The 72089-nt window shown below is 46.9% G+C and overlaps 2 protein-coding genes and 1 pseudogene across 3 annotated transcripts; 1 reads left to right on the forward strand and 2 right to left on the reverse strand.

Moving 5' to 3' along the window:
- Positions 1-8836: 8836 nt before the first annotated feature.
- LOC308415276 (X-linked lymphocyte-regulated protein 5C-like) lies at positions 8837-18767 on the reverse strand (the record flags this gene model as incomplete). The annotated part of the gene is made up of 9 exons (XM_080910265.1): positions 8837-9004; positions 9889-9939; positions 12541-12645; positions 13874-13972; positions 15224-15323; positions 16027-16144; positions 17142-17176; positions 18080-18155; positions 18665-18767. 9 exons carry the CDS (start codon positions 18765-18767, stop codon positions 8837-8839), a joined length of 855 nt encoding a protein of 284 aa, XP_080766391.1.
- Positions 18768-30600: 11833 nt separating this feature from the next.
- LOC308415515 (PWWP domain-containing DNA repair factor 4-like) lies at positions 30601-32748 on the forward strand (the record flags this gene model as incomplete). Its single annotated transcript, XM_080910551.1, has 1 exon — positions 30601-32748. One exon carries the CDS (start codon positions 30601-30603, stop codon positions 32746-32748), a length of 2148 nt encoding a protein of 715 aa, XP_080766677.1.
- Positions 32749-60367: 27619 nt separating this feature from the next.
- Positions 60368-61178, reverse strand: LOC308415522 (zinc finger CCHC domain-containing protein 9-like; annotated as a pseudogene). The gene has a single exon. The product of its transcript is annotated as a zinc finger CCHC domain-containing protein 9-like (transcript).
- Between the last annotated feature and the right edge of the window lie 10911 nt (positions 61179-72089).

Raw genomic sequence — 72089 nt, forward strand, 5'->3', positions numbered from 1 at the left:
CCAACCCCAATCTGTGAGAGATGTGTAGAGGTGCCTACTCCCTCTCGCAGGCAGCCCACCCACCAACTGCCCCATCCACCGCGCGGTGGCCCTGCTGCCCTCATCTCCCCACTTCCCTTCCCTGGGTCTGGCGCCTCTCACAGCCCTGTGTAAAGTAAAATAAAGCCACCTCACAGGCTCCCCAGGACCCTCACGTTCAGTGGTCCAACTGTCCACGACGACAAGGGCTTCAGTCTCTCCCAGTGCCACTAAACCACCCCGGGGGGGCACCACGGAACGCACCCCGCAGAACGCGTCACCCACCAGGCCGCTCGTCCTGGACACAGCCTCCTTCCACTCAGAGGCTCATCAGGCTTCTTCTGGCCCACGTCCTGATATAACGCTCTCTGATTGGCTGGGATACCACTTGCACATGCGCACTGGATCCCGTCCCTCTGCGCGGGCATCCAGGGGCCCAGCCTGCCTCATCCACTCACACTTGCTTTCCTCTTGAGCGGTGGCCCGTGGCTTCATTCCACTGGAACACCGCCTCAGCCCGTTTTGCCCATCTCCTTCTGTTTTGTCTCTGGCTGGCTTCACCAGGAAGAAGGCTGAACGTGGGTCAGAGAGAGGTCCTTGCGCCCTGTGAGGCGATGGGATGCGCATGCGCAAAGACGAGGCGCTCGTACATGCAGGCCCAACCGAGCTCAGTCGACGCATGATGCCTAGGAAAACCTGTCAGTCTCCCAGGCATACTCTGGTGCAGCCATTGCGCATGGCGTGCCTTTTCTCTACAGTTGGCCCTTCTGTCGCGGGATGGCCTTGGCTGTATCTCAGAGGCCTCCAGCGTTCCGTCTGTTCCTAAGCAGTACACATCGGGCAGATGTTGGGAACCCCGAGCCCCTACCTGGACCCCAGTGTCCGACTCGTTCTTCCCAGGCCCTCTGTTCCTCGACCTCTTCTAACCCTCCAGGGTCTCCAAGTCCAGTCTTGGGTTAAAGGTCGACTCAGGCAGATTATGACACAGCTCCCCTTGGGCAAGTCTCCTTGTGATCCTTCCCCAAGGCCTGTGGCCCAAGCCTTACTCTTCTTAACTCAGCATAGCTGACGATGCCCTTTCACCCAGTTCGTCCCCTAGGCGACCCAAAGCCACCACACCACTGAGCCACTGAGCCCGTCCTTCCCTTCAGACAGCAGTCACAGCTCCTTCCTCCCAGCCTTTCCAAAGATGTGCATCCTTTCCGAGGATGTGACTGACCCATAGCAGTGGGGCAATGAGAGCAAGACGGTATTGGGAGACTTCTGGTTTGCTTCAGCCAGGGCATTCTAACACCTGCAAAACTTGGGATCCGGTATTCAAGCACATCTCATACAAACCAGGACACAGGTGAGGCTCTCGAGGAAATTCCACAAAGGTCCCTAAACCTCAGCCTGAACCCCGACTGCCTGCCCACAACTCAGCCTGCAGGCCTTGCAGTGGGACACACCTCCTACCTCCACAGGCTACAGGCCTGAGTCAGACTCTCCCTGCTCTCACAGGCTCACAAGACTCTGCTCAGGACTCTGGTGGCACACTTCTACCACCCTGCATGTTTCATCCTCTCTTGGTCTACTTTTAGTCAGGCAGGAGGGGGGAGGTAGGGGTCCTTCCTACAAAAGAGGCTGCTAAGTCTCCTGCAGCCATGCAGTGCCAGAACACAGCCAGAAGCAATGGGCAGGAGGAGATGGGTCCTGTTGAGCAAGCTCAAGTGTGACAGTGCCTGTGCCAGGGGCACCACAGCAAAGCTGACAGTCGAAGTGAGTGCCTGAAAACCACAGGGTGGGCCCCCTCCCCCAGGCCAGGCATGGATGGCAGGCAGCAGGTCACCAAGTTAAAGCTCTGGGGCAGAGCTGGGCAGGGTGTGCCTACTTGCGGCTTGGCAGCTTTCCAGCTAAGGGCCACACTACTGCAAACCCGAACTACAAGAAGAATGGGCAGAGTTTTGCTGCCGAAGTTGCAGCTTGAGATGACATAGCTTAAAACAATGCAGCTGGCCAAAACCTTTTGTGTTTTTTTGTTTTTATTTTTTTTGTTTTGTTTTGTTTCGTTTTGTTTTGTTTCTGGTTTGGATGTCTTTTAATTTTTTTTCTTTTCGGTTTGTCCCTTTGAGTGGAAACAGTTAATTGTCAGTGGTTCCTCTGTGGCACATATTGACTGAGTAGAGCCCACTATCAGATTAAAATCTCTAAAGCCAAGTAATTTATCTCAAACCTTACTAGGAGATCCACACTCAAGTATTCCAGGAAAATTATCAACCGAGCCTAACAGAGAATTGGCTGAGGAGGAAGAGATATGACATGGGAAGAAGATGGGCCACTTGGATCCAGAAGTCGATTGCGTTTAGTTTATTTTGCCTTCCAAAAATCATGGTCATTCTCTATGACTTTAGTCTTGAAAGCATAACTAAGTTTATCGAGGCCCATGTAAAATTAACCAACTAGCTCTTACATGTACCTTTTTTTCATGGTCAGTGTGTTTTCCTAATTTATGAAAACACAGAATTATGATTGATGACGGGTGTCAAGGTTCTATTCTACTCTATTTTGCTCTTGAGGGACTCCCTGTTAGCACGCTGTAATAAACAGGGTAGCTTCTGATAAAAAGGAACCTAATTAAAGGTCTCTGTTCTTAAACAGTGCCATTGCAAAGAAGAAGGAAAAGGCCAACTATGGATGATGGTATATTTTCCAGGAAACACATTGCAAGCTAACAAAATGGGTGAAAGTCATTTTAGTACATTTCTTCTTTATTTACCAATTAATATATGTAATGTATCATTTCCATATGAATCTGGTACAAAAATGAAAAGGGAGATAGATACACACCGGGCTTCTTTCTTTTTTCCTTTTCATTTTTTTTTCTTTTTTTGCAACCTGCTCTTAATAAGGTATCAACCTCTCCTCTGGCCCACCAGCCAGCATCAGCAGTGGAAGAGCAGCCAGATTAGGATATGGGGGAATTGGACCTGTTCAGCAATAGTTCTTTGGGGGTAAGCGCCATCTTCTTTAGCAGCAGTTCAGTCCTATGGTAAACACCCAATAGGACTCAGCATCTACAGAACAGGCCTTTCTGAAAGCAGACAGACACCAGGCATGAAGCAGCAGCTACAGCCCAGTTCTTTGGGCAGGCAGACACCAGGCAGGAGTGCCAACCGCACTGAGGCGAGGTCACAGAAACTGGAAACTGCTGCAGGAACCGCACAAGCGGTGTTTAGGCGAGATTCTCTCTGGCCTCATCACGAGTGGGGATCAACAACACAGTGTAAAGCGAACTACTACATGCTTGTTGTTAGTGTCCTTTCACATCTTTGCGATATGAAAACATCCGTTCACCTGTATGTGCTTAAGGAAAATTTCTCTGTCATGTCTGCTCTAGCAAGACCTTCTGTCACCTGTGTGCCCCAGCAAGCCTGCATTTCACAGAACTACCTGTCCAAAGAAACTAGAAAGTTTCCTCTTCAGGAAGGTGTATGTGTTGCCCATCTTTATTTGGTTTTTGTTTGGTCTTCAATTCATGTAAAAGAGGGAAGATCCTTTATTTGAGACTATCTGTGTTACTGGCCATTCCAAAATTATTGTAAATTGGCATCATGTCATCTCTTGTATGAAAAGTCCTGCCTATGACATGTCCTAGCATTCAGCAGTCTCTGAACAAATGTATTTCCTTCACAGATGTGAAATTAATTCCAGGGACTTGCATGCGGCCCAGTGGACCCATGCAGTTTGACACCTTTTCCTTGTACAAACATAGAGCAGAGAATCACCATTAGGAGGATTGTGCACACTGTACATACCGTACGTGTGTTAATGCAGAAATGTACCTACAATGTTACCTTTAAGGTTTGTGTGTTTCAGAGCAAATGGACCAGACACAATGCCTGGCTGACAGCTTGCAGGACAAGCTTGCCCAGGCCCTGTCTTCCACCACAGACGGTCCTGAGCCCCTAGAGGACAGAACACCTCCTGGGGCGGTGGGGGTGTCATTCTACACAATCAGAAGAGTCTGTACCTGCTGACTGCTGATAGACTGGCATTTTTCGGGAGAGGAATGATGTTTCTATGCCAGTGAACCTGGGCTGATGGAATAACACACACTAGTGGCCAAAGAAATTTGGCAAGATCTCCTGGGCAGATGTGCGACCAACTCCCCTAACTCAAGATACTAAAATCCTCTGATGTGTTGGTTCCTTCCCACCTTGGCTCATAACTGACTACTGGAGCCGTAATCCTCCAGTTGTCCTGCCTCATCCTATTTCTAGAATGGCGGGGAAGTTGCATTGGAATAAAAACCACGACCAAGCAGTTTAGGGTGCAGAACCAAACCGTTCCCAACCTAGAGGCTGATGATTATGACGACACCACCCTCACTAGAAAACAAAAGGAGGGACTGGTGGGCTAGTAAGCTATGCACTTGAGGAGCCATTCCGGAGCAAAGGTGAGATTGAGGCATGGCCCAACCCTGAAAACCCGAACCTGAGACCAGGAGGCGCAGGACTGTCTTCCTCCCTGCTCTGGGCCTGTGTGGCCCAGGGGGTGTAGCCTGTGAGAACCCCAACTCCACCACACAGGTAGTCACACTGGCATTTGTCCAAGTTGCAGGTTTAGCTTCCTCTCTACCTATAAGTATGCATCCAGCGTGCACCTGAAATGACTATTCATGCAAATGAAGTATCCCCAGCACCTCAGCCTATGATGTACAGTGAGGCCCCCAAACCCTTACCCACTCCCCAGGGTCTATATAGCCCTGGTTAGCCCCAACAAAGGAGAACTGTTCCTGTGAAAATGGTCTGAGAGAATGCTCTTTGTCCCCAGCATTCACACCTGCCGACCAGGGTTCTGCTGAAGCCACCTGGTCCAGCTAGGTAGGCTTCATTCTTCCCAGTCCGGCCCAGTGCACAGCACCTGAACACCCCGAGGGCAGAAACAATCCAGGAAGGCAACAGACTGGCCATTTGTGTAGGTGTATGATGGGCCCTGAAGGCACACGTGCAAGCATGCCTGGTCCACCAGGCCTCCATAAGGGGGTGAGAGATTCAGTCATGTATTTCTGCTCCAACTAAAAGATTTAAGGCTGTGTGTCTGCTTCCTCCTCTTCCCTTCTTTCCACAGAGTTCCTTCTGTTATTCCTTTTGTTACATAACATACTTGCAGGTAAGCCTTCTTGGATTCATGAAATGCTTGCACATCCAATCATCCCTCATTCCGTATTCTCCCATGTTTCTCTATTTCTGTTTCACATTCTCACTTAAGAAAAGGCTGGCAAGTTCAACCTCAGCTGATAAGGAACAGCCAAGCACCTCCTTCGGAGGAAGAGAAGAAGCCATCTAGGCTATGTGCTCCCCACAACTCACAAGACTCAACTTCCCCCCACCTATCTGACTGCTTTCAGTCCTTGGCTTTCCTTTCCCTTTTTATGAGATACATACCAGGATTATTCTTTCTGTTCCAAACAGTGGGCCCCTGTTGCTGTGACTTTGAGGTGCTGGCCCACCTCCACCTTCAAGGTACCCATGACATTGAACACACATTCATTCTTGTGTTAGGTAGATCTCTCCAGCCACAAGCTCTCTTAATGGGCTATTTTTCTGATGGCTATGTCCTCAGCTTACTGAGGCCGGGGAAGGTACTTGGCCACAGTGCTTTCACAATTCCTCAGCTGGGCAGGTGACTCTGGGATCAGGAAAATGTGACTGGCCCTGGCCCCGGCCCCTATAGCTGGTGTGAGACATGAGGTGAACAGCAGGAGAAACCGCACCTGACTTCTATCATACACCATTCTCAGGCTGGTCCCTGGCTCAACTACTGTCCCATTTTCTTGGCCCCAACAAGCTTCAGGTCCTGGCAGACTGGACATCTGCCCCATAGTAGCCTAGCCCAGGGCTACCTACATCCAGTTAGCCAATTAGGTGATCTAACATAGTCATACTCCACTGCAAGCCTCCTTCCCTCCCTTGCAGTGAGCATCAATAGCTAGTTACACTCTGCCTGACTGGGTGTACTTTTCTGATTGCCCGGAGAGGTGTGAATGAGCAATATGGGGAGCTTGCCGCTGAGGTGGGCCAGCAGGCCTGCGGTCCTGACATTGTCCTAGAGTAGCCATGAGATTGGGGAAGGGGAATGAGCATGGGGGTCCATTAGGTGTAAATTAGTAGGACCCACAATAATCCTGGTGCAAGATCCAGGTTCATGTGAATGTGTAGCTCCTGGATATCACCCAAGAGGCTTGGGGTAGACACCCATAACTAGATACGCTCTACCGGACTGGGTGTATCTTTCTGATTGCCTGGAGAGGTATGAATGAGCAATATGGGGAGCTTGCCACTGAGGTGGGCTCAGCAGGCCTGCGGTCCTGACATTGTGTCTCTCCTGCTTAAGCACTAGCCTGAGGTGGCTCCAGCATGGGGATCCATCAGGTGTACATGAGCCAGTAGGACCCACAATAAGCATGGTGAAACTTGGGGGTCCATGTGAATGGGAGCTGAGAGGTCAGTGTGGCCCCCTCTTCCTTCTGGCCCCCTGTAGTTAATGAAAGGTTTGGATCCATCCTGGCCACTGTGACCCATCGCTAAAACCTGGGCACAGGATCCCCCAGTATGCATTTTTCCTGCCTTGCCATGGTCACCGCACTGCCCTACTCAGAATCTTCCTCCTCAGAAAGGGAATATATGCAACCAGTCCCTGTCTATCCCAAGAGTGTATCTCTCTGACTGGTTGGAAGTGGGGATATCAGAGGATATTCTAGCACCTGGGCATTCTTCCGATGGGCCTAGCACATGGCCACGTGGGTGTACATACATACATATTAGGCATGTATGACGGAGACAAGCAATGGAGGCTTATGTGTGAGCCAGACCAGAGAGGTGAGGACACATGAGAGGCAGACCAGATGCATGTGTGAGGGGAGCCCCGCAGGTGCCCACAAGGGAGGCTCTACAGCATGTGCTTGCATGCATGAAGCAGGGAACGACGGGCCCCATCAAGTAGGCCTTGTGCAGGCAATCCGAGGCTTGGCGATGAGAGATTAAAGCAGTAGTTCCCCACCTTTGAAATACAGTTCTTCAGGTGTGGCGACCCCCACTCATAACATTATTTCATTGCTACTTCATAACTGTAAGTACCCTACTGGAAGGAATAGTAATGCCAATCTCTGTACTTACCAATGGGCCTTCTGATCTCCATTGGCTCACTGCCACTCTCAAAAGGTGCCATCTCCAGTTTGATCTCCCTAGTCCGGGTACCAATATCAGTGGTACCAAGTCTCGTTCCTAACCCTCCCTGGCTGGCTCCCAGAAGCACATTCAAGGCAAAGACTGTAACCAGTTCTCTTTCTCCAATTAGATTGAGTCTTCTCTAGCATACCAAAGACCTCGGAGCCCCGATGATACAGGAGTCGAGGCATCGGCTGAACTAAGACACAAAACCCCTTGGTGTGATTCAGGGCCTGTAGATGTACACAAGGGGTCAATCCTGAAGAGCAAGCCCACCAGGTATCCTCAGGGTGAATCAAATACACATCCGGTCTACCATACTCATGAGTAGAGTTATAAAGAAACACGTCCCCTAGGAGGACAGTGCCTAGTCCTTGCCCTGACACTTGTTGCAAGGTGAGAGTGTGTTGGACCTCCAACGGAAGCCCTCATCTGTCTTCTGTGACCCGAGGCAGCTATTCTCTCAGAATATGGGGGAACTGCAATATAGCAGAGCCAACAAGAGGTGGGAAGGGGAGGCTTGGTTGAGTTTGGAACTAGGAAAAGACTTTTCAGTAAGGTTTAGAAGCGGGTGCACATTGCCCTGGGGATCCTGATTAGAGAACTAATTCTCTATTATCAAAGCCATGCTGGTTACTGCAGTAACCCCAGTCACTACCTTGGGCCACACCTTAAGGCTTGGCATAGTGTGTCGAGAGGCCGGAAATGCTGGGACTGAAACAGAGTTAGGCCCGATGGAGGTGGTCAAGGCCTCAATCCGCAAGTGGACAGTGCACAGAAGCCCATTATCATAGCCTAACTGATATAGCCTTAGTCTCTAGGAGTTTCTCTTTTCTCGAGTACGTGTTCCTTTTCCTGCTTCAGTTAATCAGATGGAGAGGGGGTTGTAGGAGAAATTACAGCAATGCCCTTCTCCTACTCAGCTACCACTTCCCCGGGTGATGTCACGGAAGGTGACCAGAACCCCAAAAGACCCGGAGGCCCTACTGGTCCGTGGACTCATGTAACAGCCTCTGCGTGTTATTCCCCCACACCACCACTTGTGGAATTCCTTCTTACAGTAATTAAATACCATGAGGAGTGGGAAGCAGGCTCGCAACTCCACGCACTACAAAAGTAGCCATCAGTTTCTGCTCACTTATGGGCCCATGCCCTAGTCTGCTCATTTCTGGGGCACACATAGCCCAGGTTCACTCCTTAGCTGAGGGTACCCACACCCTTATCCTCATCCTCCCAGACCACCCCGGGGACAGGGCTTCAGGAATCATGTGTGTACACCCTTGCATTCTGCTAGTTCTTCTCCCAGTTCCTGAGTTGGAATATCCCACGTGTCCAAACTGGCAGCTAATAAACACAAATCTGGGGTTAAAGTGGACCACCAGGAGTAAGGGTGTGCGTGCTTCATTACATGTGGACCACACCTGTAGCTGATAGGGCCTGCCATGTAAGTCTAGCAGGGGAATGGGGGTTGCTCAAATTCTCGAGATGTCCAACCACAGACAAACTAGTAGTCAGTTCATAGTTTTGGGGGTATCTTGAGTTTTAGGGGGTTGTAGGTCTTTTTGATTTTCCAACTGGAGATGTCAGACGGCTCAGGTCTGGAGCAGGTTTCACATGGGAGGTGTGTCCAGGCTGCGATCCCGTCCACCTCGAATGCTGTTGATGTAATCAGCAAAACCAGGTACGGTCCCTTCCAGGGTGGTTTGAGGGTCAGGGTCTGATGGCGTCTCCTGTAGACCGAGCCTCCGATTTGGAAAGGGTGAACAGTCTCCGGGCAGCTGGAACATAGGCCACGGCCAACTGAGCCCAGACTTCTCTTTGAATTGTCTGCAGAGCCTTAGGTCTGACACATAAACCACTATCATTATGGCAAGTCAATTCAAGAACATCCCTCAATAGGGTAAGAGGAGTAGGGGTCCCATGTAGTATCTCAAAGGGGGTCAAGTTGAAGTGGGAGGGGTGTTCCTAACCTTAAAAGGGGATGAAGGAAGGAGATCCACTCAGTCTGCACCAGTCTCCAAGGTCATTTGAGTTTAAGGTCTCTTAGAGTTTTACTCCATTTTTTTCCCACCTGCCCTGAACTTTGGGGAAGGTATGCACAATGAAGTTTCTAATTGGTCACCAAGAAATGAGCTAATGTCCAACTTACCTGGGAAACAAAAGCTGGCCCATTGTCTTATCCAATTACCTCCGGGGTGCCAAACCTAGGGAAGATCTCTTCTAGAATCTTCCCTGCTACCACCGCCGCCGCCGTTCCTCTCTTTGTGGGGAGGTTTTCACCCATCCAGAAAAGGTATCTATAAAGACTAATAGATATTTATATCCATATGTTCCTGGATTAATCTCAGTAAAGTTTACTTCCCAGTAAAGCCCGGGTATGTCCGCCCTCGGCCTTTTTCCTTTTTCTACCTTAGTTCTCCATGCATTCACCTTCTGACACGGCACACAGTTATCTACTACTTGCCCACTAGATGCCTCAAATCTGGCACAAAAGAATTTGACCACAAGGTGGTCCTCAGAAGTTTGTCGACCTCTAGATGAGTCCATCGATGCATTTGCTTCAAGTCCAGGACTGTGTACCAGGTTCTGGATGGGGGCAATGAGCTCAACAGGATATAGGATTTAGGTAAGTGAGGTGGAGATCGGCCACCCATTTGTTTACCTCTCCGAGATCTTGAACTGGCAGGCAGTCATTGGTTCCAGGTTTCCGAACCTGTAGGAGAAGTGTGTTCCAGTCTGACTGGCACTTACACAGAACCCTGAGTTGGAGTACCCAGATGATGTGTGGCATGATCCCGTCTCGTGCATCCTTTGACATGGTGTACTGACGCACCCCTATTGGGCTTACCTGGGCTTTCAGTTCTAGATGGACAGGGACGGGAGGGGGTTGGTTCTTAGCCCCGCCTTTCCTGCAGTACCCCCCCCCCCCCGCTTCTGGATAAGTCTGCAGCCACCAGTCCATTTTATCCGAGGCAGGTAAGATACTCATTGATACTCATGCTCCAAGTGAAAGGTTAGGACCTGTACGGGCTCTGCTTTTGACTCTCTAACCTGTGGTCCATCAGGGTGGAAGTGAATCTGTGCTCCCATCTTAGTCAGGAGGCTTCTCCCCAACAAGGGGCAGGGGCAGTCTGGCATTACTATGAGTGAGTGGGATGCCTGGCCCGCTCTGAGATTCACAGATCCTCGGGTAGTCCATGAATCAATGTTTGGTGCGGGGAGCCCCTTGAACCCAAGGCTTTTTGTTTGACATGGGTCCTTCTGTTGTTAGCAGGGCAGAGCATTGAGCCCCTACAGTATCTACAAGGAACTGGATAGGTTTCCCCTCCACTTTCAAGGTTATCCGGGACTCAGGGAGTGGTTCTGAACCCCATCCTTCCTAGATCCTGTCTTCTCGTATGGTAAGAACTTTGAGGCCACGGGTCCAGGGGTCCCTTGTTGGGGTCCCCTTTTCTTATTGTTGGGACAGTCCCTGGCCCAGTGGCCTTTCTCTTTACAGTAAGCACATTGCACATTGATCCTTGTCGAGAGGCTCCTTCCTAGTGCCAGACTTGGTTCCTGATTCCCTGTCCCTCACCACTGTGGCCAGGACCCTCTGTAAATTCCTTTCCTGCCCATTCTTACTCCCTCCCTCCCTCCTCCCCCCTCTCACCCTCGATGCCTCTCCCCCACTCCCCCTCTCTCTCATCTTCTTCCTTTCCCTTTCCATGCTCTGTCTCCTCCTCTGTCGACAGAAATTATGGCAAAGTTTCTCAACAACCTGCACTAAATCCCACAACGACTTATCCCATCGTCTCTCTAGCCTCTGAAGCTTTTATCTGACACCTATACACTGGTGTATAAAGGTCCTAGTCACAGTAGCTTTGTGCTCCGTGCTGCTTGGCTCATGGGGTGCATATTGGCAGGATGCCTCTATGAGCTACTCTAGAAAGGCTGAGGGCGACTCATCCGGTCCCTGCTTAACCTCTCGAACCTTTGTCAAATTGGTGGTTCATCCTGAAACCCTCGTGATACCTGCCAATGGAGCCTGGTGATAGACTTGCCTGTGCTCCCTACCTTCAGGAGAGTTGTAGTCCAGGCTGGTTTTGAAGAGGGAATCCCTGGTCTAAGTCAGCAGGGTTCTGAGTGGGAGTCCCTTTTGCCCCAGGGATGTTCTTTCTGGCCTCTAGAATAATAAACTGGTAAAGAGAGAATCTGCAAAAGTTGCTGGCAATCATCCCAGGCAGGCTGATGTGTGAACAAAACAGAATCTAAAAGGCCAGTGAGCCCCCTAGGATTATCAGGAAAAGGGGTATCTAATAGAAAGAGGTGAGAGGAGGAGGAGTCCTGCAGAATCTCCTAAACAGTGTGGGGTCCTGCAAAGCAAGGATCTGTGTTGAAGGGGAAGGCCAAAAGGGCTGGACCCATGGAGGAGGGTCCGACACCAGATTCTCCCAGAGCAGGAGAATGTAAAGAATTTTCAAGGAGAGCCCTAGAAAATGCTCTGGTAAACACCCACCCAAAACACTGGAACCACAAATGGTGACACAGACACATGCTGATAAAACCAAAGCTAAGGACAGGTAGCTTTCAACCAGTGTTGAAGACAGCATCAAAATGAGTCTGGGTGTGTCTGGGAAATGCCACAGCACCACAACTCGCTCAGACCGGACACATTAGGCTCTGGCTCTACTGTGGGAATCGTGTTAACAGTTTAACACATCTGAGCACCCGAACGTGCTTGTTCAGCATGTTTCAGTGGCCTGTTGAGTTCATGTTCCAGTTGCAGTGGAACTGGCTCTGTGACCTCATGAATAAATGAAAGCATGCACATGAAACGGGTCTCATCTTTATTCCCCTGAAATAAGTAAGGTAACATTCACTTTGGGGAAGTGACAGAGAACCATCCACAAAATCAAATGACATTTGCTTCCAAAATGTAATTGCCACTACTGGGCAGAATGTATCTATCCCCCTTGCATTCATGGGCCTGGACATCATGCACTTAACTGTTGCTACTCATAGAACTGCTGGGGCTTCACTTAATGGTTAACAGAGTCTCAGTCTCAGTTGTAACAAACAAAGTAAAGAGAAAGGAGCTGCACCGACTGCTAATAGTGTCTTCTTAGCATGCCCAATGATCCCTTCCCTGTTCATCGCAGGTGTGAGCCTCAGATGGCGTCCTCAGAAATCAGGGACTGAACGTATGTTTCAAGGACGGATACATCTTGCTCTTGCTGTTTGAAAAATGGAGATTTAGAGAATCTTCATCACGTTTCTGATAATAGGAAGCCGGCTAATAGGAGGCACACAGCGATACAGACACAGGACTTACAGTTTCCATGATAACTCTGTCCTGCACCTTGGAGATTTCCTTCTCCACTTTAGTTTTCTGACCGCCAATAAAGGTTTTGCCATGTTTACTCAAGTCCTTGGCTTTCTGAAACAGACAACAACAAAAGAAGGTACTGGATCCTGAAGCCCTGACTTGACACCTCACGTCATCTGATTAAAAAAGTACTGACTTTGCCTATCCAAATGATCCTTGTTACAAATTAAAGTAAGAACAGTGGCTACTCCGGTGCATCTAGATAAACTCTCCTCATAAAGTTGCAGTGCCACAGTTGAGCTCAGTACCACTGTGAGAAGAGAACAGCTAAGGCACTTATCTCAGAAAAAGGATGGATGAGAAGGTAAAGGCCACCGAGACCAAACAAGGAATAAGAGGCCCAGGCATGTAATGGAGACCCCCGGGGTTTCCCAGGGGAAGGAGCCATTTGTTCACCGTGTCCATGGAATGTAATTTTCACAGAGAAGACACAGCATGCAACTGCAGGCCCCTTTAAGCTAAGTAAAGCTGAAGTGAGGACTCCTGATCCCCTCTGATCATCTCTCAAAGAACACTGCAGTGGTGGATACAGAGGAGGAAGGACTAACCATGTCACCTTCTGTCCATAGACTACAAAACGGCTCTCCAGTCTCTGCCCTATTCCCAGGGGAGCTTAAGGGCACAGGACTTGTATGCTGGCTGAAAATGGGTGTGGAAGGGGAACCTGCTGGCTCTGTTACTGAAGAGGACACACATGGCGACTTCCAGTGGTGAAAACATAGGATTTCCATAGGGAAGGCAAGGCACAGGGCTCTATCTGGGCCAAGAGCAGAAGCAAAGCACGGGCAGGGACCAGGAGACACTTCAGGGGAAGCTGGTACACGGGGAGGAGGGAAGACAGGACAGAGGCACCCAGTGGAACTTTGGAGGAGGGGTGTTTGCAGAGGACACAGGAAAGAGGGAGAATTAAGAAGGAAGGCCACTGGGAAATATGGAAGAGGAAAAGGCCCCATTTCTGGACAACAGCTCTCCAGAGCCGGGGTCTAGGGAAGTACAGAAGACTGAGAGAAACAGCAGAGGGGCATCAAGAGAGCCAGTCTCCACTCAGCAGCTCCCATGCTAAAACTAAACTAAACTAAAGATCATCAGTTTCCCGGGGTAAACAAAACCTAGCCTTGTCCCCACGTTTAAGCAGAATATTCCAAGAAGAAGGTGACTGCCGATTTCAAAGCCAATTACTTTTCCCACAGATTGAGAAAGGACCATTCTGTCTCCTGCTTTTACAGACACACGGTGAGACATAAGGATGTGTTCTGTTCACATGTGCAATCTCTCAGACCTTCAAAACATTGTCACACATATCCTTAGCGTCTTCAAGCTTGGTTTTGTGATCCTCTATAGCCGTCTGTAAAATCTTCAGTTGCTGCTGAGTTAAAAACTGAAATAGAGGAAATCCATGGTAAAATGACGGTAAAACTGGACATCCAACCCTGCTGCTTACAATAACTGCGTCCCAAGCTGTTTTGTGGGTTCTATCATTCGTGATCGAGGTTCAAGTCATGACCCTCAATGCCAAAAACAACATGACAATGTCTGATCGGTCACAGGGTGAGACATTCTGTCGTAAATGGGCAAAGTTCCAATGAAATAGCTACTCATTTTGAAATTTAAATGAGATCCATCTAATCTGTAGATTCCTACCCAGCAAAACAGAGGACAAAGCTTCTATTGTGGCTCCTGTTTTATGAAGTATTAATTTTTTTTGTCAAGCTCAATGCACACAGAGATTAGCTTCCAAGGGAACACTTCTTTCCAATGGAGTTTTTCACCTAAAACTTCCTTATCTGTCAGTGACTCCCCACATTGTGACACCCCGAGAAATACATTCTCAACATGGAATTAGAGAGAAGACGATTAACAACGATATATCAGCTCCAGCTGTGAGCATTCCACAAGAATCAATTGCAAAAGCTGAAACCACTCAATACACAGGTCTACAAGGTCCACAGTCTGATTTCTCCCACATCTGCTCTCCCAACTTTGGAACTTAGAATCTCCAGGCGGAGCTGCTCCATCCTTCCCCAGGAAGAAAGAGTCCCAGAGACAGCAGTGAGTCCACTACCTGCCCCTAAAACCCCATTCTCATCTCCAGGTTAACCATGACTCGGTCACCATCACCGTTCCATCACTGCATGGAGACCTTTCCCTCTTCTCCTCTGGGACAGGGCTGGTCTGAACTCCAACCATGGACAGCTAAGGCCCCACCTGCTCCGCCACAGCCACAGGGACTGCTCTCATTCTGCATCCCTGATCACTGTGTCAGAAGGCTACTTGGGGCCCTCCCACTGTTTGCCATCTGCACCTTGTGGATCCTGAAGTGTCCCCCCTCAGGACACAATCCCATACCTTCCCCTGCACTCTGCAGACAGTAAGGACCTGCTCATCCCCTGACAGATACGCCCACCATGCTGGCTCCTAAACCCCCTTACCCTTGTCATCTCTGCACAGGAGGGAAGAAGAACAAACCAGGGAGGATGGCCCAATTCTCTTCACTGCATCAACCACCCTCCTTGTCTCCCTGAGCTCAAGTCCTGTCCCTTCCCTGTGGGCCTGCTGCAGGCAACCCTGACACTAGAGAAATGGCATGGCAGTTTCAGCAGATCTGTTCCAAGCTGAGCAAACCACTCACACTGAGGTGTTCTTCTTGGTCCTTTGTGCTGCCCACCTCATCCAGCCACTTCTGGTACAGGGACCCAAACGTTTCGCAGTATATGGACTTAAGCTCCTGCCTGTGAAACAACACAGTTCTGATTACAGAGCATGGTCACACTGGGTGGGGGCAAGCCACTGTCACACACTCATCATTGTGAAACAGGAGCTAGAAACAAAAGACAAACAGGGAAAGAGTTGCTTTCTCATGGGAAGTGAAATGTGACACTCACTCCAGAAGAATTAAACTGCTAAGAGAGACATCATTTCACATGTCTTCCCTCTCAAACCATGAGGATGCATTAGTGTATACTTCTCCCAAGATTGCATTTCTGGCTTAAAAGTAGACTCAGCTTCCCTTCCCCTTACAGAGTAACCTATAAATCCCGAGAGCCTAAGACCATATCCTGAAAGCAACATATCCTATGGGTAGTTTACAGACAGCCAGAGCACACAGAGCCCTTTGCCCAAGTGGTACTTACAAAGGAGAGCTCTGGTGATACCTCCTGAGAGGTACAGTTTTGTAGACCACAGAGGACTGGCTTGCCCTACTAGATGTTACCTGTACTGTTATCTGAGAGGGGAGGGATGGCAGTCTTGCACCCAACACATCTCGGTTCCCATTGTTTATGCATAGGACCAGGTCATAGAGAAAAAGGCAGTGCTCCGCAAAACCCATCATGGATTTGACTCTGTGTACCATCGAGGGGGCAGACAGGAGAGACTTGGCTAGAGTGAAGGCTTCACAGATCTCCTTTATGGAAGATGGTCACATCATGTTACCTTGACTGCTCCCGAGCTTTCAAAATACCCTGGAGGTTTTCATTCAGGATTCTGAAAGACTCATTCACATCCTCTTTAAACTGCTTCCTCTTTTCCTTAAGAAAGCTGGTGACATCTCCTGTGAGAGAAAGGAAAGGGCATCACCTTACATCAAATATCCAGAGGAAGAAATGCTTTTTCATCCCAGACACACCACCTACAGGGTAATATGAATAACTATGGGCCTGTTGTCTCTTCTAGCCTAGGCTGGTCTCAAACTTGATACATAAATGAGGCCATCCTCAAGTTCCTTTTTCCCTCTCTACTTCCTAAGTGCTAGCAATACAGGCGTGGGGCATGGAGCCTGACTAAAGAATGCCGTGGACAAACAATTTTCTCAACACTTCAAAACCCCAGCTCTTATTGTGTAGCAGAAAGAACAATGCTGTCAGACTTCCCTGCTTGTGTGAACTGACTCTACATGCTAAGAATTGACTGTGGCTCTCTGGTAATGTTGTCTTGGTCTGCCTATACAAAGAATATAGCCTGACTTGGTCGGAGGGACATGTTGTACACTGTGGTTGTTACCTTGGATGACAGAAAACAAGCTGGTGTGGCATGCACTTGCTTTTCTTCCCGGTGCTGCCTTGGGAGTTCCCTGACAGGCTCCTAAGCGTCTACAGACTAAAGGCTATTTTTACAAGCTCTCCTTTGACAGGGGTTCATGGTGGAGAGCAACTTTGGAAAGCCAGAAGCAGGATTTAATTCACAAGTTGGAAAACGGCTGTTGCAATCTCAGGCATTGCTCCTGCAGTAAGTTAAAGAGCAGAGATTTATCTGCTTTCCCATCACCTCTAGTGACACTCTTCAGAGATGCAGTAAGCAGGGAGCAGGAAGCAGGAAGCTCTCCTCACAGCCCAGGTGACAGCTCCATTTCCCCTGATTACAGTAGTGTCTTAAAAGGTAAGGTAAAGGTAACCCCTGAAGGCCAATGGACAACTTATTCTTTGGCAACATCCTGTGAGTCACAGAACTGTTCCAGAGTTCTGTTGTCTCTCAGGGACCACACTCTCAACCTGTGTAAGTCAGAGGGTTGGAGAGAAAGCTCTGGGACTACAAGACCTGCTGGAACCCACCTTCGTATTCCTGCATCCTCTTCTGAATAGGCTCTCTGTGGGAAAAATGACACAGCATCCTTAATTGAGGACAAGCATCCTAAGTGTGCATTGAAGGAAAAAAACAGAGGCTTTGCCAAGGCTAGAGCTTCTGTGGGGGTAAAGTCGGGTTTTCCTCTCTTTGGGTCATTACTTTTATTCCTTCATCCTTGTTTTAGTACTGAACCAAAGAGTCCTCTGCAGATACATATGGGCACATGGCTCAGGGTTACTTCCTGGAGCACAAGTGACTGAAAGCCTATACCGTATCCTCAGACATCCCACCCCAGGCTGGGCTTGGGAGGCTCAGGAAAACTGCGCCCCAGGTGTTCCCTGCCCAAATGCAGGCAGCTGCACAGAAGTATCTCCTCTCCTCAAGCGGTGGCTTTGTGTCTGTTGTGTTCTGGCAGCATAGGGGATTGTATACTAAATGTTTACTGAAATCCATTCCTGGTGCACCGGAGGCTTTCACAAAGGTGTACTCACCATGTGTCGAGCACTCTCCAGCCATATTCACTCTCCTCCTTCCTCAAGTCCCTCCTGCCAATCCTCCTACATCACCCAGACAGTGTCTCTTCAACTTTCATGCCAGGTGGCCATGTGCAACCTCCAGAGTCTGCCTCTCACCACTTCCCCTCAGCCCCTGCAAACCTTCCCCTCACCTGGGTAATGCTGGCCTCTTCCCGGCCTCCCCTCTGGGTTCAGGTTATATCATTTGATGGACATATTTGTAATCCAGGAACCCCAGAGGAGAGAACCCAGGTAGAAGTAGACTCTTTGAGGCTGGCTTATTTCACATAACACCACATTCCCCACTTACATCCATTTTCTGGCAAGGGAACATTTTGCTTTGTATACCTGCAGGCAACCACACTGAAACTACCTCGTGGGGAAGGCCAACTAAACCTTGAAGACATCACCTGGCCTGTTGCATGTCTGATCTTGAGGAACGGCCGCCCATCTCACTGGTACCAACTGCTGGATTGTCTGCTGCGTCTAGAAGGAAGGAAAGATCTTTGCAAACGAAGCATACTATTCTCCTCATCACTCACTCCACAGTTGGTTGAGCCCATGTCCAACACAAAGGTTTGGAAGCAGTCTTCCAGGAACTCACGCCCCTCCCCTGCCCCACCAACACAGGAGAAACTCAGCCTGGCCCCAGTCGAGAGACAGCAGATGCACGTGTGCATACAAAACTTACAAGGAAATTCCCTGTGACCCTGGGCGTCTCCAGAGACATGCTGGCTAAGACCAATGTCTCTGTGAGCCTTGTATCTCTGCCATGCACTGGGAATGTCAGGTGGGGACCAAAACCCAGAGCATGCTTCAGGATAAGAGGTCAGACACTGAATCTGCATCCCTCTGTCCTCTGTGCCCTCCCTCCCAACCCACCCAGCCACAACACCATGGAAACCCCTTTTTAGTCTGAGACTGCCCCCATGCTGCATGTGCCAAGTAGTAGAGCGTACCCATGGTTGGGCCCCATAATCCCCATCAGTTATTACCAGGGTTGGCTGCTTCTGGGTTCCAGTCATCTGATGGCAGGGTCTTATCTACCCTCCTGCACTTGGCACTTTTCTTCATGGTCTTCTGTGCCTTGCTTGACATGGCTGGGACCCTCCTGGCTCAGACAGGACTCCTGAAACAACGGTGGGATGCACGGACAGTAAAGATGCTGAATTTTATGACTGTACATGAAAACAGGGACCAGGACACCACAGGCTGTGGCCATGTGAGCTGGGGCAAAGAGAAGGTGGGAGGGTGACATCGATGCCCTGCAAGGTCCAATCACATCCTGTCCCATCATTCTGGCTGGAAGCAGAGCTTTCTACAACCCAGTAGCCCTTGATCTAAGCTCTTTCTCCTGATTTTTTGTCACCAGGATAGGACAAGCTTGGCTAGACCCCAAGCCAAGTGATCCAACGTTGGTGTCTAGTCACAAGCACGAATCCAGCAATGGCCAGTGAGGTCACCAGAGCCGTGCCCTGGTTGAGCCCTGCTGTGGGGTCAGGTGAAATTCCTACCCGCTCTCAGTCTAGATGCTTCTGGAGAAACTCGGGGACCCAGGCCTCCAGGAGAGGCCCAAAGAATGCCCCAGAGGCAAATACAGAGATTCCCCAATACACTCACTCAAGATGACACGCAGCCTGTGGATATAGACAAGGATATGGAACCCGGGGATGTGAAGCATGCAGGCAGGCTCGTCTCTTCAGCAGAACAAATGTATACGCCCCCTTTCCACCCAGAACGCTGGGAGTGGATGTTGTTAGGAGCCTGGTGGTCTGTTCCACCTGTGGAGTCAGGTGACACCAGAATCCCCCGACTTTTTGGTTTATCTTGAACTCCCACCCCCTAGACCTTCATCCTTAGTTTTGTTTGCCAGTCAGTAGAGCCCTGTGAGACCCGTGGAACTGTGTCACCAGACAAAACCTGGGAAGGTTCAGCGCATACAGAAACCCTGCTATATACTCATATAGGAGAATGGGAGGTGATTCATCTGCTCCCGCCTGGTTTCTGTCCTGGAACATGTGACCACAAATCCCCCACCCCTTAAAATCTTGATCACCTAGTCACATAGCACAGAACACCCAGTTCTTCGTGCTAATGTGGTATCCAGATAGATGGGCCCCCAAGGGTTCAGCCAATAAGCTTCCCTTCACCAACATTCCTTCCTGCAAAGTGTATTTAACCTCTGGTCCACCCTGAGTGAATCACGTGCACCCATTTTCCATGATGAACAATGAATAAACAGTTTGGACAAGCAAAGACTGTCTCCTCAAGGACCACTGTGGGTAGAAGCCCTTGCCTCCTAAGTCTCCTGCAGAAGGCCCCTCCTCTGACCTTTGGACAAGAACACTGGCCCCTGAGCTAGGCCAAAGTTCCCCCTCCCCCCTGGCCCTGGGCTTATCACTGGCTTGTGCAGCCTCTCTTCTTTCCAGATCTAGCCAATTCCCAGTGGCGCCTGGATGACCAGGAGTTTGGGAACCCCTGCTTCACTGGCCTCTGCACTCCCTCTGTCTTACTCACCTGGGCCGGGCCCCATCTTAGGCTACATTCCTAGACCATCACCTGTTCCCGAGTCTGCCCGAGCAGCCCCAAGCAGTGTTCGCACACCCCAGCTGCGAGGTGGAAACCAGAACCCCTCTTTAGGGGAGAACCCTTCTTTACGGGAGACGTCAAAATGTACTTTATGGCCTGGTAACCTCGACACTATCTGCAGGACTGAAACCACACCAGATCCCAGGCCCCCAAGAAGCAGAATACATCCTCCTGGCAGATGTCACCTATACTTTGCAAAAGGCTTTCCATGCACTTAGGCCCGAGTTGTCGTTCTCCACAGGGAACCGGGGAACTCTTCTTTCCCCAAATTGCACTGTACTTAAATATGTCTAAAACAAACTGCCCGGGGTCAGACTCTAGTAGCTTGAACCTGCACTGGCTAACCAAGGAGAACTGAGGGTAGTACAAGCTACTGAGACATCACTTGTGGAAGTGTACTACTGTGTGTCCCTGATGTCTAGACTCAGCTAGGGAAATACACCTCCTACAATCCCCCCAAATCCCTCTTCCCCTCGAGGGTAATCACGGCTACTGAGAAGTCACTTGAAGACATGTACAACTGTGGGTCCAGGTATCTTGTCACTCAGCTCAATAATTAATTAAATAAAAATAAATAAACAAATAGAAATAAGCCTCCCAGCACCCCACCCCCAAACCCCTCATGCCCTAAAGTGTGGTCACAGCTTGTGAGATGTCACGTTCAGAAGTACATTCCTGCCACGGGATGCACAGGCACTAAGCAAGGGGGAAAGCCCCCAAAGGCGCGCCCAAAATGCACTCTTCCTCTCGAGGGTAGTCAAAGTTAAGGAGACATCCTTTCTGGAAGTGTTCCATTACAGGTCTCAGGACACCTTGTCACTCAGCTAGGGAAACCCTCCTCACAGCAGTCTCCCTCAGTGATTATAGTCACTTGCAGAAGTATACTACTGACGATTCCGGATATCTCACCACCCTAGGGAAATACAACCCCTAAGGTCCCCCAAAGCCCCTCTTACCCTCAAGGGTGGGCACGGCTATTGGACGTCACTTCCAGGAGGGGTTTACCTTGGGGCTCGAGATACCTCCTCTCCCAGCTAATGAACTATGCCTCCTCTAATACTCCAAAACCCTGCTTACACTCCAGAGGGGGCACAGCTACGGGACATCACTTCCTCAAGGCTCTCACCATGGGTCTCAGGAAACCTTGTAGCTCAGCTAGGGAAACACACCCCCTACGATCCCCCCAAAACCCTCTTATCCTCGAGGGTGGGCACGGCTACTGGACGTCACCTCCAGGAGGGTTTAGCGTGGGACTCGGGGCATCTTGTTGCTCAGCTGGGGAACTACACCTCCTGCAATCCCCGCAAACCCCTCTTAGCCTCCAGGGTGGTCACACTTCTTTGCCATCAGGTAAGGAAGGGTTTTACATTGGGTCTTATGATACCTTTTCGCTCTGCTAAGGAAACACAGCCCTTACAATCCCCAAGCCCTCTTACCCTGGAGACAAGGCTGAAATGTTGGACGTCAATCCCGGGAGGTTTTTAACCTTCGCTCTCTGGACACCTTGTCGCTCAGATGTGGAGTTACCCCTCCTACAGTTCCCCACGCCCCCACCCCTCCTACCCTCGAGAGTGGGCGCTGCTTGTGGACGTCACTTCCGATGGGTTTTTACCTTGGGTCTCGCGATACCTGGTCCCTCAGCTAGGGAAATAGGTAGCCCTCTGGCAACCCCACGAACCCCACTCACCTCGAGGGGGGCACGTCATTGGCTATCACTTCCGGAAGGGTTTTACCTTGGGTCTCGCGATACCTTGTTCCTCAGCTAGGCTCACACACCTGCCACAGTCCCCCAACACCCCCCTTACCCTCGAGAGTGTCCTGGGCCAGGGAGACGACACCTCCGAAAGGGTTTTACCTCATGCCTCAGCATGCCTTGTCGCTCACCTACGGAATTACACCTCCTACTGTCGCACCAACCCGCTCTTACCCTTCAGGGTGGTCACGGCTAGTGCGAAGTCACTTCCGGAAGTGCTGAGCCACAGTGGGAAACGTGTGCACATGCGTGACACGGGCCAACCTGGTTCCGGGCAGAGGCCCACCTGACAATCACACATGTGTGACATGGGGCTTGGGGTTGCTCGCTTGTCAACCACAACAACGGCAACAGAAATCGTTGTGTTAAGGTTTTCAGGGGACCTGAAGAACCCACACCACTTTCAAGGGGCCCTGCTGTAGACACACAGACACAGAGAACTTCTGCAGTACCCACGGACCCCAGAAAGATGCACGCAGAACGCCCCAAGTCTTTCCCCAAGCACGCCTGCTGCCCCGTTCACTCGGCTCAGTCCCTCAGACCCTCACAGGACCTTGTTACACAGTCCTCCTGGGGCCCACCTAGGTCGCCCGGTATGGAATTCGGGCACCAGACGTCACCTCACTGAGACGATCCTAATATCTGGTCGCTCACCTGCAAGAACACACCTCACCACGGCTGCCCGAAGCCCTGCTTCCCCCGGAGGGTGGTCAAAGCAGGTTGGCCCCCACTTTCAGAGAGTATTCCACCTCTGTGGAGAAGCGTGGGTGCATGCGTCGCTCCTGTCCAGTCCTTGTCCTTGGATAGGCTTGTTGGGGGTTCAGGAATCGCCACACAAACCTCGTGAACGCTGATCTCAGCTAAGTAAGAGTAGTTTATGGAGTGCACACCTCAGTGCTGGTCAGACCAGGGACATAACTCAGAACTGTCCGAAAGATGACAGCGGGTATATTTTTCTGTCAGCTTATAAAGGAAAAGAAAACAACAAAACCCACAATGAGTTCATGTGCAGGAAGTGCTGCCTGCTGGTCAGCTCTGACTCAAAAAATGCTAACAAATGACAGTTCATAATGACCTTTGATTTGATGGGTCCTATGGAGTAAAGCTGTGTGGAACTTCTTGCGATTGGCAGACTTCATACAGAACATTCAGAATATACAGAACATATCAGGCTATGAGGCCAGCATGTCCTTGCCCTGAGGCAAGTGGCTTCTCTGTGTCAATGCCTGGCAGGCATGTTAAAGCAACGATATGAAATAGCTGGTAAGCAAAAAACAAACTGGCTGTTCTGCGTGTGGGGGGATCAGACCATAACAGGCCCACCAGCAACCGTGCACGAGGGAACAGGAAACGGTGCCCTTGCGGCCTGGAAGGACCCAACGATTTGAGTAGGGCCAAGTGTCGAAGTGTGGACCTGGGTGAATGTCTCCCGTGCCCAAGGACTTCAGACAGGGCCATGTGGCAGATCCCTAGTCCTAGGACAGGCACATGTGCTGTCCTGCCCACCCTCCTCAGTCCCTGCTTCTTTGTATCAAAGCTTTCCCACACCACCCTTCCCGCCTCCTCCACTCCACTGTGGAGTTCAGATTCCAGACCTTCACCTCAGGACTCTCCTGGGCCTCAGTGCCGAATCACTCACCTCCAGGGACACACATAGCTCGCCACAATCCCTGAGACCCTATTTCTCCTCCTGGGTGGTCGGTCTCAGGTCTTCCTCCTTTCCTCGTGCCCCGTGGAAAACCTTGTCTCCCCTGTGTGAGCCGGGCCAATGATGCTCCATCTTGCGCCCCACTGCCATAGCCAGCACAGCCCGTAATCACGCACGATGGATGTGGACCTTCCAGTTGTGCATGCACAAAACTGGGTCTCACCTGGGAAGGGCCTAAATGACCGGAAAACTCTGCTGCCAGTTTTCTGTCACCTTTAAAGCCCGACTTCATGGAACTTGTGTTCTGAGTCCCCATGTTCCGTGCACACACCGATGCCGTGGTGTTGAAGCACGCTCAACAGTGGTCCACCGCCCTTGCTGGAGGTCCAGGACAGGCAGACCACAATGTGTTCATGCAAGACAGCAGGAAGCATGGACCTTTGCAGAATCACTGAGGTGCACAGAGGGTATCGAAAGGGCCAGGCAGAAGGTCCCTTGTCGATGCAGGGCAGAGGTGCTGTCCACCCCCCCAACACCCCCCCACACACACATTTTTACAGTTCCTGGCACCTTGACAAAACTTTCCAAGGATGGCCCTCTGGGCTTTGTGAACTCCAGGGTGGACCCGAGGCCCGTGGCATCACCTCATTGGTGGCCCTAATAGCAGTTGCTCAGCTATACAGACATCCTTCACTACAATTAGCTGAGGCCCTCCTTTTCCAGGGCTAGTCCTCACGTGCAGAAAGTAAGGATGTTAGACTCTCCAGAAAGGCAGAAGAGTACTTCCAGCCTTTCTCAGGTGACATCCCAGTTTGTGCATGCACAACCCAAAGCTACAAGTCGAGCAGGAGACCGGGTGAAGTGACACCCACCAAACAGGCGCACAACTGGAACTTGAGCTTTGAAGATGATGTGCATGCTGGACAGCTGTCTTTGGTTGTGCCTGTACACTGGGCCGCAGGAAGCCCCTCTGGTCTAAGTATCGCTCGTGGCTGCTTCTCCGGGGATCCGGGTGGCCAGTGGAGTCTGCAATAGTACAAAGGGGGCAGAAACAGGAGGCCCCTAATCCCATGGTCACTGTACAGACTCCTGACCAACCTCTTTAGGACTGCCGTCCTCACGGTCCCCTTTCTGATCTCCTCCAAGAGCTTGGTCTGATCCAAGGAACAAGTGCAACTCCTGGCTATCACAGTATTGTTCAGCTCCGGCTCGGACACTTCATGGTCCTACTGCCTTCCCCCAAGGGCTGTGGATCTAAGTTGGCCGTGCTTCACCACCACCCCATCTGTGCATGCACAAAGCTCAGGACGCGTGTTCCATGAAGTCAGACCTTGGAGGATGCGAGAAACATACAAGGACAGCAGTTAAACCCAGCAAGCCTCCGCCTGACTATCTGGGAAGGAAATTAAGAATTACTGTGAAGGCCCTGTTGCTGTGGGAATTTTCATTGCCGTGTCCACTGTGGGGAGGACCTTTGTGATCATCAAGATGGCAAATGTTGCCTCAGCCCATCTCAGGGTCACTCCACCCCTAGGTAGATGCCACTTCCCCGAATAGGGGCATTCAAGCCAGTACAGGCCGGCTCGGCAAAGCTCAAGACAGCCCAAATCACAGTAGCAAAGTCCTGAATCATCCCACATGATGAAGAGATGGGCCAAGCATGCCACATCCACAGAACAGAATAGTATCCAAGCCCTCAAAGGAAATGCGCATTCACTTTACGGACACTGAAAGCATTTTCACTGAAATCGTTCCGACCAAAGTCGGAGTTCTGTAAGGATCCATATATGAGTTATGAGCAGAGTAAGAAAAAAAAAAAAAAAAAAACCCTGAAGAGGTGTCGGTCCCAACTGGTGTCATCTATTCTGGTGACAAAATATCTCACTGGATAAAGGCATAAAGGATAAAGGCCTAGTGTGGCAGGCATGGCTTGGGACTGCTTAGTGGAACACAGTTTCCTCTGTGCCTGAGGAAGAATATGGGTGTGTGCATGTGGGTGGTGGCAGCGGAATGAGATATCTTGTGTAGCTTGGAGCATTTGGATTCTTGCTTCCTAGTAGAAGATGCTTGTTTGGGTTGGCTTGGGAGGTGTGGCACTGCTGGAGGAAAAGTGTCACTTGGTGGGAGGGGCGCTTGGCTTGGGAGGTGTGGCAATGCTGGAGGAAAAGTGTCACTTGGTGGGAGGGGCGCTTGGCTTGGGAGGTGTGGCAATGCTGGAGGAAAAGTGTCACTTGGTGGGAGGGGCGCTTGGCTTGGGAGGTGTGGCAATGCTGGAGGAAAAGTGTCACTTGGTGGGAGGGGCGCTTGGCTTGGGAGGTGTGGCAATGCTGGAGGAAAAGTGTCACTTGGTGGGAGGGGCGCTTGGCTTGGGAGGTGTGGCAATGCTGGAGGAAAAGTGTCACTTGGTGGGGGGAGCGCTTGGCCTGGGAGGTGTGGACGAAAAGTGTCACTGGAAGGGGGGATTTGAGGTTTTCAAAGCCTCCTGCCATTTGAAGTTGGCTCCCCTTCCTCCTTGAGATGCAGGGTAAATTTTTTTTTCTTTGATGCTGCTGCCACCTGAACTCCTGTGCTGCTTTCTATCCTGTGCAGGTCCACGGTCCTCCCTGCTTTCTGCCAAATGACCCGGAATGCTTATTTGCATCAGGAGGAACAAACAAAGTGCCTGCCTTCTGAATTCTGGCAGTGAAAAGGGTGGTCCTCTGAGGCGTGGGCCCTGGTCTTATTATTTTAGAAGGCAGGAGGCGACCTGTGATCTCTTGTCTTGCCTTGTTCCAGCCCCTCTGTGTTCAAATCCAAGGCCCGGCTGGGACCCTTGGAACGCCAGTATCATCTTTTGTACTGTGTGCACCCTTACCTACTTTCATGTGTGCAGCTGCAGGGGATGGTGGGAGAACCAGGTGACAGGGATGTAAGTGAACAGTCAGCCTCCTGGGTGGGTGGATTAGTACTTCCTGATTTCCTCAGAGAACTGGCTACTAGGAGGGAATGTTTTCCTATGACACTGTGGTTGCCATGACAACGGGGACAAGCCATTCTTTCCTGGTTACAGATAGGTTTGCGAAGGACACTCACAGACTGGAGGGGTGGAGTGACTAGACAGACTCGCAAAGCGCGTAGGTAGGTGCCTGCAGCCAACCTGAGCGTGTGTGAGAGCTGAGTCTGCGAGTCTGTGCCTTGGGAGCGTGTGTGCTCTTCCCTGGGACTCGGAAGGAAGGTTCCTCACTACTACAGTTTGAAGAGAAGCCCCAAGGACTGGCTGCTCACTCAGCCCTGTCTCTTTGTCCTCAGGTGACACTTCTTTGCTGCTAGCTTTATCTTTTCAGGCCCCGAGAGCATAGTTCGCCATGTAAACGGACACCTCCCTCTCTGTTTGGCAACGATTGTCACATGTGCTCTCCTTGACAGGATGGCCCCGTTTGTGTGACAGCACCTTACCCTGGATAGTTGCGGCTCCCATTGTCTGAGAGAGAAGCGGGGAGGCATTTAAGAGGAGGTAAATGCGGAAGGGGGTAGGGTGCGGGTGGGGGGGAAACCTTGGAGAATGGTAGAAGCCTAGTGGTGAAGATACTCTCTCGGCCTGGAGACCTGACGCAGAAAGTAAAATCCGCCTCCCAAAGACAGCTGCCTCTAAACTGGCCACTCGTGGCAGTTAGACAGACCAGAGGGGAGATAAAAATCAGTGTGGCAGGAACACCCAAGGAAGGGACAGAGTTTGTTCCCTCGGCAGGTATTAGTTTGGGTCTGTGTCTGAGTCTTTACCGTGCTCACCTCACGGTCGGGTGAAGCATCACCCGGGCTTTCCACAGCGTGCGCGGCTGGGGCTGCTCTCTGGCCCACGGGAACATCTGGACCACTCTGTGTACCTCTGCCCCTGCGTGTGAGCCAACTGTGTTGTGCTCTTCTGGTACCCTCTCGTCAGACCGTCCCCTGCCTTCCTGTCTGACTTACCTCAGGGACGGAAGCCATTGTTCTCATCTGGAGCACGTGTGAGAGGACACCTCACAGAGGGGATTGTGTGCAACTTCTCTCGGTTAGAAGGCCTTTGATCCCGGGGCCAAAGTGTGTGTGTGGAGACAGAGATTTCAGAATTCCACCTCCCAAACTTCTCTGTGTGTCCCTGGGGAAGATAGCCTGCACTTTTCACCTTTTCAGCAGAAAGGCAACTATCTCAGAAACTTTGGAGAGCCTTTTGAAGGTAGTGCCCCGGAGGCGACACCTGGAAACAGTGGAGGCAGGTGGCAATAGTGCTAAATTCTAACCAGGATGTAGGAAAGTAAGGACTTTTAAGAGCCCATGAGCGAGCAATAGGCATACACAGGTGGAGTGCGCAGTGGGGAGAGTGTGGCCTGATATGAGCGCAGACACGTTTCTCTATGACTGAGCTACAGATGCTGCATCGGTGCCCTGGTTTGTGGGCTCGAACACACACTCGCTATTCCCAGGTATGTTTTCTAAGTGAAGCAGTAGGTGGGGCTGAGAATGTCCTGCCTGAGGGAAGCAGAAGCAGGCGCAGACCTGTGCAGGGTAGAAAGCCTGCACTCTCTAGTTGTAACTCGGCCATCCTTGGTTTCTGAGGGCACCCTGTGAGGGATGGGCTCTCTCGGGCCCAAGGCATGGTGCCTGGATGGTGGAGAGGCAGGGTTTCATTTAGCCTTGCTGGAAAGCATGTGCAAGGAAGGTCCAGCAGATGGCAGCTCAAAAGTAACTGAGGCACTCATGTCTTCCCCAGTGTCCTCAGGAGATATCTGCTTGACAAGGCCCAGGACCTCAAGGGGGCTGGGTCAGAGGAAAGCAACCCTGAGAAATGACACAGCCTCCTAGGAGAAGGGTCACCGCCCGTGATCCCGAAGTTGAGCTCCATACCGCCACAGTACACATTTACTATTGCGTCATCCAGAAGGTGTGCCCTGAGACATTCCTAGACTGATTTATGTAGAAAGCCACTTTAGGCATCGTGAACTCAGATTAGAAGTCAGTGACACGTGGGTGGGGGTACAACAGAAGAGACACTGCACATTTGTGGGGTGAACTGGGTCCTAGAGTGCACCGCCAGGTGTCCAGGGATATAGAGGGTGGGAAGGGAAGGACTTGGTGGGGGGGTGATCCCGAGAATACCATTTGTCTTCCCTGACCCCATTTTTCTGTATGGTTGGAAATTCCTACAGATAAGGTCTGACGTTCCAAGATAGGCCCCGTTGGCCTATGCTCACAGAAGGAACATGAGAACAACTATGCTCACAGGAGTTCACGAGAAGAGCAGCATCCTTAGGAAGCTGTTTCAGGAACCCAGAGTCCACAGTGCTCCGCCTCACTGTGCCTTCTGGTGCCCACTTGCATCCTGGCATAGACAGTGAGCAGGGGTGGCATGCGAGCCCATCCCGGTCCTTCCTCTGTGCGGTAGTCCGTATCTATCAGCAAACACAGTGGGCCTCTTTGGAGGATCAGACAGATGAGGGATTTGTGTCCTGTCCCACAGGCATGCATGGCGTGCACACTGCTGACAGGAAACAGACTGGCTCAAGGCAGAAGCCATCATCAGTAACACAGTAGCCAACCCCCCACACACCCCCTACAGACCACACACAGACCCCACATAGACCTCACACACACACACACACACACACACACACACACACACACACACACACAGGAACGTGGGCCAGGGAGAAGAACGTGATGAGATTGCACTAAGGTAGCCAGGGAGAAGGGATTGTGTGGAGAGCCAGAGTATGGGGGAGCATGGCCAGAAGAGCTATGCTCCACATGAGAGTGGACACCACTGGCCTTAGGAGTGGGCAAGGCACCATCCAGGCCATCAAGTCGCTGCTTTCCTTTCCCTTGTGTTTAAGACTTTGTGGATTAAGATTAGGCCACAGCGCTTGTGTGCAAGATTGTTCTGCGGTCTGGCATCTCTTGTTAGAACAGTGCCCTTCACAGGCAGATAGGGATGCGCAGGCTCTCCTGCAGGCTTGAGGTTGCAGCATGGGGGTGTACAATTCCAACAGAGGCACTTGCTTACCCTGTTGCTCTCCCTGTTGCTGAGTCTGCCAATTAGCAAGCATTTCTCCACAATGAAGCGCTTTCTCTTTGGGGATCTCCCCAAGTGTGCCCTGTGAACACTTGGTGCCACAGTGAGGCCCAGGACGGAGTTGGGAACAAGAGATCTAAACAAAAACTCTGGAGGCACAGGGGTGGGGTGGGCTTGGGTGGGGTGGGGGAGGGAGGACTGGGACAGAAGGAGGCCAGCAGCTGTGACAGCAGACACCCTTACTTGCAAATCACCATGAACATTTTCCCCAGCCCCAGTTGCTCTTCAACCTGGTAACACACTGGCCTGGAAGGCAAGGGCAAGAGGTGTCCACAGGCCTCCTGGGGTTGACAGTGTAGGACTACCTCCCTAGGAAAGGAAACATGGGGCTGCCCACCCCCCACCCGCAGGGAATCCCAGGAAGCCCCTGGGCACTGACTGGGTGGGCAAGAAGACAGACACAAGCCTTGTGAAGACACTCGCCCTTCTGGGAGGATGTTCACCACCCCAGCCTCAGGTCGAGGAACAAAATTGTTGTGACTGTCTCCCGCATCTGCTCTGGAACCTTCCGTGCCTTCTCCCACATCCTCCCTTCTGGAGAACAGACTTTGTGAGCTCCCTTGATTTCTCTAGCCTTGCCTCACTGAGGGGCTGCTTCCTTGTCCACTAAAGGCGATCTCCTTCCTAATGCAGCTCTGCTTCCCTTCTCCCTCCCTACAGGATATGCCCACACCACCCTGAGCGACCTCAGTCAGTTCAAAGTTCTCTGCCAGATTCTGGAGGGAGGACGACACCACAGACCACAGGCAGGAGAGCAGAGGCAGAGAGGACCAGCGGGCAGTCACGGTGCCCAGAACACCGGAAGGAAGGAGTCACCCTGTCCTGATCAGCACAGCCCCGGAGCCCACTTGCCATGGACTCTGCAGAGTACGTGCTCTGTGGCTGGAAGGGCCAGCTGTGGCCCGCAAGGGTGTTGTCCAGACCCAGGACCTCAGCCCATAGTAAGAGGAGAGGGGCGCCTTTCCTGGAGGTCCAAATCCTGCCTGTGGGTGAGAAGACGAGAGTGAGGAACACCGAGGTGAGGCCCCTAACCAAGTCTGAAATCATAAGCATTGCCTCCCTGGCAGGAAAGGAGTCACAGGGCAGTGGCTCGCCAGGGCAGACCAGGGCATACAGGAGAGCCCTCAAGGTGGCACTGGATGTTCTGGGCGAGGGAACCTGCATGTTTCAAGGAGGAAGGGCAGGCGGCCGAAGAACCACCACAGTGGCTCCAAAGGTTCCAAAGGAGCAGGCCAGCTCCAGCAGCTCCAGCAGCTCCGGCCGAGGCCAGCGAGGCCAGCGAGGCCAGCGAGGCCAGCGAGGCCAGCGAGGCCAGCGAGGCCAGTGCCTGTGCCTGCAAGGGAGCAACCAGAAAGGCCAAGGGCTCTCCCAGAGGATTCCTGGGAGGCGGGGCCGCCGCCCAGGTCCTGTGTTGATGGGCTCACAGAATGTGTCTGCTGGGCAAGGAGGGGAAGCACAGGCCCACACTGCTGTAGGACCCCCTTGCTTTGAAATGCAAGGGAATGAGTTAAGAGGCACCAGTGAGTGGTCAAGTTACTCAGAGACACCTTTGGGAAATGCTGGTGTCCACTCAGGGAAGAGAAAGCGAGGCACATCCAAGCTCAGGTCTTTGAGTGCCCCAGCCTCCTCGGAGGTCACATGGGCTAAAAACGAGCAGCAGGCTGCCTCTAGGCCACAGAGGCACATCTCTATCTCATCCAAAGCTCTCAGACAAGGAGTTCGGTGTGCCTGCCTGGAGATCCGGGCAACTGGAGCACAGAGGAAGTCTGCCCTCCTAAAGAACAAGGACCATCCTGGCCGGGGGACCCCGAAGCCAGACTCAAAGCAGGCGTCGGTAGCCTGCATGCCTCCAATCCCGACGCTGCGAAGGTCACTCCGCATAGCTAGCCGCAAAAGGAAGATCCATGTGCCGTGTGCACAGTGCGGGCTCCCAGAACTGAAACCCCAAGTGCAGTCAAGGGTGACTAAGACCAGGTCCAAGAGGAGAGAGGCCGGAGTTCAAAAAGATGCCCAAGCCACCAACGAGGCTTCTGCCCAGGGGCCCAGTACCATTGAGCAAGGAACGCTGGTCTGGTTCAAATTTCAAGACCTGCCTTTCTGGCCAGCGGTGGTCAAGAGTGTCAGCCAAAGCGACAAGATTGCGAGGGTGCTGATGATCGAGGGCAGCATGCAGTTTGAGCGCAGGGGCATCCGTGTCCCTCTCCGCAAGCTGAAGCACCTGGACTGCAGGGAGAAATTATCACTGTTGAGGAGAGCCAGCCGACTGTACGCCCATGGCATCAGCTGGTGCTTCTCAGTGATCGACCACTACCGAGAGAGCCTCGCCTCTGGCTCCTTCCTGGGCTCCTTTATGGACTACTACACCACCCAAGCCAGTTACCCGCTAAGGAAAGCCATCCAGGAGGGCGACCTGCACATCGATTTCCCCAGGGTGAGCTATGCCGACTTGGAAGATTGGGAGGAGGAGACCGTCCCCGGGGGGAAGGGGCCCTGCAAGAAACTCCTGCCTGACCGCATGAGGGCCGCTTGGGACAGAGCCAACCAGAAGCTCGTGGACTTCATCGTGAAGAGAAAGGGGGCCGACCAGCACCTGCTGGACATCGTCAAGGGCAGGAAACCGTCCAGGTGGCTGGACGGTCTTTGGAAATCAAAGAGGGAAGTCTTATGCATTGAGACCTACCTGGAGGACGAGGACCAGCTGCATCTCGTGGCCAGACATTTGCAAGAGGTAGCCAAGGAAGCCGACGAGGCCCTGCTCGCGCTGGCAAGAGGAGACAAAGTGCGGCTTACCATGGAAGTTCTCCTTCCAGAAGCAATCATCTGTTCCATTGCTGCCCTGGACGAGCTCAGCTACAAGGAGGCAGAAGAGAAGTACCTGCGTGGCCCACCCGTGCACTACCGTGAGAAGGAGCTATTTGACAAGACCCTCTTAAAGGAGGCCAGAAAGAGGTCGGCAGCCAGGATGCAGGCTGCCAGGGACCCTCGTTGGCCCATGCCTTAGAAGGGAGCGTCCTCCTTTCAGCCATCATCCCTGCGCCTCCCAAGACAGGAGACAGGAAGCACCTCCAAACCGGAAGATCTGGGAGACCGTGGGGTGGGCTGTGGCCGCTGTCAAAGCTCCTCACTGTTTCTTTCCCCCCTCCAAATAAATCTCCACGTTGGTACTTGACAGTGTTTATGTCTAGGTCGGCTCCACCAATCCTGTAAGCTTCAGGCCCGGTCTACCCTTTTGGCTCTCTTTCTCCTGTGCCCCAAAAGTACCCAAGTCCCGTGGGGCACCTCTCTGGAAAGACACCAGCCCTGTGTGGAATACTGGCTAGCTAAAGCCCACAGGCTGGCTCCTCTCTGGACGGACCCCATGCACCTAGACAGCACACCAGGTTTCTGATGACTCCGGGTCTCTGACAACCGCCCTCCCCCCACCCCATACTACCCGTCCTCTTGTCTCTAGGGTGTTGCTCTGCACGGGGCTGGGTTCCACTGTTTTCTCCATTACTTTGTCCTTCACTCACCCATACTGAGGTAGAGGAACAGATTTGAGGCTGTGCTTTGAAACCACAGGAGGGGTTGCAAATGTTATGACCCTGGAACAACAATGCAAAGGACAAAAGGTAAGGAGAATTCGAGAACACAGTTCATTGTGTCTTACTGTCTCTCTCTCTCTCTCTCTCTCTCTCTCTCTCTCTCTCTCTCTCTCTCTCTCTCTCTGCCTGTGTGTGTGCTTCTCCCTGTCTCTCTCTGTGTTCTCTCTCCCTCTCTGTATTTATTGTACACGTGTGTGGGGGCACAAGTGTGTGGGAATCATGGGTCAAGATCTAGTTTCTTCTTCAATTATTCTATCTTTTTGAGACAGGATCTCTGGCTGAACCTGTTGCTCAGGGGTTGTTCTACAATGGCTTGCCATGCAGCTCTTTTGATCCTCCTGTCTCTGTTACTCCAGTGATGTCATTAAACATGCCTGTCCGTATACCTCCCCCGCCCCTTTTGTATGGGTACTGCTTAATGAACTCAGGTTTTCACCCCACACTGGAAGCACTTTTACATTCTCAGCCATCCTCCACATGCCCGACACTTCATGTGCCCAATGAGAAGAAAGATTTGCTGACCTTGTGGGCTGACCTCTGAACTAATGGTCCCAGCATCATGAGGTTTTTCTCCAGGGGCGTCCTTCCTGGAAGTGATCAGAAGTGTGAAACAAAGAGGAGACAGTGCACTGGAAGTGTGATACTTTTACATACAGTAAGGCTTGTATAGTTTTAAAAATGAACCATGTGCTTCTTTGATATTTAAGTCCATCTTAGTGTAGTCTGGAGTAGGGTGAGTATGTGGCCTGAGTAGGGCAGCTTTTACTTAACTGGTACTAAGATGAAAATGGCACTCTTACCTAGTAGAGAAAATAGTACAGAAGATAAGCTAGGAAATACAGCAGATATTCCTACAACCAACACTTTGTAGTCAATTGTTGGCCCCTCAAACTGAGCCCACATCACAAAGAACCACAGCCTGACTTTGAAAGGGAAAAGATATGTTTGTCCTTTTCTCAGGGATGACCTAGGGCAGAACTTCTGCAGGGAAAAAAAAACAAAGCAAATTTAGAAGCCTAAATGGTCAGACCGTAGACACCATGATTTTGTTTTCTGATGAAATTAGATTAGAAAATCTGATTTCTGTATGCTAATCTTCAGGAGCAAGCCTGGGAAGAGGCAAGTAAAAGAACCCAGGAATCATAAGAAATAGAAGATATCCCTGGAGAGAGCAGAGACTCATATTCACAGAAACAACAGCTAAGAACAACCCATGTTCCAGATAACCTGGGGGCCTGTCAACACTCAGTAGTAGGTCTAAAGGGGCTGCGAAAAACTTAGCTCAATGGATTCTCAATTTCTTTCTTTCAGAAGGACTGAGGGAGATTTCACTGAGGATATATGCAAGGAATAGCATAAAGATGCAGAGACATAATAGTGACCAAGAAACAAGAACATCTCCCACAAAGGAGATGGTAAAAGGCACTCAAAGAGCTCAAAGCAAGATATCAACATTGGGGGGTTCACAAAGTCAATGGAAGAGGGCACTCCACATATGTGAGCAGAGATAATCAGCTTGGGCTATTCTGTTCTTCCCTAAGAGCAGGAAACCAAGTTTCACTTCATGTGAAAATGAACTAACAGAAGACAGTCAAAGGCAAATCTTATGCAAAGTACTAACAGGAAAAAGGAATTAAAGCAGAAAAACACCTTCCTAGACTCCCTAAAATATAGAGTAAAGTCATTAAGAAAATAATCTAAGTTGTATGTGCTTATAGAGCACACATAATCTCAAGTACTCTTGAGGCTCAATCAGGAGGATCACACATTCAAAACTCACCAAGGCAACAGCGAAACTCTCTTTCAACAATTAAAAGCATAGTAATAGCCTAATACAAATAATCACTGTGCCCACCCCCCCCCCCGCCTTTGCACCCCTTCTCCACTTATGTCAGTGGCCTACTGATGGCGCTGTCTCTCTTCAAAGCTACCACAGGCCAGTTCACTCTTTCAGACCATTGCTAACCTCAAGCACACCATTATACCAAGCCATACGACATACAATGCAGGCTAGAGGACAAGATCATCAAGGGTTCCAAGCAGAAGGGATTCCTCATGTTAGCCATCAAGTCCCTTTGGGCTTCTGACAAGCATCTGATGCAACAGCACTACAATGACCTGAAAGACAACTCCAGGCTAGTGAAGTATATGAATTTAGTACCTGTGGAGACCATGGGAGGAGTTCAGTGTGGTAAAGCCTAGCCAAATGTTGAGAAAGACCAATCCAGCTGACTCTAAAATGAGCACCATTCAAGGGGATTTATACATCCAAGTTGTCAGCAATTTATTGAAAAGTGCTGAGAAAAAAAATCACTGCATGGTTTAAACCTGAAAAACAATCAACTACAAGTCTTGTGTCCATGACTGGAAGTATGAGTAGATTTGGAGAAACAAGGTCCTTTCCAGCATTATTGATGAATACACTCTACCAAGCAGATCTTTAGTTACTTTGTGTTGAGCTGAAATGCAAAACCACCACCATGAAAACAGTCCTTAAGTAAGACTGAGGAAGAAAATGTATATAGAACAGAGAGCGCTAGAAACGTAGGAAGGAGCAGTAAGACAGTCTTGGCTGAAAGTAGACAGAAAAGGGAAAAGATATACAACCAACAAAATTTTGTGTTATTCTTAGCTTTCAAGAGACTGGGCTACTGAGATCCTACAACCTGGCTAGTCTAGGTTTTTTGGGAGAAGAAAAAAGAGAGAGTGGATACACACACACACACATGCGCGCGCGCGCGCGCACACACACACACACACACACACACACACACACACACACAGAGAGAGAGAGAGAGAGAGAGAGAGAGAGAGAGAGAGAGAATTTCTAGAGAAGGTAGGTAGAAGTAAAATTGTCTAGGGAAACTAAGTGGATGGGTAAGAAAGGGAAGAATTTGCTCAACATACAATATATATAAATAAGAAATGGCTAGATATGTAGCCCAGTAGTAGAATAGTTGCTTAGCATGTGCAAGGCTCTAGGTTCAATTATAAGTACCAAGGGAGAATAATCCAAGACATGAAGGAACAACACAAATCAGAATTATAAAATCACAGAAATGGGGTAATTACTTTAGAAAGTAATTATAGGTGAAATTTACAGTTTTAATTTTTTCAGTAAATAAGATTAAAATTAAGACTTATAAGTGGCTACGATGGTTTGACTAGGTTTGATCCCCATAGACTCGTGTGTTTGAATGCTTGTCCCATGGTGAGTGGTGCCCTTAGAAGGTGTGGTCTTGTTAGAGGAAGTGACTGTATCACTGTGGAAGCTTTGAAGTCTCATATATGCTCAAACTATGCTCAGTGTGACAGTCTCCTCTTTGCTGACTGCAGATAAAGATGTAGAACTCTGAGCTCCTCTGGCACCATGCCTCACTGGATGCTGCCATGTTTCTTGTCTTGATGATAATGGACTGCCTCTCTGAACCTTTAAGCCAGACCCAATTAAATGTTGTCCTTTATAAGAATTACCTTTTTCATGGTGTCTCCACAGCAATGAAACCCTAATAAAGTGACTAAATACAGCTTATAATGCCTCAAAAAAGAGGTCTGGAGGGATCGCTTGGTGGTTAAAAGTACATGTTGTTCTTGCAGAGGACTCTAGTTTGATTTGCAGCACCCACAGGGCAGCTTACAACCATCTGTAACTCCAGTTCTGAGGGACCCAATATGCTCTTCTGGACTCCATAGGCACTGGGCATGCATGCAGGCAAACACTTTATACACATTTTTAAGGATGAAACAGATGAAGAGGACTTGAGAGAGAGGACAAATATAATTTAAATAAGATAAAAATAAAGCAAATGAAAAGGACAAACATGACATTTCTTAATTCAATGAACCCTTCCTGTGCTATTCAAAACCATAAACAAAAAGGGAATAAAATATACCTAAGAACTAGTCCAGAAAGAGCAAAACCCAAATTGTGTTTTAGTGAAATTGTTGAACATTAAAAGAAAACATCTTTCCTCCAGTCGAGCAAGATGCCCAAAGGAAAGAAGGCCAAGGGGAAGAAGGTGTCCCCGGCCCTCGTCAAGAAGCAGGAGGACAAAAAGGTGGTCAATCCTTTGTTTGAGAAAAGGCCCAAGAACCTCGGCATTGAGCAGGCTATCTAGCCCAAGAGATCTAACACGCTTCGTCAAATGTCCACGTGACCTCAGGCTGCAGTGGCAAACAACCATCCTCTATAAGCGGCTCAAAGTACCTCCTGCCATTAACCAGTTCACCCAGGCCCTGGACAGGTCAGAGACAAAGCAAGAGAAGCAGCAAAAGCTACTGGCCCGTGCTGAGAAGAAAGCTGCTGGCAAAGGGAACGTCCCAACTAAGAGACCGCCTGTCCTCCGAGCAGGAGTCAATACAGTCCCCACTTTGGTGGAGAACAAGAAGGCTCAGCTGGTGGTGATTGCCCATGATGTAGACCCCACTGAGCTGGTGGTTTTCCTATCTGCCCTGCGTCGAAAGATGGGAGTGTCCTACTGCATCATCAAGGGAAATGCCAGGCTGGGGCGCCTGGTCCACAGGAAGACATGCACCACTGTTGCCTTCACACAGGTTAACTCAGAAGACAAGGGTGCTCTGGCTAAGCTGGTGGAAGCTATTAGGACCAATTATAATGACAATTATGTGGTAGAGGAATTATAGCAAAGGATGTAAAATCCAGTCAAACTCATCTTCAGATTGTAAATATAGAAAAGCCTCATGGACATGCAAGACTTACTGAATAGTATTGCCATGACACCTTTCTTAAGAACCTGTACAAAAATAAGCTTCAATGAACAGAACGACTGAATGGAGATTGGGAAAATAAATGTTTCCTTGAATCAACAAGTCCCAGGCTAATGAGTAGGTTTACAGTACATACCTGAGGGTAGCTCTATACAACAACACATCTAGACAGGAATAATATACTGTATATATTTTGATAATAAATAAGGGTTTACTTAACAAGCATGTGGACCTGACTTTAGATCTCCAGCATTTTCAAATCTGAGCGCTGTGGTGTGAACCTGTAATCCCAGTACTGGGAAGCAGAAGTAGAAAGGTCCTTGGGAAATGCCAAACTAGCTAATTTGTGAACTTCTGGTGCAATGTAAGAGTTTGTCTCAAAAAGTAAGACGGGGATTTACTATCTCTGAATATTAAAGGGTGGGATCAGCCAAGTGAAAACACCAACCTTAAATCAGTATTGTGGTAATCAACCTTACAGCTTAGTGTTTTCGGTACCAATTCGAGAGGATGAATGTGCAGCAGGTGTTGAGTAGATGTAGGTGTAAGGCAATGAGTGAAGCAAAGGAACTAAAGGGGCTGAGCAAAAATACAGTGGGGCTCATTCCTGCCCATCCTTCAGAGGTTTTGCTCCATCGTCAAGGTGTGTAAGCTTTGGAAATTATTTTACAAAAATAAAGAGTCAAGTTGTTGGAGGTGGGAACAGAAAAAGATAATGGGAGTCAAGTTTACAATAAAAGAATATTGTATACACATGTGAGAATGTTATGATGAAGCCTATTGCTTTGCATAATAAATATGCTAATAAAGAATCAGGGAAAAAGAAAGACAAAATAATCTAGTTTGATACAAGATGACACTTTTCAAGAAACATTACTAGTATAAGTCAAAATGTTGATTTTTGTTTGGTTTCTGCCAGAAAACCATGACTCTTACCTAAAAGAAATAGTTAATACTACCACCTAAAGGTTTACTTACCATTCTGGTTTCCACTGCAGGAAGCATTTTGTGGTCAGTAGGATGATACTTAAAACATACCTTCAAAGATGTCTGTGTTCTAATCCCTGGAACTTGTCAGTGTATTACTTTACATAGCAGAAAAGGCATTGCTGTTGTAATTAACTTCCCAATCTTGAGATGAGAGATTACCTTGGCTGTCTCTGCTAGGTTCTGTCACCAGTGTTGCTAACTCAACTCTAACAAACTGGACTGCTGGTGTATCCATGGAGTGTTTGTGAGTATATCGAGCTGCTGCTATTTACCTGTAAATGAAACTTCTGATTTCCAGACGACACAGATGGGACCTTTTCTAAACAGGTCCACTTTCTCCCCACCCCCAGAACCCTTATCCATTCTTTCCTACTACCTCTGGTAGGTGGTGGGCTAAATCACTTAAGAACCATCATTAAAAAATAATTGAAAAAATAAACTTACATACTGGTTACAGTGATGATGCTGTGAGGTGAGAAAAATTACCTCCTGGATTTTAAGACTAGTCACTGACTCTGTGGTCCGATGTTATAGAAGCATAATGGATAATTTTCATTGTTGACTTAATTTGGTTTGGAATCAATTAAGAACCCAGTTCTGAGAGGTCTGTGAGGGTATTTTACTATGGGAAAAGACCGTTAGAGTTGGTAGTGCAGAAATAAGGGGTCCTGAACAGCAACAGCAACAAAAAAACAAAACAAAAAAAAAAAATGCTGCTTTTGTCTGCCTGTCGTTTTTTAACTTATTTTTTTATTAGATTTCTCTGCATTTACATTTCAGGTGTTATCCCCTTTCCCCCAGTACCATCCTCCCTCCCCATCCCATTGCCTCGTGAAGGTGCTCCCTCTCTCAGCCTCCCTTTCCCACCTCAGCACCTTGGCATTCCCCTACACTGGGAAAACGAGCCTTCACTGGACCAAAGTCATCCCCTCTCACTGATCCCAGAGAATGCTATCCTCTGCTGCTCCTGGAGCCCTGTGTCTCTACACAAAAACTCATTGGTTGGTGTTTTAGTCCCTGAGAGCTCTGGTGAGTTTGGTTAGTTGATCATTTTGCTCTTCCCATGGGGTTGCAGACCCTTTCAGCTCCTTCAGTCCTTTCTCTAGCTCCTTCATTGGGCTCCTCATGTTCAGTCTGAAGGTTAGTAGCAAGCATCCTTCTCTGTATCAGTATGTCTCTGGCAGAGCCTCTGAGGAGACATCCATATCAGGTTCCTGCCAGTGAGCACTACTTGGCATCAGCAATAGTGCTTGGGTTTAGTGGCTACATATGGGATGAATCCCCAGGTGAGGCCATCTCTGGATGATCTTTTCTCCAGTCCCTGCTCCTCTAGTTGTCCCTTTATTTCCTCCCTTTGAGTGTTTTGTTCTCCCTTCTAAAAAGGACTGAAGCATTCACTTTCTGGCCTTCCTTCTTTTTGAGCTTCATAAGTCTGTGAATTGTTTCTTGGGTATTCTGAGATTTTGGGGCTAGAATCCACTTCAGAACCTCCCCTGCATATCTTCTCCAACATCATAAACTTAATTTTTCTGAAATGTGAGCCAAAATAAATCCCTTTTCCCTTAAGCAACTCTTAGGCCCAATATCCAAAAAAGCAACTAAGGTATCAAGCATTCAAAAAATCAATATGGTTGACACATGACTTCTTCAACACCTTCCAAACATTTCTCTTGCCTCCAGAGCACAAGCCTGTAGTCTTGAAAAAGACCACTAAGGTTCTCTGTGATCTGGGTTCTCCAAAGCTGCCCCCAGAAGCCCTGTTGCTTTCTGATATCGCCATTCTGATTCAACCCCAAACTTTAATTAGAACTGTTCCTTGTGTTAGCCATTCAGAGCCATGCTGAATATCTTTTTTGTGATAGGCATTATGTCAACTGAAGAAAAAGGTCTGGGTGCTAGGATGGGTCTTCCTTATTTAGCATCTTCAGCACCAGACCAGTATGTGAGAATGAGTGGGCTCAAGTAAGGAGCATTAGGTAATATTACATCAGTATTTCCTCAAAATCATTGTTATGAAGATGCTTAAGCTAAGCACATCTTCCTTTTTTTGCTTGCACAGGCCCATCACAGTTTCCTCTTATTTTTTACATATCCTTTGTCCCTTTTAGATAGTAGTACCTCTCTGGAGGAAGCCATGATGTTTTCCAATAGGGGATAGTTTAGGAGTTGGGAAGACTTAAGAGAATGGATAAATAGAAGGTAAGCCCTTGCTCCATAGCACACTTTGTATATCTGTATACTGATGTGGCCTGGCAAAGAATTTAGAATTACAAACACGGGCGACATCTCTTTGAACACTCACCCCTACTGCCTTGAGAGCCTCACTGTTTTATGGCTGGAGCTGTAAATTGCCTTATATGGTTATCTGACTAATGTCAGTTGTCCCTTTAACAACACAAAGGACTGTGGCTTTGTACTTGCTTTGGTTTTCTCAGAGCCTGACACTATTTGGATCATATAGGGGCTCATGCAGAAATGTTTACAGATAAATAAAGATGAAACAGACTATATCACCCATTACTCTTACAGTCCTGAACTTTTGTTGGGCTGCAGCAGCTCTAAAGCTTTCTATAACAACTTGGGGAGACTCCACACTTTTGACAGTTCAACGGAAAGCCTGAGGCTGCTGTTCTCAGCTTTCTAACTTCTCTCTGGTCATACCATCAACATTGGTCCAGCCAGGCCTTGTAACCCAAGGCCTTCCCTAGTCTATGTGTTTTAGGATATCTCTTTTTTCCATATTTGACATACACTTTCCCTTAATCACCTAAGGGACGCCCTCAACATATTCCTACACAAGACGGTCTCTCTTTGTTCTATCTTCCCCAGCAACCTCGACATTCTGTTGCTACTATAATGACAATAATCCCCATTTTTGGGAATACTTAGTATTGTTTTTATCTATTCTCTGTGATAAATTCTTATTTGTCCACAGTTGGTGGCCTTGTCCTATTTAATTTTTATGCACAATTACAAATAGAAGCTTGTAGAAATGTTTAATAATTACCATGTCCCTCCACACCTCTAGACTAATTATTAACTCTGAGCTTTCAGCATTATATCGACACATCCACATTCTTGCCTATTCACAAATTAGCAGTATCATATAGGACATATGGGGCAACAAGTATCCACAAATGCAAAATGAACAGTTAATGATGACAGTTACTGGGAACAGTTCAATATGCACAAAAGCTGAGAAGTCTGGAATAACAATGCAGTTCTCAAGGGATACTGGAAAGCCCTGAGCAGACCTTGTAACCTTTTGAGGTAGGGTCTAGAAAATTATTTCTTTATAGTAAGACTAAGATAGTTTTGCCTTATGGTTTCTCCTTTGTTCTCAAAGGTATAAAGGAATGTTCTGAAGGTTATTCAAGTGTGATATCATGGTAGCCTGAAGTCATAAATGACAATGAAAATTCAACTATCTTCTCAGACATCAAAAGGAACCACAAACATGTAAAAGGGGAGCTAAGGAGATGGCTCAGCTGATAAAGTGCTTGACAGAGAGCTCTGTTTTCAGTTGACAGACTTTGCCTCAATGAATAAGGTGAAGAGGAATCAATGAAGAATTCAAATGTCAGCCTTGGGCTTCCACATGCACCTCCTACATACATGAACACACACATGCACACAAAACACATACACAATTGCAAAATTGAAAAAAAATTGTTCATACTAAAGTTCAATTTATATATAGGATTTTTTATAAAATTGATTTTTTTATAGAAAAGAAAAAATATGTCATAGGTTTCAACACCAATATTAGTAAAAAGATGAAGAGAGTAGGGGGAAAGATGAAGAGAGTGTGGAGGGGATATGCTTCATGGAGGTACTGCAAGGCATAGCAGCAAGGGGGATGTTTCTGGGGGACCCATGTTGGAAATCCTGAGGTACCAGCCACACGACTGTATAGTACAAAATAGAGTTTATTCAGGTCATGGGGAGGGGACTTAAGAGGGTGGTAAGGGCAGAGAAGGGGGAAGGGAGGGGAGGGCAGGGGAGAGAAGAGGAGAGGAGTACAAAAGTAGAGGCAGGCCAAGAGCACATGGAGAGAGGGAGAGAGATGGAGGGAGGGAATGGGGAGAGAAGTGACAAGGGGGAAGAGCAAGGGCAAGAGACCAAGAGAGCAAGAGGGCAAGAGAGAGAGGAGGGGCAAGCAGCCCTTTTTATAGTGTCAGGTCACTGGAGCAAAGCATACCTGGCTGTTCCCAGGTAACTGTGAGGTGGGATATACCTGGCTATTTCCAGGTAACTGTGGGGTGAGGTTTACAGAATTCTAACAAAAATAATATTGTTAATATATTCTAATAATGATGTCTTTAAATGAATAACTGTTTTTACATTTGTTTACTTTTATTTTTTACTTCAATGAAGTAAATTTTATACTGTATTAATATATATACATGCATACATATCCAATATAAATAAGACTTCTTCTAGGTTCTCAATAATCTATAAGACTTCAAAAAGGGCTGGTCATAGTGGCACATGCCAGTAGAATATTCTGAAGAGGTAGGAGCAGGAAGATCAAGAGTTTGAGGCTATCCTGGGCTGCACTTTTAGGTCTGGCATAGCGCTACCTGCTTTTAATACCAGCATTCTCTAATCCCAGCATTTAGGAGGCAGAGACAGGCAGATGTCTATGTGTTTGAGTCCAGCTTGGTCTACATAGCAAGTTTTGAGCCACCCAGAGTTACAAGTGAGACCCAGTCTCAATTAAACATCAACAAAACAAGAATGCAAAGGGGTTATAAGGCCAAATGTTTTAAATGTGTTGATTTTAAAAATTGGTAAGTTAATAAATATTGCTTAATTTGATACTCCAAATTGATGTTGGTAGAGCCATTTTTTTCTATGGGTGCTCTTATGAAAGTATCTGTCCCAGGCCTCTCCTCCATTCTGGTAAGTACATGGATCTTTCCCTCTCCCTCCCTCCCTCCTCCCTCTCCCTCCCTTCCTCCCTCCCCCCGTGTGTGTGTGTGTGTGTGTGTGTGTGTGTGTGTGTGTAAACAACACTTACAAAATTTTCTCTCCTTACAAGACACCAATCCTATTGAGCTTAGGAAACCGTAATGACCTCAAAGGAAGTTGATAATGCTGTTAACATTGAATCTGTAAAGATTATTTCCTAAGGTACCAGGCTTAGGATTCTAACATTATTTTTAAGTAAAATCCAACTGAACTTATAACAAAGCTAAAGAACTTATAAAGGAAAAAGAAGTCAGAGAAAATTAGAGACTTAAGTTGAGGAATCCAATTTCACACTTCCACCCATGGTAATGAAGAAATAAAAAAAAAAAAATCCTAGTGGAAAATCTTACAAATGCATGTGCATAAGTTTTGCCAGTAAATGTATGAAAATGTTCAGAGATCCAGGTCATGCTCTGAAACTTTTTGGTTAGCCTGAGGCTGTCTGAATAGAATGTGCTATGCTGAGCAGGAACTTTGTGTTCTTTGAAGATAGCCCTTCTCAAAGAACACGGGATAAGGAGAACAATCTACAACTGAAAGTTGTAGAACCAACTCAACCATCTTTGTGTCAGAGGTTTGGGGAATCCATGGAAGAGGCAGACAAAGGTCTTTCCAACACTTTAAAATCTTCTGTGACTATAGCTTACAATGACAAGAAATATTTCTAGGGGAAAATGATTTTGTTTTGTAAATTTAGAGAAAAGACTGAAAACACTACTGGAGTTCCATTGTTGTGGCCATGCAGCCAGTTCAGCAAGGAACCCAATCTGCTCCTGTGGGACACTGAGCCATACACCTCATGCTCTTAGCAGTAATGAGAAAACCCACATGCATTATAAGAGTCCTCACTTTAAAGGGAACATCATGTCACCTACCTAATCCAGCATGGCATAACCAATTACTATGAACCTTGAAGCTTAATGCAACATATATTTATTAATTTCCACTTGCCCCAAGTCAGGAGTGCAGCCTGTCTTAAATGGGTTCCTTGAGTTCTGGGCTCACAAAGCTGTGGTTGGGGAGTTGCTGGCTATATTCTGGTCTGAATGCTGTGGGGAGTGTGCCTCCAGATTCACTGAGAGTATCTGAGCACTCAGTTTCTCCAGGCTGTAGGACTCCCTGTTTCCTTGCCAACTGTTGCCTGGTAGTGCTTCTTCAGCTGGTCCAGGTGGCTCTTTCCATTCTCAGTCAGCAACTGTGAGCTGGGTCCTCTCCCACATCTAGCCTCTATGACGTCCTCTTTTGTTCCCACTTACTACTTACCAGGCAACCTAAGATCATCTCCATAGTTTAAACATAACTGGTAACGTCCATTACATCTGCCAAATCCCCTCTGTCACACAGCCTCACAAGCATGGCTGTAACATTAGGTCATACTGTGTCTCTGGACAGTCCATATCTGGAGACTATAATATATTTCATTCAGCAGGTTTCTCTCTGCTCTATTTTCAAAAACTCTTACCTCTTCTAAATTGCTTCCTAGCTGTTCTTTGTGATCGCAATGGTTCCCTTAGCAACACCTGGAGCTGATGACCTCTTCTAGCACAGACCACTCTAGTGTACTTTTCCACTGAATCTGCTTCCACAGCATAGTTAAAGACAGCCCCTCTCTATTTGCTGTGCAAACCTTTCACTCTTGTTTGCCTATGTGCATTTCCAGCCTGGTGCCTTGTTGTAGCATTCTCTCTTTCCTCTACCACTCTACACATTTAGGTTAGTTGAGTCTGTTTTTATTAATCGAAAACAGTATTCTCTATGACCCTTTAAGTCCTATAAACTGAGTCTTGTACCATTAGTGTTGCTCTCAGTCTTTCCAGTGCCCACACATGTGCTGCTTAGGGATTTGTTGTTGGTGGTGGTGGTGGTTGTTGGATTGTTTGTGTTTCGTCAACTTAAAACAAGCTAGAGATCATCTGGGAAGAAGGAACCTCAACTGCAAAAAATGATTTCATCAAATTGCCTTGTATGCACGTCTGTGAGGGCATTTTGATTAGTGTTTGATATAGGAGGGCCCAATTCACCGAGAGAGGTGCTGCACTGGGCAGGTGGTTCTGGGTTGTATTTAAAAAGCAAGCTGACGGAGCTATGAGCTGAGTGAGCCATAAAGAGTAAGCCAGTAAATATGGCTTCTCCCTGCTTCTGCTTTAGTTCTGGCCTCCAGGTTCTTTTATTTAGTTCCTTTTCTAATTTCCCTTCAAGCAAAATAAATCTGTTCCTTTCCAAATGTGTTTTATCACAACACCAGAAAACAAACTAATACACTGCCCTAGACAGACTCCACGTACTCCAAAGGACCAAATACCTGCCCCAACCAAGTACAAAGCAAGCACAAATATGTGGAGCCCTCTGAAGAGCCAGCAGGCAATGAAAGCCAAGCAAGGGCCATTGGACAACTATTCAAATCCTAAAGTCCCTCAAAGGACAGAGCCTGTGGTTGCAGAGCCCCAGGAAAGGGAGCAGCCATAGGAGAAGCATAGGCAAATTCTGGGGACTGTCACTCAACAAGGATGAGGACCATCAATAGCAAGTTAGCTTTGGGCACAGAAAACAGCAGGTAGTTGCTGTTGGCTGTGGGTGGGTAGTGGGTGGTGAAACACCACTATCTGATAGGGCCACATGGATATGGAGGTCACCTGAAGAGGTGGTTCTGTTACTGTGTGGGACAGACCCCAGGTACTGTCCAAAGGCAAGCCCTGATATTTCTGGGTGGATATGGTCAGATGCTTACTGGGCCTTCATAGGCAGGAATGTCTTTGTCCTCACTTGCAGCTTTATATTACTGCTTCTCTGCACACTTGATTTTGCGGTATCCCCATGATATCCTTAATCTGTATTCTGTATCATGGGAGATTCATTTCCCCAAGCCCAGATCACTAGTGGGGTCCCAGAAAGGGGGCCTTCAGAGTGTGACCACAGCAATCTTATAAAGGGAAACATTTAATTGAAACTGGCTTACAGTTTAGTCCATTATTGTCATGGCAAGAAACATGGCAACAGGCAGGCAGACACAGTGCTGGAGCCAAGAGTTCTACATTTGATCTGCTTGCAACAAGGAAGAGGCTAGATTCCCCACTGGGCAGAGCTTGAGCATAGGATACCTCAAAGTCCACCCCCACAGTGACTCACTTCTTGCCACAAGCATTCAAACACATGCATCTGTGGGGGCCATGCTTATTCAAAGGCCCACATTCTCTGACCATTTCTTCTCTCCTTTCTGCACATGCTTGGTCTCCTAAGACATTCTCAGCCCCACCAAATCTCCCACCAGACCTCTGTCCTGACACAACCTTGATCACTCACTTCAAGTGTGGCCAGATTCCAGCAAAACCATGCTACAGCTCATCTCAAGTAGTACAGCTCCTCTCCTGACTGACCTTCTCCTTGCCAGACACTCTTGCCTCATCTTCAGCTCCTTCCTCAGCTGTTCCTCTCACCTCACCCACAGCTCCTGTCTCATCTGCATCTCCTTCTCCAACTGCAGCCCCTGCCCCACCTGAAGTCCCTGCCTCACCTGAAACCCCTGCCTCACCTGAAACCCCTGCCTCACCTGAAACCCCTGCCTCACCTGAAACCCCTTCCAAAGCTTGCCCATGAGCCTGTGCAGGGAAACTGAATGTATCTTGTGACTCGACTTCAGGGACCTGAGGCAGGAAGACCACACGCCAGGACCCCCTATTATTTGGTATTTGTTCGGGGATCAAACTTCGGTTTAAATTGTCAGCAAATTCAACCAAAGCGACCTTTGCCCCAATCTCCTTTCTGAAGACCTTGCCAAGCACTCGGTACCTGCCCAGGGGCCTGAGGGCAGCCTGCACTGCCTCCTGAAATTCTTCTTCATCACAGTCATCAGGGATGCCCAGAATAAGCAGTGAGCGATGGGCATTGACACCCATCCACCCACACCAGTCCTGCAGAATCGCCAGTGCCATAGCAGTGAACTTGGGAGGTAACATGACCAGACAGGGATGTGTCTGACTGCACTAGTCTCTTCCTCAGCCTGTGGGGGAAAAAACAAAACCAAAACAAAAGAGAAAGACATGTTAGTGTCAGGCAATCCATCATCCCTCCCAACATACATCTGGAATCCTGTGGTCCTCTTATGAAACCACTGTAGCACCAAGGGTTAATACTGTTAATACTTCTGAAGCATTAATACTGTTGTCTCCAACTCACCCCTCTCATAGATAATAAACAGAGTCCCCAGCAATCTGACTTCCTGTTTGGAGATATCCCCTTTCACCTGGACTGATGTCCCTAATATACCAGATAGCAACTATTAATATATCTCTTTCTCCTACAATTGTCTACAGCTACCCCTGTAGTCAGGTGTCCTTTCCAACAACCCTTTCTACCCCAAGTCCAGAATCCTTCCATAGCCTACTCTCTAAGAGCACTTATCTCCTCTCTCCTGGATCAAGATCGAAAGACTCTGATTTTTATTTTCATGTCCACAACCTGAGTATGCCCACATACAGCCTTTTACCTAGAGTCTGGAGTACCCTAGTTTTCAAAAAGAGGGGTCTCTCACTCTCCCAGTTCATCAATGTCTCTAAGAAGAGCACATCCACCTATATCCTCAGGTGTCCCCTACCTTCCTTTTTCACAGGCCTTGAACTGAGACCCTCCTATAATGATGTCATCTCATCTCATCCCAGCCTGTCAGCAAAGATCCCAGCTATCCACTCATTTTCTCTGACTTTGATGATACTGCAGGGACAACCAGGAGAGCCAAGCTTCAAAGCTCTGGAACAGATCTTGGAGTGCTACTAAAGTTCAGGAGTCTTTCAGACCTTTCCAAGCTGGGGCCAAATAAGTGTCTAAGCTAGGAATAGATAACTGTGACCATCTTAGTTACATTTGATGATGTATTTCTGAGTAGTGTACAGGGCTAGATAGAAGAAGGTGTCATTGTTGCCCCAGGGACAGGATCTGTGTTGTAAGGGCTTGACATGGCAAGGGTTGGAGCAGCCAGGAGCAACAAGCACATTTAAATACCTTCCACTTCATAACTGTGACAAATAAATGGGCAAGAGAAAAGAATCCCAGGTCTCCCATGCCATACTGTACTCACAGACAAATCACCACAACCAAGAGACTGGCTGTACTCCTCATTAAGTCCTGCACAGATACAGGGCTTGCAATAGCCAGTCACCAAATCTAAGAAAAGCTCTGGCCTTGAGTCATGAAAAGCCGGGCCACTCTTCACCTTCTTCTTGGGTCCTGCTAGCCCAACAATACAAAGGGAAGTTCCAAGAATCCAGTAGTTGCGCAGTCAATAAGGCTAGGTGTCTCAGCTAGTCTTCAGAGTACACTGAAATCCTAAAGAAGTAGGCTCTATGCCAGCCAGTAAAGGAACAGACTTGCCAGTCAGAGAGAGAGCAAAGAGACTGAGCTTCTATTTTGTCCTTTGTACAGGCTGCCGACAGAAGGCATGGCCTAGATTAAGGATGCCTCTCCCTACCTCAAACATACAGATTAGAAGTGGTCTTATCACTTCAAATTACTTAATTAAAAAAAATAAAAGAAAACGGCTCCTAACAATAGGAGCAGGGGCTGTGTCTGACTCTGTTGCCTGCCTTTGGATCCCTTTCCCCTAACTTAGATGCCTTATCTAGCCACAATAGAAGATGTGTGCCTAGTCATACTGCAACTTGATATGCCAAGGCTGGTTTATATTCATAGGAGGCCTCCCCTTCTCTGAGGAGAAAAGAGAAGGAGGAGGATGGAAGGGGAGGTGAGAGGGAGGGATGGGGAGAATAGGAGGGAGGGGAAGCTGTGATAAGAAATGTAAAGTAAATTAATTAATAAAAAGAAAAAAAAAAGAAGAAAAAAAGAAATCCCTCACAGGCGTTCCCAGACATTTGGGTTTTAGTTAATTCCAGTTGCAGTCAAGTTGACAGCCAAGAATAACCAACACAGACAGTAAGTGCTTTTACCCACTGAGCTATCTCCCAAGATTGTAGCTGGTCTTTGCTACTTTGTGGGTTCTTTTTTATCCCACCCATTGTTCCCCTCAGGTTTCACTGCCCCACCCATCACCAGATAGGAAGAAAGAAGGGGGGGGGAGAGAGATTTAAACCTAATATCTTCCTGTTTCTTCTTTGAGCATGACTATTAACAAACTGCAACCCCCCACCTCCTGCAAAGACCACCCACCAACCCTACCTTTCAGGGCTCTAGCATTTATATACCCTCTGAAATGTTCTCAGAATTCCAAATATCACACAATCACAGAAACTATCTAAAGGTGGGGTTGCAAAGCCATGCCTCTGCCAGAGTATGAGGCAAATCAGTCAGCTGTTATGAACAGTCTGAGGCAACCCCATACCCCATATTTCTTTCTTTTCTTAATACCTATATGATCTGCGGCAATATATTTTTTTCATTTCTGATACCAATGACTACATATATCACCTTCTTGTTATTTTTTAAATAGACTCTGCCTGCTTCATATATATATATATATGGATTGCATACCATGACAATGTAATTAAATTTATTAACAAATGAAGAAAGGAAGAACGGGATAATTAACTCAGTAGTCGCAACATAAGCATTTGAGAAGCTCCAACATCCACTGCAGATTTTTTAAAGAATTATTTTAAACTCCCAAAAAACAATATGACAAATTTCTTAACATAACAATGAATATCTGTAACAAACTCTTAAGTCATGTCATACTTAAGATCAAAAAGTGGGTGTTTTCTTTGTAAAATCAGGATGTCTACTCTCATACCTTCTATTCAATATTTTATTGGTGATGATAGAAAAAATTGCAACAAACAAACATCTTTGATTTGTAGCAACTCTTGAAATTCTCACTTCTTAATATGATCAGATTGACAATTTCTGGACTTTTTATTGTAGATATACAAAAGATTAAGAATATTACCACATTGTTGACTGAAAACCACCAAACAATGTACAACTCTAGGAAATACAAACATCTTTGGAAATACTAAGCAAGTCACTGGCTACCTGGCTATAGGGGAGGAGAAAAAAGAGATTAGCTGGAGCTAATGAAACTTTGGGGATAATAAATATATTATTGATTTCATTTAGGTGAAGATTTCATAGTTGCATGCATGTTTATGAAACCTTACTGAAATATGGTGCTTAAATCACAGTTCAATTGTCAAATTCCAGCACATAAGGTTTTATTTTCAAATGCACACACACACACACACACACACACACACACACACAGAGAGAGAGAGAGAGAGAGAGAGAGAGAGAGAGAGAGAGAGAGAGAGAGAAACAACTGTGTAGAGATAGGCAAATGACTTGAGCAGCCACATTACAAAGGAAGGTACAGAAATAAGGACTTCAAACATAAAACATTTAATGTAATTAGTCATCAAGGAAACGATCACAGAAATCACTTCACACCCACTTGAATGGATAAAAATAAAGGCTGGCAACCCAAATGTTGATGAGGATGAGAAAGAAAATGAACTCTCACACATTTCTGGTAGGAGTCTCAATTGTGTATCCACTTTGAAAAACATTCTGGCACTTGGTCATAACACACGCAACTACCCTATGATGTGGCAAATTCTCCCTTCCAGGTTTTTACTCTAGCAAAAAAAAGCATATGTTCACTCAAAAGCATACACAACTATTCATATAGTGAATAACAATCCCAAATGGAACCAGCTCACATGATAAAGTACAATGAGAAATGACTCATCAATGAAAGGAAAGGAAATATATTTCAGCAATATAGAGGAATCTCAGAAGTATCAGAGTAAAGGAAAGAATTCAGACAGAGTAGTAGAAAATAATACATACTATATATTCCATTCATATGCACTAGGAATTGCTCAAATAGGCTTAGAAAAGGTATTTGTCAAAACTTAACATATAGATTTGTACATTTCACCGAAAGCAAATTTTGCCTCAAAAATAATTAAAGTCAGTAAAAAGGTGGACCTGTAGTTAATGCTGCACTTGGTGAAGTACTTAGTAGTGAAGGTCACTTATTTTGTATTCGAAACACGAGTAAAATAAAGACAAGCATAGAGTCCAGCAAATACAACATAACGCTATTGTTCAGGATTAAAGATTGGTATGTAGGCAATTTCTAGTGCTCAGTGTGTTGCAGAGTTTTCATAATAAAATGTATGGAGAAAATAAGAAAAATATTATCTAACTGACAAGAATAGAAACTATTTATTATCACTAGTACCTCTTTTCCCTTCCACCCTGTACTCCAGAACTCCCTCTGTGTGTGTGTATGTGTGTATTTGTGTGTTCCAGTGTATACACATAAGTGTGTATGTATGTGTGCTTGTGGAGGTCAGAGGAGAACAGCAGGTGTCATCCATGGTCTTTTGTTTGTTTTTGGTTTTGTTTGTTTGTTTGTTTGTTTGTTTGTTTTAGTCTCTCAAGGGCCCAGAGCTCATCATGCAGACTAGACTGATTGTCATCCAGCCCACTTACCTCCACTTCTCCAGGACTGAGACTACATTCAGGTGCTTCACTTCTTTATAACATGGCCACTGGGAAGTGAACTCAGGTCCTCGGGTTTGCAAAACAAGCACTCAATAGGCTGAGCTATCTCTCCAGCACCTGACTTTCCTTTCTTATGCTGTCAAACTTATAGGTGTTTATCTTTAATATTGCTTTTCTCCATGGATGCTGCAGTTTCACACACACACACACACACACACACACACACACACACACACACACACCTCCTGGTCGTTCCAAATATCACCTGGGTAAAGTTCTCATCACTCTTCTGGAGGAGGTTTGTATCGATCTTTTTTATTAGTGCCTCTCTCAGGAAACCAGTTACTTGTGTAGCCAAGGATGCACAAACGCAAAGCAGTGAAGTTAACCCAAAAAAGTCATCTTGAACTGGCAGCTGCTTAAAGCAACTCTGAACCAAGACATTTGTTTTGGGATTCATGGTATAAACTGCTATTCTGAAATTCAGGTTTCTGTTTACTTATTGCTCTGTGGTCCCCAAATACATATACAGTACTCTCACGGGAGCCCTGGTGGCTCTTAAGATAAGCATGAGGGTATAGTTTTGTTCACGGTTGTATTCTTGGTGTCTGGCACAGAGAGGGCTCTTGTAAAACTTTGTGAAGGACTCTGACCCCTGCACTCTTTTCTCGAGTGTCCTTCTCCAGCTCTACCATCGTTCTGAAGGCCCTGGGTTTGTCAGTTTCTTCACTGTCTCCGGCACTAACAATTTGTTTTGCTCATTTATTTATTCATTATTCGTTTTTACATTCGTTCCCCACTCATCTTCAAGAATCCGTGAATTTTACTCCCCTAGTCTCATCTAGCCCACCTCCTCTCCTCACCCCGCCCCAGACATGCCCCCTTCTGTCCCACCCCCCTCTCAGGCCAATCGCAGCCTACAGGCCGGGCGGGACCGGGGCCGAGGCGGGGCTTCGATCTCAGTACCCCAGGCGGCGCCCCCGGCTCCGGAAACGCGCTGCCGGGCTACAGAGCTCCGCCAGGCGCTGGCTGCTCCGTGGCGTTTCCTGCCACGCCGGGCCTGCTTACATCGCGCCCGCTCTTATTCTGCGAGGGCGCAGAGTCAGGCGCCGTGGGCCGGGTGAGCGTGCGGGCTATGGAAGGGATGTGCAGCTCGAGTGATCTTGAGATTGTGCGCGTGAGCAAGGATGTGTGGCCCAGAGCGTGTGGGGCGGCAGGAGGCTGTTCTGGGAGGCCTGTGTGAGTGCGTGGACCTCGGGAGAATGTCCGGGGAAGGGGGCGTTTCATAGAGTGGAATGTTGCTGGGCCTTGGAGCAAACCAGGGGTCAAAAGGGAAAGGTCTCTGGTGGTGGGTGGGCATGGCGAGGCCCTGAGGCCTTCTCGTGCAGGGCTGGGGGCAGCGGTCCAAGGCGGGAATCGCGGACGTGTTGAGGCCTGTGTTGCTCTTTGGAGGATGCTCAGGACTGGGAATGGGTCAGGAGCTGGGGGTGGACTCACACACACAGCTCCCAACGACACAGAGGCCTTGGGGCTGTCTTAAGAGCCTAAGGGACTTTCCCCCTAGTATGGGGGAGGGGCTGGGCCTCTGGGGCCCTGAAGAAGGTTCTGGCTTGGGGTTGGGGGAGGGGAATCTACCTTTCAATTTGAATGGTGGCTGCAAGGAAGCAGGGAGCAGGTACGTTTCCTAGGGCAGAAATTTTGGAGGTGCAGAAGGGAATTCTTGGCAGATAAAGAGACATTCTACCGTGGCCCTTCTGGGAACCACATTTTCTGGCACCACTCCATTGCCCCCTTCTAAACTCCTTTGCTGGTTCCAACAGTCTATATTTGGGTGATTAATTACATGTCTTTTTTACACATATGCATACTCCCACTTGCTTGCTGCCCAAAGCTCATGGTCCGTTTCAGTGCCCCCACCCCCATTCCTGGCTCTCTTCCCAGAGGGCTCACCCTGTGTGCCAGCTGACACCCTCTAGCCAGCCTTCGACTCAGAGGCAGGCAGCCCCCTCCAGTCTCCTTGGTCAGTGGAACATTTTCTCTTAAACCCCAGTCTCTCCATTTTCCTTTAGGAGAAACTTTCAGATGGGACTAGTGGAATAGTACCTCTTTTGGGTAGGACCACTTACTTTACCCCTTCTCCCATTGAACTTTGTTATAGAAACAAAATTAACAGTGTCTGACACAGTCTGGTCCATTGCTCCAAAATGCTCCTGAATCTGTATTTAGAATCCAGCAGAAGTGATTTCTAGCCCTCTGTTAATGCTAGACCCCTTGGAAAAAATCAGCTGAATGGTGAGTTCTCTTGTCAGAAGTCTGACCACCAGCATAGTCTCAGAAAGCTGTCTGATAAGAGTTGTGGGGGAACATCCAAATTCTAAACAGGTCCAATGTTGAAAGATAGCGATTCTGTAACAGCTACCCAGACCTGTGACTCTACCACTAAAATTTTTACTGAATCATTAGCCTGGTTTCTAACAGTGATCCAGCCCTTCTAAAACTATCTAGGCCTTTTACAAGACCTAAGGCAGCTGCATAGCATCTCACCATACTCCCAATTTGGAATCTTTTATATCCAGATGGTGTACCTCAGTGATTCTATGCTTAAGTTTTATTTTAATTTTTAGAAAGATGTCACAGTTTATTGGAGAAATAGGAACATAAACCTTTCCTCAATTAAACATAACAAACAATATAAAATCCCCTTTTGGTCTACTTTCTGGCTTTTTATAGAATGAAATAAAGAGGGAAACTTCAACAGAGACAGGTGCCTGGGGAAAACAGAGAAAACAGGTGCCTTCCCACCCACACAGACAGAAAAAGATACACACCGACACAATTATTCCAAGACAAACAGACTTTCCTGGTAAGACAGTCATCCCTTTTGACCTTTTAGGATTCTGCACTTTTGAGTAGCAGCCAGATTTCACAGTACAAGATGGGCCAACCTCTTGGTGTGCCAAGTTCATTTGGGAACTTAAAGGCCAGAAGCACCTGTAGCCCCTGGGTCTACACTCAGTACTTGCACCCTGGATTCACTGAGGCACATCCAGACCTTGGCAGTACATTTCAGTTACACAGCTTGTCTTGCCCTTGAACATTCAGTATGAAAAGGACAGGTTCCTGGAAGGTCCATGTATGAGCTGCTTCTGTTCACCCAACTTATTTCAATCCAACAGGCGAGACCTTTCGTACAGGAGTAATCTCTCGGGACTGTTCATAACGAGATGAGTCATCCCTGTGTGTCATTTTTAGGTAAGTCTGGGTGTTTATAGTCTGTCTGAAGTTGGTAAAGCTGCTGTGCTTCTGGAAGGCCCATGGGTGGGGCTACAAGATAGTGAAGAAGTATTTGAGTTCTGGAAGCTTATATATGCTAGTGTTGCTGAACTACCTGCCCAGAAACAAGTCTGACAATTTTAGACACACAGTGCAAGGGAAATGGGGCTGAAAGCTCCAGTTGGTACCAGATCTCTTTTGAATGTTAGTAAGCTTGAAGTACATTTACTCTGGCCATAAAGGAAATTGAACAGCACAAGCTTTGTGATCTGTTGCAGTTTGGTTTTCTGTTGGTATGATAAAATACCCCAAGCAAAAGCAACCGGCCATAATCCATTATTGAAGGAAGCCAGGGAAAGAACCATGGAGGAGCACTATTTACATACCTGCTCTCTGGTCTTAGCTAAATTTAGCCCTCCTGCCTAAGGACGATCTCCTCCAACAGCCATCATCAACCAAGAAAATGACCTAAACATAGCCACAGGGCATTTTGATTGAGACTATTCTTCAGTTAAGGGTCCTCTTCTTAGGTGACTCTAGGTTTGTGTCAAGTTAATGATAAAACCTAAACAAGCAAATGCCCTGAAAATATTCCTACTGCAGGTTCTCAAAACAAAACTTGAGTCAGTCTAGGTGTTTGAGGTACCCTTGGAAGCTTCTGAAACCTTCCAGATGGGTCTTATTTGAGTGGTATTCCTGACTCTTCCTCCCCTGCTGCTGAAGAAAGATAATGCCTGTCTAGAGAAGTAAAAAAAGACGCCAAATTGTTTCCTAGTTTTTATGATATAGGTTATTTTATGTCTGTTGAATTCAACTCTCAATTTCTGTTCTTTCAGGTAAAAAATAAAATGGTTATATTGGGTCTCTTAGTGTTTATAATTCTATGCAGTAAATTCAAATTAATCTCTCAGTTAAAACTTACATTGTGACTGGATAAAACATTTTATTTATATGTTGATGGATACTCAGGATGATTCTACAATTAGTACTGCAAGAAACACGTATGTGAAGGATTCATTTTAAAAATCTACATATTGTTCTGAAGCAGGAAGATTTGCTCATCACATGAGCTCTGGTGTTTTAAAATTCAAACTTGCCCAGCTGTGCAGTTGACGTGACCGCTACACATGAATTCTCGCAACAGATGTTTATTAAACAGCTGCGACATAACATGGACTTGGCAAGGCCCAATATGAAATTCAGTTAACCCTGATGAAGCCTTAGCCTGGGCCTTTGTTTCCCATATAAAGAAAGACTGTTGTTTGCCCAGATTTGAAGGTTTCTTTCCCTGCAGTGCTTCTCTTGGCTTTCTTTCCCAATTAGAGGTAGTAGTGTGTATGTATATGTATCTACATATATAGATATATACACATATGTATATACATATATATGTATATACATATATAGATACATATACACACACACACATACACACACACACACACACACATACACACACACACTGTGGGAAAATCTTTAGGATTCAGGGTATGCTTTTTTTGTCCTGAATGAAAGTGACTTGTGTTCAAGGTTACATTACAGTCTGTGTCCTTTGGGTGCACTACAGTAACTTTCATGTTCTGTATGGAGTTGCTTTGACTTTGATCTCCAAAGATCCACTTCACCTGTAATTGGCATTATTGACACAGCATCCAGCTTCTTTTCTAGATTAATTCCACCATTTTAAAGTAGAATAGTTGTGCAACACAGAGGTTAAGTGATCCAATTGTCTTTAAGATTGATGGTAGTTTTAGTTTGAACCATGGTAGGGATTCATGTGTACTAACATTTTTAAATGATTTTCCTACACTTAGCTAATTGAGCAGAGTTTAGTTTCCTTTGTGAAAGCAGGACCTACTTTTTTCCCTCTTGTTTTCATGAGTACCTTCTAAATTATCTGTATATTCAAGGGCTCTGTAACTCTGAGTGGCTATCACATAGCCAGCAGGAGCTAAAGTATAGGAAAGGCCACTCCTGTTGCTCAATAGGAAGGATAATTATCAAGTCTTTGGGGTTGTAGTTTTAGTAGTTTTAACAGTTACTCATGCCAATTAAGAAAAAAACACTTCAGTGGGATTTGTTCTATTAAAGGTGGATGATTTGGAAGTCCTGTGTGTGTGTGTATGTATGTGTGTAAGAGAGGAAAATATTTATTTATATAGTGACACTCTGAGATGGCATGGATTTTAAAGGTAGCTTCCAAACATATATCCACTCCGTGAAGCCTGCACGGCGGTCATTATCTTCTGGTTCTGATCTGGACACTTGGGATTGTACCTTATTTTCTAGAAAATGGTGGTGATAACAACCAGTTATAGTTGTAACAGTGACATTGTGTGACAAGCAGCTCCGAGTCTTCATCCCTTATGTTACATAAAAGGAAGCTTGCTCCATTCAACACACCACCCTGCTTACATTGATCGGTTGGTTGTTCCACACTATATCATGTCCTACATGGTGCCAGTATCTGCTACATACACCATGAATTTAAGGGTAACCAATGGAGAGAAGGTCCTGTCCTATTGGATCAGATTTTTTTTCTGAGAAAAGCAACTTCAAAAGAAACCCTTTTATTAGTGAAAATGTTTGGAATAAACTGTCAGGGCTGGGGAATAAAGAGGTTTTAAGGAAGTGACATTTGAGTTAAGGCCTAAATTGTTAGAAGGAACCTCCTGTGATAAGAGATGATGTTCTTAGCAGGGTCACAGGCTTTGAGGGCCATAGCCTTGGCATTTTATATCTACATGAAGGTCAGTGTGTCTGGATGGGGTGATTAGTGGAAGTAGGCTATGCACTTGTGTGCAAGGCAAGAAAAGGTTTATAATAGACCATCTTTTCCCAGAAGCGCATGTGTGATGTGATGTCCCTCTCCATTTCATTTGGTAACATCAGTGTCAATTGGAAGTGAATTGTTTTAAAAACATGTAATAAGTTTATGACCAGTTCATTGTGTTTGTATAGGAAGCCCAAATCAAAGTAGACATTGACTAGTGAAATTCAGCTTGATATCTAAAATTCAATTTAAAAATTTGATCTTTCCAGATCTTGTCTCTCCCCATATACAAGCATTGAATGAGTTTGCTTATTCTAGCTACTGGTCACTCTGTATTTTCCTTCTTTCTATGGAAATGTGACTATATGTGTATTTGTTTTCCTCTTTTTCCTCTCTTTGGGTTTCAGTCAAATGCTCTCCCTACCTGTTTCTTCTGCTGAAATGTTATCTTAGTCTGGCCACCTATTGTGTTTTATACTGAAACCTTCAGGTTTTTTTCTTGCCCTGAGTTCTAGAACCTTGCACTAGAAACTTGAGAACTGTGACCCACCTTGGTCATTCACCCTGCATATATTTTTTTCAATACATCTGTTACAGTATACTATTTTCTGTGTTTTCACTTTTAAAATGTCTGTATCCTTAGTACTGTTTTTAGATAGTACATAGTCTTGTGTTTTAATACAATTTAATAGTCTCTACCTTCTGATTGAAAGTGCTTGGTTTAAGTATTTGCATGATAGAGTTTAAGTTTGCCATCCTACTATTTACTTCCATTTGTCCCATATCTTCTTTTCCCCCTTTCTTTTAAAAATTATTTTATTGGATATTCTTTGTATTTACATTTCAAATATTACCCCCTTCCTCCAAACCATCCTCCCTCCCCCTCCACTTACTTCCATGAAGGTGCTCCCTCTCTTCAACCTCAGCACCTTGTTGTTCCCCTACACTGTCTCTCCTTCCATTGATGTTAGACAATGCCATCCTCTGCTGCATATGCAACTGGAGCCGTGGGTTTCTCCATGTGTGCTCAATGGTTGGTGTTTTAGACCCTGGGAGTTCTGAGGGGTTTGGTTGGTTGATAATGCTGTTCTTCCCTTTTCTTCTTTTGGAGTATTAGCATTCAGCACAGACTTGGGGAGCTTGATGCATATGCTCATATGTCTAAATGTCAGCTTTTGACCAAAATATTCAAGTATCTTTTATTTTTGAATATTCATTTATTCTTCATTTTTTTAAAGCCTGATAAAATTTTATTCAGTACTCAAAATTACAGATTTTGTGACAACATACAAATAAATTTTTACTACAATAAATTGATAATCTGAATTAAGAGCATATAACAAAGTATTTCTTTATTCACAAGCTGAAAGGCATATGGTTAGTTTAGGGGTCAATTTTGATTCATAATTTACATTTGTAGCGATGACTGCCACCATCAGGGATTGAGGCCCTTAGTTATTTCTCAGTTCCATCTGTTAAGATCTGCTCTTAGGCACGTTGCCTGTAATTTCAGTACTCTGGACGCTGAAGCAGGGTTATTAGTCTGAAGCCAACCTGGGCTACAAAGAATTTGTTTCAAATACAGAGAGACACACAGGCATAGAGAGACATACATACATACATACATACATACATACATACATAATACAATACAGACAGACAGACACAGATCTAAAGGGTATAATTAATCACTCTGTACTTTCTGATGGTGTGTAGGCGACCTGGCCCCCGTCAAGGTCAGAGTCATGTCTGTAATACCGGCTGCCTCCACACGTGCCCAGATTTAATCTCTAAAGGCCTGCTTTGGAAAGTAACCTTGAGATGGCACTTGACTGTACTTCTTATCAAAAGTTAAGGACTCTGGGTACTTTCGTCTTAGGTCTCTGAAGCTTCGGCACATCCAGGTCTTCGTAGTCTGCACTCATCCCCTTGACCCAGCGACCAACTGTGACGATTCGATCTGAGTTCTGATTTTCAGGGCAATTTTTCTTGAAATGTTCCACGGAGCCACAGAGTTTACAGCCGCCACCATCAGCATAGACTCCTTTGGTATTATTGGGGCAGGATCTGGACAGGTGTCCCATTTCTCCACAGACAAAACATTTTGCAAAAGGAAATTCACCAAGCGCAGGGTCCACGTTATCTCTGCACTTTGTCATCTCGTGTTCCGTGGACCCGCAGTGGTAACAAATGCTGGTGCCCATGTCCTGACTCTCTAGTACAGCTGGGCAGTCGGCAATTCCATGGCCAGGTTGTCGACAGTGGAAACATACCATTGCATTCTTCTTTGCCGCCTGTCTCTCTAGCCGCCTTTCTTCCCGGCCACTGTCCTTCTTTAAGGCCACTGCAAGTTCTTCCCTTACTTCCCGGCTGTCAGCTGCTATCAGCTGTTCATTGTGAAGCCCCTGTGAGCTCTGCTTCAGGTATTCCATGAACCCGTTCACATCTTCATTCGGATACTCTTTTTCTTCTTGTTCTTTTTGCGTTTTGCTTGAGGTGCATCGTTTCTAAGGGACCGCCCACTGATTTGACACTGCTTATGACGTGGAGGGTTTGGGTTGCTCTCTCCGAAGATCCCTTCTTCATATCCTCCCACGATGTTGCAGACAAGGGTCTCTTACTGTCTGAAGTACTGACTCTAGCCCACCCAGTCATGGTTGGATCAGAGGTACTTAATCGATCCCGTGTGAATCCTCCAGAGCTATTCTTCATTTTTGTTAGATATTTTCTGACTTTAGAATTCTTGGTTGACAGTCTTTTATTATAATCATTGTTTTCTTTCTTTTACATTTCTTCCCTCCAGCTACTTTTAAAATATTCCTCTCATCGTTTTGAAAAATTTATGTTCGCTTTCTCTCTGATTTTATTTTAAATAGCTTCTATTACTATATCTTCATGTTTTTTATTATTCCTTATAGTATCTGATCACACCCAGTGAAATTTTTATTTTTACATATATTTAATCTACAAAAATTGCATTTGGTTTTTTTTTCATATTCTATTTTGCCTTGTATCCCCATTTTTCTTCAGTAATGGAGTTAAATTATCTTTTTTTCCTTATCTATAAGTTATATTACTCATTTCTGAATGTTCCTGTTGACTGCTTATTCTCTTTGCTGTAGGTCACATATTTGTGTTTCTTGGTAGTTCAATAATTTTTTATTGGAAAGTAGATCTCATAATGATTATATCCTTGAGTGTCTAGACTTTGAGGGTTACGAGTAGTTATTTGTAGGTCAGTTTAATGTCCTTGGAACCTATAATTAAATTTTTATAGGGCAGATCTTTTATAGTTTGGGCTTTAAGAATAGACCATTGAACTATGTTCCTTCTGTGTTGGCTTCTGAATGTTCTGGGGAAACACACAAGGATTGTATGTGAGTTGATCAGACCTTGAACATCTTACTTCTGTGTGTCCTAGAAACTGTTCAGCTTACAGTCCTTGGGAGTTTTGTTCAATACTGGCAATCAGAAAATATTCAGGGCAAACCTTATCCATATCTTTTTTTCACTTCTTTTCCTATATGTGCTTTCTGAAACCTGCTCTGCAAGTCCATCTGACCTACCACCCAGAATGCTAACCTCAGAAGCTTCTGATGAGTTTGCTAAGCTCTATTTGGTTTTACCCCTCCAACATGCTCAATCTGGAGGACATTGCCTCCAGCTAGAACACTGAATAGATAACAGAACTCACCTCATTATTTATCTGGGAGTCTTGATCCTGTGCTTCCTACTGTCCTAGTATTAAAAACTATTACTGAACACAGGTTTGCAACTTGTTTGTGGATGTTAATCTGTTCCTTGTTACTCCATCATGGCCCTACATAGGAATTTCCATTCAGCCCTTCTCAGATACCATATTTAAGTCTTTCTGAAGTGCCTGAGTTTTTGTAGTCCTTGAGATAGTGCTAAAATGTTTTCTTTTCACTTAATTGTGAGTTGAATTGAGTTGACATGAGAACATGAACTGTGTGGCTGTTTCTCTGAACTCACTGCGGTGGGAGGCCTATAATGCACAGACATCTGTGGTAAGATCTTAAAATAGATCATAGACTTTGCAATATGAAAGAAAGGGTAACACATGCACACACTCACTGGAGATCTTTCTTTATCAATAGACTATTTGAAGAGCTTTTCTTAGACATATTTTTCTCCAGCTGTTTTTTCCAACCTTTCATTTTGTTAAATAACATACAAGAGGGTTCCTCATGGTTTTCACTCAACAACTAGTTATATTAGGGTGTGCTTTTAAAGGCTCTATCAATGGTGAAGAAGTCCAGGTACCTGCTGTTGTCACCTCTCCTCCTTTTAGTTGTCCCATCAGTTTTAGGTATCCATAAAAAAGATTCCTCATCTCTTAAGTTATTTCCTCTGGTACTCTCTTTAGTATGCTCCTTCCCTCTGTAGTATGAATATTGACCTCATCCAAGCTTACTTAAAGGGAGCCCTATAGTCAACCAGTGGCTTGCAGCTAGTCTTCCTACCAGCAGCTCTCTGTAGCAACGCTGCCTGGGCTAGCATTTGTCTTACCTCTTTTCCCTCTGGTCCGCCTATATTAATTCTTTTCCAGCCTACTTTGCTGCTGTTTCAGATATATTTATTTGCTCAGGCATTTTCATGCTCTTCCTTGTCATTCAGCCAGCCTGAGAGAGGATACTCTGCAAGATTTAAAGCTAGGGTAACCACTAATGTCATCCCAGGGGACCAAGAAGCAGGGCTGTTGTCACTCACAGCTTTTTTCACTTTCCTTAGCTCCGCCTGCTCCCCAAGGTCTTGCCCTTCCCCAAGATGGAGCCCCAGGAAACCAGGTCCTGGCAGTCCCTCTTGAGATGCCGGAGGCCCAGGTGAGCTGTGCTTCCCTCTTGCCTTGCTTGAGATTTTGTCACTGCTCCCTGATTTTGGCCTCAGCCTCTGCCTCTTCCCCAGCATGACATGCAGCAGCATATAAACCCTAGCCACTGCCTTCCTTCCTGTCCTCTGCTTCTCTCCCACAGGCTGCCAGGGAATGAATCCCCAGTGTGCTTTTATGATACCTATTGTATACATAAGAGAGCTGATTCTGTGTTCTTTGGGAAGACAGTGGGAGTCCCAGGGCCAGACAGCCCAGGTCTTCTTTTTTGTGATAATGTTTTCTTTCTAGGACTTCTTACAGATGTGAACACTTCAGTCCCTGCCCCTGGCATCACTGGTGCCATCCAACCTCATTACAGATTAGGTAAAAAGACTCTCAATGTGATTTCTTTCAGGAGTTGGTATCATTTGATATTGTACCGTGGCACCTTACAGAACAGGAGTGGCTGAGTCTGAACCCGGAGCAGCAGACACTGGCATATTCCAGGACTGTGACCTCCATTGGTAAGGAACTTCCAGAACTTCTCAGACTCACCATCCACTGAAAGTGGAGTTGCGGATACATGGCCATCCCTTATAACCTCACTTTGCCCTTCCTTATTGAGAATACTCAACAGCAGCTCTTCATGGTATGAAAAGATCTCCATTACAGCTTACACTTGAAAGAAATTAGAATAATAGTCAGTTAAATGGCTGAGCATGGAAAGATGCTTGCCACACAACCTGCTGACCTAAGTCCAGTCCTCAGAACCCATAAGGTAGGAGTAGACATTCAATTTCTTCAACTTGTCCTTTAACTTCCACAAGTACACCATGGCATGAACATGCTTACCCAATCACATGCACAATAAATAACTGTAAAAATGGACATTAGAGCAATATTATTCTGATAATTTAGAGTGCTTTTAAAATTTAATACTTTTTATTTAGATAAAGAATATATCACACATTAAATTGATCATAAGTGAACTGTTGAGAGTTTGGATTGAGAGTTGTTCAGGTCAGTAGACAGGAGTAGACAATGGGGTTAAGTTCATTGACCCAAGATGCTACCTACTGTGTTTCTGGAGCCCCTGCTAAGAGGACCCAGAGCCTGCCTTCCTCCATTCCCCAGAAGGAGCTTGCCCTTGAGAAGTGCATTTGAATTGCATGTATGACTTCTATAATATGGCAATAGACAGCTCGTCCCGTTCCTCCATGGTGACATCATCAGTGGCTGCCGTCTTCTTCCATTAACAGGCGTCCGTGTTGTGAATCCTGCTTTGGTATCGCACCTGTCACAAGGACAAGTTCTGTTGGTATCAGATCCATCCCTCAGCACAGATCACAGTAAGCACCCTGGTGAGCATAAAGGAAACATGAGGAAATCTGGGAGAGGGACTCAGATTTGGGTTAAAGGCAGCTGCTGACCTCTTAGGTTTGAAGTCAGACTCAGGACTCGCCCACCTTTTCATCTAGTGCTGACCTCTGGTGGCTTTAAGGTCCTACCTCATGCTCAGCGATTGGAGGAGAGGGAGTTATTTTCCTGGGTACTCTGTAAACTGTTGTGTCTCATTTATGCCTTATCTTTGTAGAAAACACCTCTGCGACTTCCCACCAGAAGATGAGTGAAGAAGCCCAGCTGCAAGAGATGGCGTCCACGAGTTCCCCGAGGGCCAATGACCCCAGCGCTGAGGTCAAACAGAATGGGGACTCCGGGGGAAGGGGAGGGAGCCCACAAAATCTGCCCATAGAACACCATTTTGCATGTAAAGAGTGTGGGGACACCTTCCGCCTTAAAGTGCTCCTTGTTCAGCACCAGAGGGTTCACAGTGAGGAGAAGGGCTGGGAGTGTGGCGATTGCAGGAAGGTCTTCAGGGGGGTGTCAGAATTTAATGAGCACAGGAAGAGCCACGCAGCTGTGGCCACTCAGCCCCGGCCTGGCCCCAGTCGGGCTCTGGAAGATGCCTTGGAAAAGAGGGAGCAAATGGAGAGGGAGGCGAAGCCCTTTGAGTGTGAGGAGTGCGGGAAAAGGTTTAAGAAGAACGCAGGCCTTAGTCAGCACCTGAGGGTGCACAGCAGAGAGAAGCCCTTTGATTGTGAGGAGTGTGGGCAGTCCTTCAAAGCCAACACCCACCTCTTTCGACATCAGAAGCTTCACACTTCGGAAAAGCCCTTTGCGTGCAAGGCGTGCAGCAGGGATTTCCTGGACCGCCAGGAACTTCTCAAGCACCAGCGGATGCACACGGGCCACCTGCCCTTCGACTGCGATGACTGCGGCAAGTCCTTCCGTGGTGTCAACGGCCTGGCAGAGCACCAGCGTATCCACAGCGGCGCCAAACCCTACGGGTGTCCTCACTGCGGCAAGCTGTTCCGGAGGAGCTCAGAGCTCACCAAGCACCGGAGGATCCACACCGGTGAGAAGCCCTATGAGTGCAACCAGTGCGGCAAGGCCTTCCGCCAGAGCTCCAGCCTGCTGGAGCACACACGCATCCACAGTGGTGAACGGCCTTATGCATGCGGCGACTGCGGCAAGGCTTTCCGAGGGCCTTCTGACCTCATCAAGCACAGGCGCATCCACAGCGGACTGAAACCCTACGAGTGTGACAAGTGTGGCAAGGCCTTCAGGAGGAGCTCAGGCCTGAGCCGCCACCGTCGGATCCACAGCACGGCTAAACGCTGTGAGTGCAGTGAGTGTGGCCGAGTGTTCAAGAGGCGCTCAGCACTGCAGAAACACCAGCCCTCCCACCGAGAGTAAACACTGCCCTGGGACCCATAGCAGGTGTCTGCAGAGGCTATGGCTCAGTCAAAGGAGATGAACAGTTTTGTAGTGCTTATCTATTGTGTGAGAGGTTGAAATGATTTATACTGCCACCAGCAATTTAAATACCAGTGTAACTTTTACCATTTGAACATAGCTTGACTATTTTTCCTGGCAGAAAGGACCACCAAGGTATTTAATCTTCACATCCAGAATGAGAAGAAAAATCTGCAAATGGGGGTCTAGTGCGGAGCTGGGGGTTCCTTTCTAAGCTCTATCCCTGAGGGAAATGTAGCGTTTTTCAGTGGCATCCATATGACAAGAAAACTGCCCCAAGGTTTTGGCGTACTTGAATTTATGAAATTTTAGAGATGTAAATAGAATGCTCAAATGTCATAGTATTTAATTTATTAATTTAGTAGTACATATGCATTGTAAATCACATTATATGAAATAATATATTAACTTAGAGAATACTTCCTTTTCAACATACTCCCTGTGTTTCTAACTCTTGACATGCATTTTTGACCTCACTAACATGGGAACCTGTTTCAGTGATGTGAGCTATGGTAGCACTGTGACAATCCCTGGGTGAGGTTTTCACCAGAAGTTTACTCCCAAGCCATAACAACATAATATTAGTACCATTCTTTGTGTGTTTTTAAATTAGCACTGTACCTACATCACCACTTGAACTGGTGATTTCTCAAACATCACTCCTGGGTCTTACTGCTAGTAGAACTTACTGGGCTGGAGATAAACATTTTTTTTTTCTGCCTCTCATTTTGCTAAGCCAATTCAGTCCAGTGACCCCTATGCACACCCAAAACAAACATCAGTTGGGGTTACTCTTCACACGGTATTGCTTTGTTAAAAAAAAAAAGAGTGAAAAAGCACCCCCAAATGAAAGGAACATCTTCAGGATATAAAGGTAAAATGACACCCCCTCTTTGGAAGATCCTTACAACACTCCCTCCATTTGCAGCTTAGTAGTGGGGAATAGTCACAATCCCTACTCTTAAGGAGTATGTGTGTCTTGCCTGCTAGGATACTGTCAGGCAAGGAGGGGTGTGTACTCAGTGAAGGTCACTCCTTGCCACCCCACAGCTCATTAGCATCAGAAACAGGGATGGACCCCCTCAGGCTTCCTGACTGCTAGTCTCATTTTTCATGCAAAGATTCAGTAGTATTTCTCTTGCATGCAATTTATTCTTTCATCTCCTTTGACTAGTTACCGAGTTACTTGGATATATTGACTTTATATAGTAGTTCTTTCTATATCAATTGTGATGTTATTTTCTAATTTTATTGCTTCAGTTTTTTGTACTTTATTACATTTTTGTTGTGCGAGTTTAAGTTTTTTTACATATTCTTGAATTCTTTTTTGTCTGTTAACCTGTGACTTTAATTGCTTTAGTACTTAGATGTGACATTTTCTTCGAGAATTTATTTACAGAAGAAAAGTTAGATCGTCTGCCTCCCAAGAAAGTGACCATACGAGATGGGCAGGTTGGATGAGAGTGGGCCAGAGAAGCAGGCCCAAGCCACATCTAAGATACAGACTCTCTGTGGGCAGCACTTGACAATACAACCTGGCCACCGAGACACACTAGAGACATGTCTGCCACTCATTGCTCAGAGCACTCTTGTGACTGCTCATCAGTATAGCCCCAACCACCCAGCAACAGGGCTCAGCTTCCCCTAGACCAACAAAATGGTCCCAGTGTGGCAGCAGCTAGCCATCCTTCAAGCTGTTGGGAGCCTTGACTATTTTGGATTCAGTGACTGAGCAGCAGCTTCATCTAAGAAACATCTCAGACACAGAAGACTCACCTGACTAGTACTATGTAACCTTCATTCTCCTCCCAACAAGTGACTCTGGAATGAGAGCTCAACTTTGTGGCTTCTACTTTGGGCAACTAGCTTGAGAAATTTGCCCATGTGTTCTGGCATCACTTCCTACTGTCTGTCACATCTAAGAGGGGTAACATATAGGCCTGGAGAGAAATGAAGCTGTGTTCTTCCAGTAGCCTGCATGCCATGCCACAAAAGCTAGTTGCACCAGGTCTGGTCTAGAACTTGGAGTAGCTATGCCCAAGAGGGCAATAAAACAAGATCAGAGGACAGGAAGCCACCTGACAGTCCATGTGGCACAGAAATTGAAACTGATCACACTACAGTTGGGCCATTGCTTCAGGCAAGCCCCCTCAGGAGAAACAGCAGGCGGAAAAAGGTGGCCATATCAAGGCTATGGCCCGAGTTTCCACTTTTGCCCTGAGGGATGTTATAGGACCAGAAAATATGCCCTTATGTCCCCCTGGTGAGGGATGTTGGGCTCTCTGGGGCATAGCCTGAAAGGGCTTCCAGCCCCATCCTAGGAAGCAAGATCTAACTGACAATGACCTCTATGATCTTGGTTAGAAGGGCCTCTCTAAAGCCCCAGGCCACTACAGTGACCCTGTAGGCCTTCTGTATGCTGGAGAGAAGCCAACAACAGTTGCTATATAGCAACTCCTGTTGCTCTGTGGGCTCAGTTCTGGTGGTTTCTTGTGAACCGGTCTGAACCCACTTCTTTCTCTAATTATTTTTCTCATTGTGAGCTGTTAGGACATGTTTTGTACAGCCATTATTGGGTAAGGAATGTTGATATCCACAAGGGAGCAAATCTGGCTTTTGCCTTGAAAGAATGCCATTTCTTGCTCAGTCATTCATCATTTGTCAAGGTTGAGAATAACACTAACTCGGAAGGTAGCAGAGTGAGCAGTCACTGCCCAGCTAGGGCATGGCATCTCTTCCCATCCCTTCCTACCCTCTTTTACTTTTTTCTAGTTTGGGTTCTATAATTTTTTTTTTCTTGAACAAATCTTTTTTCAGAGTTAACACTAAAAATTGGTGTCTTTTTTCATGACTGTTGTCAGATCAGCTTTTAAATGGTGTTGGCAGTGAAATCCCCACTCTCTCCAAATGCAATCAGTGTCGTGGCTTTAACATGTGGCCCATAGTTGCATCCTTTGCCTTGGGTAATATGGAGGTGGATTTCCTTGGATCCCCTATGTCCAATGCAAACATGAGCAAGCTTCTTGCAGTGTGTGCTTGTCTATGCATTCGTGTATCTACCTCATTGCACTTTTCTTTCTAACCACATGTATTTTTCTTTCAACTGAATGGAAAGCAGCTGGATTACATAAAATTCTGGCTCTCTATAGAGATCTATCCCTTTACCATATTAAGAAAGAAATCCTCTGTGGCTTTTATTCGAGTTTTTGAATACTTGCTGACGTTGTTAAAAAGCAAATGTTTACCATTTTGCTGCTTATTGTGATTGGTTATATCAAACCCACTCTTAGATTTACAGAATAACCCCAGCCCCCAGATCACCAGAAAGATATGTGGACATCTTTCTCCTATGATTTTGATTTTTGTGCTTTAAGTGGCCCAACACCTGCCCTGCCTACAGTCCTAGGCTGTGGCCCTGTTGGGTGCCACATGACTTGCCACCTCACTTCTGGACCACATTAATAAGACCAACCCCAGACACCTGACCCAAAGGCAGCAGCCAGCAGTCAGATCTTATTGGAGAAGATGGCCTTTTAGGACTAGGAAATCCTAAAGAGGAAACTGATGTGTCTGATTGATATTGGAGGCATGGAGGGATGAGGGATGCAGAAGGAGTTGCCCCTGGAAGTAGAACCAAGGAGATCTGCGTGTTCTTGCTGGCCTGCCCAGAGTTGCTTGGGTCCCACTATAATAGGCCTGGCTATATGTTCCTGGATTGCTGGAAGCTTTCTTCATCAGTCTGTGTGTCTCCACCATAGACACCCCCCCACCCCATGCCGTGAACCAACTTAAATGGGTCTGTGCTTTTTTTAAATTTGTCAAGAGCAAATTGCATTTAACAGTTGGGCTGCTTCCTGAGAAGATTCGCATTGCTGGCTTTCCTCACATTCTACCCATCCAAAATTCCTGGCCTAAATCCAGTTGATTGACATGAACACCTGTTTAAATGTGGTACTGTACTCTTCACTAAGATGGGTATAAATCTATGCCTTTTAGTTTCTGGGTTTAACCCATGATCTTCTGTATGAGTGTAGTTCCTTTTCTGAACAGCATTTGACTCATAACATGAGCTCATTGTAGCCCATTCTATTCTGTTTTGGAAGTGTTTTACTATTTCCAGGAAACCTGCTAGATTAGGGGATTGGTGACACCTCTATTCCTAGTGTACTTACATTCTGTAGTTCACATTATGTTGGTTTGAGTACTTACTTTCAAAAATAGAAATGGTATATTTGAACATGATCCTCAGTGCTACTTTCGTATCTCTGAGAATAGTAGTTATGTCCTGCCCCAGTTTGTATTCAGTTTTAGAGATATTCTTGTTCTTCCCCAGTCTGATTCTCTTGTCTGTTTTATGGCACTCACTATAATCAGCCTTGCACTAGAGTTGTTTGTGGACTTGGCTTCTCCTACCCCCTTTTCAGCCTTCCCCAACCTATTAGATTGTGAGCTCTTAGAAGACAGGGGTGGCCCTTCATGTCTAATCCCCTACCAAATCTAGCACAGTGCCTTGTATTTAGTAGATTTCAATAAATATATGTTAAATGCCATAGTTCTTCCTTGACTCATTTATCAGCTCTTTCCATTGTCTTCACCATGGGGTAGTTCCCTTCTAGTACTGAGCTCAGCTGCAGCTTGATCTCTCCTAGGATTGGTGATTTTTGAATTTATTGGACACCTGGAGGGAACTGGCAGCACTATGGTGGGGGAAGGGAGGTTTGCCTGCAGCCAAGAAACTATTTTCTCTATTTCTGACTGTCTCCCCAGCTCTGAATCTGAGATGGACTTGTTCAGTTATAGACTGAGAATGAAGTGGCCAATGGGTTTAAGTACTTAAGAATATGCCTACCTCTTAAGGCTGAGAAAAGACAGTTGGAAGTCCTGTTGGCAGCCAGTGGCACCCTTTCTCTGGTAAACATTGCCTCAAAAATGAGATTGGATACAAATGTCTCAGATGCGAAGCCAGCTGCCCAATTGAGGGAAGACAAAGTTGAGGATGGGTGACCCAGTGGGAAGCAACAGTTTAGAAGAGAAGTGGGACTCCCTAAGAAGTTGTGTCCCTAGATCATGGCAAGGACTCAGAGGTGCCTAATCATCTTTCCTCTAAGATCCCATTAGCACACCCAGTGACCTTAATAGATTTAGGTGGGTCTGGCATAACACCTACCCCTAAACCCAGCTTAGCTATTTCTGCTTGTAAGCCAGTTGTGAGAAATGAAACTATCATTTTTGCCTGGTTTTGTATACTACTAATAATTCCATCTATTTTTTTCCTTAAGTGTTTACAAGCATGATTCTAGCAAGCTTGACTTGGCATGAGACAAAGCCACAGATCGATCATTTGGACAAGCTAACCTTGTACTTGCAGTTGGGGAAGGAGGGAGGGTACAGCCTAAAACTCTCCTTTCTCTGTCTCTATCTGTCTCTGCCCCCTCTCCTCTTTCCTAGTGGTCCTTCCTTGAAGAACCTGGTAGCTTCTCCATCACCAACTTCTCCAGAACGAAAGGCATCAGATGAAGCAAGGATATATGTTGTGGCTTTCTCTTTAGTGGAACAGTCAAATACCCAAATATCTTGGAGATATCATATGAAGCAGTTTCTGGTTGCCATATTATCACATAGTCTGCCTTGGCCCTCTTGGAGCTGGAGGCCCACCGAACAAAGACAACTGGCTCATAGACAAAGTGGCTTCTGCTTTGGTGCATACAAAATTTTAGCTCCCTTTCCTCAATGTCTCCTGGCTAATTTTCCTGAAGACTCTGAATCTGTGTCTCTGTCTACCCACCCTACCCTCCCAGGCATACACTGGAGATGTGGTTCCTTAGAATGCAAAGCCACTGCTGTTGCACACATGTGATCCCAGAAGTCAAGAGAGGGAGGCAGAAGGGTTTCAGGTTCAGGCCAACCTGAGCTCTAAA

This window comes from Micromys minutus, assembly GCF_963924665.1.
Source record: "Micromys minutus genome assembly, chromosome: X".
In the NCBI taxonomy this organism is placed as follows: domain Eukaryota; kingdom Metazoa; phylum Chordata; class Mammalia; order Rodentia; family Muridae; genus Micromys; species Micromys minutus.